The 72,089-nt window shown below is 40.2% G+C and overlaps 2 pseudogenes; both read right to left on the minus strand.

The window, feature by feature from the left end:
* Window positions 1–5,851: 5,851 nt before the first annotated feature.
* LOC116800584 lies at window positions 5,852–6,470 on the minus strand (annotated as a pseudogene).
* Window positions 6,471–24,763: 18,293 nt separating this feature from the next.
* On the minus strand, window positions 24,764–56,283 carry LOC6621423 (annotated as a pseudogene).
* Between the last annotated feature and the right edge of the window lie 15,806 nt (window positions 56,284–72,089).

The raw sequence follows: 72,089 nt of genomic DNA on the forward strand, positions 1-72,089 counted from the left end.
ACACTAGCTGAATTGACGGAGGAAGAATTGGCTGAGTCAGACATAGAAGAAACAGAAACAAAATCTGTCATCATGGTGGACGAAGCAGCTGCCCAGAGGGCATACATAAAAGACATTTCAACGGCGATTCCGGAATTTGACGGTAAAAAGATCAATTTGCGTAGATTTATCACGGCAATCAAGTTGGTTAACCTGACTAAGGGACCACATGAAGCTATTGCCATTGAAGTGATTAAATCAAAAATAATCGGAACAACACTCTATAGAGTACAGAATGAAGTTACAATTGATGCCATAATCAGGAAATTAGAAGAAGTGGTCGTAGGAGAAACAACGGACGTAGTAAGAGCAAAAATGGCAAATGTTTACCAAAAAGGTAAAACAGCCACACAATTTACAAATGAAATTGAAAACCTACGCAAGTCTCTTGAATCTTCATATATAGATGAAGGATTGCAACCAGAACATGCTATCAAATTTAGCACAAAGGAAGCAATCAATACAATGACAAAGAATTGCGATCATGGAAAACTGAAAACAATCCTAGAGGCAGGAACATTTAAGACAATGGACGAAGCAATAAGTAAATACATCCATTGCAGCACTGAGATGACAGGAAGTGCAAGTTCCGTTTTGTTTTACAAGAGAGGACAAGGAAGTTACACCAGAGGTAACTACCAAGGACGAGGAAATGGTCGAGGTGGTAATAATAGAAATAATTATAACCAGAACACCGGCCAATACAACAACTTTAATAATTATAACAATAGCAATGGCAGAGGACGAGGAGGATATAGAGAATATAACTACCAGAACAGAGGCGGTGGTAACTATAACAACCAAAACCGCAATTTTTCAAGTTATAGCCAAAATGGTAATGTCAGACATGCACAAGGCACGTCGGAAAACCAGCAGGCTCCCTTAGGGCATCAAGAACAGTAAAACAAAAGGTTCATACCATCAATCTTAATCTAAATATTTTCATTAAAGTAAAAAATGAACACACAAATAAGATACTTACATTTCTAGTAGACACAGGCGCCGATATATCAGTCATTAAAGAAAACTCAGATGAACTTTTGAATCTTGATCATAATAATATAACACAAATTACAGGAATTGGAAAGGGTTCAATAAATTCAATAGGTTTAACACTTCTCGAGATGAGAACCGGTAACTATATAGTACCGCACAATTTTCATGTTGTGGACGACAATTTTCCGATCCCTGGTGACGGAATAGTTGGAATCGACTTCATAAAAACATTCAATTGCCAATTAGATTTTACTACAGAAAGTGATTTTTTCATTCTAAGACCAAACAATATTAAACAAGCGATACAAATACCAATTTTTCATAATATCGATAACACTGAGATAACCATACCATCTCGTTGTGAGGTTATCAGGCAAATTACCGTAAGTTCGGTGGATAACCAAATTCTAATACCCAATCAGGAAATAGAAGATGGTGTATTTGTCGGAAATTCGATATCAGATTCAAAAAACACGTACATCCGAATACTAAACACAACTAACAGCAATAAAATTTTAAATGTAAACAAAATCAATTTTGAACCATTAACTAACTACAAAATAGCAGACCTAAACGACTCCATAAGAGCCGAATCAATTTTAAGCAGATTAAAGAAAAACTTTCCATCTGCACATAAGAAAATGTTGACTGAACTGTGTTCACAATATACTGATATTTTTGGATTGGAGACAGAGCCAATAACTACAAATAAATTTTACAAACAAAAGATAAGATTGAGAGATGATGAACCAAGCTATATTAAGAACTATAGAACACCCCATTCACAACAAGCCGAAATATCGAGACAGGTAACTAAATTAATAAAAGACAAGATAGTAGAACCAGCTGTATCTGAATACAATAGCCCATTATTGCTAGTTCCAAAGAAATCCTTACCGGATTCAAAAGAAAAAAAATGGCGTTTAGTGATAGACTATCGCCAAATAAATAAAAAGTTGTTAGCTGACAAGTTCCCCTTGCCAAGAATAGATGACATACTTGATCAATTAGGCCGAGCAAAATATTTCTCGTGCCTGGATCTTATGTCGGGATTCCATCAAATAGAGTTAGAAGAAGATTCTCGAAATATAACATCCTTTTCTACGAGCAGTGGCTCTTATCGCTTCACGCGACTACCATACGGATTAAAAATAGCTCCAAATTCCTTTCAACGAATGATGACAATGGCATTTACAGGTCTGGAACCATCTCAAGCATTTCTGTACATGGATGACTTAATTGTCATAGGCTGTTCTGAAAAACACATGACCAAGAATCTTACAAATGTTTTTGAACTATGCAGGAAAAACAACCTCAAACTGCATCCAGATAAGTGCTCATTTTTCATGAGTGAAGTCACTTTTCTTGGACACAAATGTACTGATAAAGGCATATTGCCTGACGATACTAAATATGATGCTATACAGAGATATCCAGTTCCTACTGACGCAGACAGTGCCAGAAGATTCGTATCATTTTGTAACTATTATAGACGTTTTATACAAAATTTTGCAGATTATTCCCGTCACATAACAAGATTATGTAAGAAAAATGTAAAGTTCGAATGGACAGCTGATTGCCAGCATGCCTTCGAACACCTGAAAAAACAACTAATGAATCCAACTTTGCTGAAATACCCCGACTTTAGCAAAGAGTTCTGTATTATAACTGATGCAAGCAAAGAGGCATGCGGAGCGGTATTGACCCAGAACTATAATGGTATCCATTTGCCAGTAGCTTATGCATCCCGTAGCTTCACTAAGGGTGAGAGCAACAAGTCAACAACAGAGCAAGAGTTGTCAGCAATACATTGGGCGATAAATCATTTCAAACCATATATATATGGTAGACACTTCACCGTCAAAACAGATCACAGACCGTTAACATACTTGTTCTCGATGGTTAATCCAAGCTCAAAACTGACCAGAATAAGGCTTGATTTAGAAGAATATGAATTTACTGTGGAATATCTTAAGGGAAAAGACAATTACGTAGCAGATGCGTTATCCAGAATAACCATCGACCAACTAAAAAATATATCCAAACAAGTACTTAAAGTCACTACAAGAAATCAAAGTAGACAGGAATCCTGCGCAGGAAAAGGAAATAAAAATGATAAAGTAGAATTGCCTAAGCAAACTACTCAAGAAGCTTCTAAGCCCAAAGTATACGGAGTCATTAATAATGACGAAGTACGCAAAGTAGTGACATTGCATGTAAATAATATGATATGTTTTTTTAAACATGGAAAAAAAATTACTGCAAGATACAACGTTGAAGATTTGTATATTAATGGAACTCTCGACTTAGGTCAATTTTTCCACAGGCTTGAAAAGCAGGCCGGTATGCATAATATCAATCAACTTAAAATGGCACCGTGGGAAAATATCTTTGATAACATTTCAATAGATACATTTAAGAAAATGGGCAATAAAACATTAAAACTATTAAGAGTAGCGCTACTCAACCCGGTGACCTTAGTGAATACAAAGAAAGAAAAAGAAGCAATCCTGTCTACACACCACGACGATCCAACACAAGGAGGACACGCAGGCATTACAAAAACCCTGGCCAGGATTAAAAGACATTACTTTTGGAAAGGTATGACTCGGGAAATAACAGAGTACATACGGAAATGTCCAAAATGCCAAAAAGCTAAAATTATGAAACACACAAAAACTCCTTTATCAATTACAGAGACACCAATAAGCGCATTTGACAGAGTCATAGTGGATACGATAGGTCCACTACCAAAGTCAGAAAACGGTAATGAATATGCTGTTACACTTATATGCGACCTGACAAAATATTTGGTAACCATTCCAATCGCAAATAAAAGCGCAAATACAGTAGCGAAAGCAATATTTGAATCTTTTGTACTAAAGTTCGGTCCAATGAAGACGTTCATTTCGGACATGGGAACTGAATACAGAAATTCAATTATCAAAGACTTATGCAAATACCTGAAAGTAGAAAATATAACTTCTTCAGCACACCATCATCAGACGGTAGGAACAGTGGAAAGAAGTCATAGAACTTTTAACGAATACATCCGGTCATACATATCGGTTGATAAAACTGACTGGGACGTATGGATAAAATATTTCGAATTTTGTTTTAATACTACACCCTCTATGGCACATAATTATTGTCCATATGAGTTGATTTTTGGTAAAACATGCAATTTACCAAAGCATTTTAATAGCACGGATAGAATAGAACCCATTTATAATATAGAAGACTATGCTAAAGAAAGTAAATATAGGTTAGAAGAAGCATATAACAGAGCAAGAATTATGCTCGAAGAACAGAAGAAAAAGAATAAAGAATTATATGACTTAAAATTAAACGATATAAGTATATCAATAGGAGATAAGGTGTTATTAAAAAACGAAACCGGACATAAATTAGATTTCAAATATACTGGACCATATACGGTAGTAAAGATTGAAGAAAGGGATAATATAGTAATATCAAATGATAAGAAAAAACCACAAACGGTACATAAGGATAGGTTAAAATTGTTTAGTTCTTAAAAAAAAAAAAAAAAAAAAAAAAAAAAAAATAAATAATATGGTGGCCACCAGCAAAAAAAAAAAAAAAATATATATATATAGAGAAAAGAGTTAACCCCACATAAGTGCATTGAATGTAAGAAAACATTTTTCTTTTATCATCTTTGATGGTTGAACGATTATAAACTAAAAATTTGAAAAAAAAAAAAAACACAAAAAAAAAACCCCAAGAACACGTATGTTTGTACAGAATGTTCCTTAAATTTCCTTAACATTAAAATTACTTCCTAAAAAAAAAAAAAAAAAAAAAAAATATATATATATATATAAAAAATTTTTAATTATAAAATAACTTCATAAAATTACGTTATTTTCCAAAAGGAGGGAGATGTAATGTGCACACATATCGAATAAGCACTGTATCAAATCAGAACATTGGGAACAATCACATTGTAGCACTTTTGCAACAATGTTTATGTAAGACTTTTCAGTTCCCAGGCATATCTTGAGTGCTCAGCAATCTGACCACACAAGAATGCTATTCAGACCAGAAGTGCAGAGTCAGCATAATTAGCATGCGCGACTGCTCGATCTTTATGTGCACATGACTCTCTTAGACAGCGGCGCTCTCGCTGCCAAAGTTAAGTACATAAGAGCAAAGCAACGTCTCTGCCGGCGCAGACGGATTGCATTTGGCTAGCTTGGACTCTTCAAGACCAAGTACAAGGCAGTCGTAAAAGAGTCGTCAAAGAGCCTTCAACATGTCCTAATTGAATATTAATGAGTCTTAACAGAAGTTACAATTTTACTGATATCATACTGAATCTCTATTTCAATAAAAGTAATATAAAGAACACAAAAATGCATTACAATTATTACACTATTAGAACATCCCATAATGACCCAGTATACAGAAAGCCTTACGGATACGCACCCGGACTAGATACGGAAGTAGAAAACCAAATAAAAGAAATGTTAGATCAGGGAATAATCCGAGAAAGCTATTCCCCTTATTGTAGCCCCATTGTAGTAGTACCCAAGAAAACAGACACCTCCGGACAGAAGAAATACAGAATAGCCATAGACTACCGTAACCTCAATAAAATAACAATAGCAGACAAATAACCGCGGCGAGCTAAATTTTTATCGCATGCAAAATTGAAAAAAAAAGAAACGAAAGAGAAATAAGCAAACACATACACACGCATTGCATATTTTCTGCCCACAGCTCGCTGGGATTAAACAATTAATCATACAATATAGTCGAATCCATGAGCGCTTCGGTAAAAAGAAATTAGATATAAAATCGCACTGATCGAAGACAGGCATTTTTGTCAGCGTTTTTAAACATAAATTTAAGACTTTCAAAATTGTAACTAAGCATCTGATAAAAATGTATATGTGTGTAGAAGGTATGCATGAGTATAGGTTCCGTTTTATTGGGGGGATCCATCTAGCATTTCTCCTCCTCCAGACCGTGTTTGAAGGACATGAGCACGGACACGCTGTCGCCGTTGATTTTGCGGTATTCCACCAAGGCCACCATGCAGTCGCAGTCCATGGATTCGCCGGTGAAGAACTGCAGCTCCTTGAAGCGGCCGAGGATGTCCTTCATGGCCTTGTTCATGTTGGTCTTGAAGATGTCGACCTGGTCAGGCGACTTCTCCTCCAGCTTGGCCAGCACCTTCTTCATGTAGTCCTTCAGGTAGAGGGTGTACAACTTCTTGTCCCCGAAGGCGAAGCGCTCCGTCAGTCGGTGGTTAAGCACAACTCAAGCCTGATATCGTCACGCTGACGGGTGATCAGCTTGCCGTACACCTCGTAGATCACATCATCCACCAGTTTCATCTTGTAGGTGTCGGCGAACATCTCGTCGCCGGTGATGATATCCTTGTAGATCTTCATGGTGTTTAGGTTGTGTGGAGTCTGAAGATGGCGTCTAAATCTCTGGCGAAATGCAACTACAACTGCACCAGACCTGGAACACTGCGAAAAACGAATTAAAAGCCAACATCGCAAGCCCTAATAATATAATAAGACCATCAGCTTTTAGTTTAAATGAGAGACCGGTACCCTCAGATAGACCCGACCTGCCTGAACAGCATCGCGTAGACAAGAGTATCGAACAGTTGACAGCATTAATTGGCCAAACGGTGGCCCAAGTTTTACCTGGACTGAACAAATGAATAACGATACTCTTGACTTTACTGACGTGACCGATCAGGTCGTCGTGCCCGAATACAGAAATAATTTAGTGGACTTTGACAGGATGCCTGATATCGTAAAATCGATCAGGGAATTTGGAAAAAGTCTTTGAAAAAGAGCGTTGATAGAATCATATGGAGACTTATGACTTATTATTATTTTTTTTTTTTATTTTTTTTTTTTTTGCACTGCTGCCACGGCCACACCTTCCGCCCAACCGACCGAGGGGCGCTGACGTGTATCGTACGGCTCGATTTGCGAGAAGATAGACGCGTTATAGAAAATAGAACAAAGACGAAGAAATGAACATAAAGTAATAAATAATGTAACTAAATAATAACATAACTCTAATAAATATTATTGTTAGTAGGATCTAATTATGTACTAAGTAGGTTAAAATGCATTGCTTTAAGAGCGGCAGAGAGTCAAGATTACAGATAATAGGATAAAGTCTATTATAGTCAGAACATAAAACTATGTAAGGGTCATGCAACTCATAATTAGATCTACAATGATTTAAGATAAGGGGTATATAGTTTCTAGTGAATCTACTTGGAACCGAGAAGTTATGCCGACTAATCAAGTCGGGACTCTCAACATCCCCACGAATAAGCATACTAATAAAGACTGTTCCAAGCATAGTTCTACGGTTAGCTAGGGATGGTATATTAAATAAAAGTAGTCCACTGTAATAAGGAGGTAATATATGGTTTGCACCCCAATTTAGGCGCCGCAAGGCAAAAAGTCAGACGTTTTTTTGGACCGATTCAATGCGGTCCGAGTGGACTGCGTATTGTGGACTCCAAACAGGTGATCCGTACTCGAGAATCGCGGGCTAACGAAATAAATAAGGTTTTAGTCATGTAAGGATCAAATTCCTTAGACCACTTTTTTATAAAACCAAGCACACCCCTGGCCTTATTGACAATAGTCGAAATATGGTCAGAAAATTTTAGTTTAGGGTCCAGAAGAACTCCAAGATCATCAACCCGTGTTATTCTGTCTAAAGGGCAGCCACTTAGAGTGTAAGTCGTGCGTATTGGGTTGACACGACAAAAGGTCATAATTTTACACTTAGAGCCATTTAAGTTTAATATGTTATCACAACACCATATTTGAAAGCTGTAAGTCCAAAAGGCGCGAACTGTCCTTGTGCTGAAGGCATAATTTAACATCGTCTGCGTACATAAGTACACGCGAATGTTTTATTACTAAGGGGAGGTCGTTAATGAATGAGGTAAAAAGAAGCGGTGGCTCCCTTGTGGGACACCGGATGTGACTCGGAGAATACAAGACAGAGAATTTTTAAAGAGGACTTTTTGCGTCCTGCCATTCAGATAGCTTGAAATCCAATTTTGAAGATCAACAGGGAAACCTAATAGATCAAGTTTTCTTACTAGAAGGTAATGATTAACAGAGTCAAATGCTTTAATAAAGTCAGGGTAGAAGATTATTTTTGAAACCCTGTATTACGAAAGAAGTTAGCTCCAAGAGGTGTGGGAGTCGAGTCAAAATGGCAACTTTATATGTGCTATCGCACTTATTTGTTAACGAACCATTATAGCCAAATTCAAATCCTGGCAAAATTAAATATTGCCCTATAAAATACCACAAAATTCTCGAATAGGATTGTAGGAAGCTACGGTCACACTTGATTTGCATACTTCCGTTCTCTTTCGGGAAGGCGTGATCGAGGTCAGTTTAACTTGGTGCAAAGTCCCTGATTATAAATCCACGAGCATCGTGTAGAACGCATAAGAGTTTTTCAAGGAAAATACTGTCAAGTGATAGTTTAAATCGTGATCTAACTTTAACTGCGCCGCTGCCGGTCCCACATTTGGAGGTAGAAGTCTTAGTGGCCGCGTCGCCAAGGCGGCTTGCATTGATTTTCGCCCTCAACTTTTGACCACGTGTGAAATTTACTGTGGCTTCATCGATCGCAGAAAGATTCACAACTGCTTGCATCAGGAGCACCCACCGCGTGCAGCGGAAAGCTGCCAACCAAATGCACATCGCAGGTCACCCCCCGAGTTGGCGTTCTTTTTCTACTCTTCATCGTCGCAAGCAAGGAGCAGATCGCCGTGCACCCATTTTATGCACACATCAGCTTGGTGTGCATCTTTTCTTTGTTTTCATCGCACACATCGAATCAGCGTCACTTCTTCTTCATCCGTGCGCATTCCGAGAATATTTGTGCACAACACGAGCCCAGGCTGCTGGTTTTACCTGAAGCAGACAAAATACGAATGATCGTGTCCAGTCTTGAGTATCTTTAGAATAGTTTTTCATATATGTGTTAATTTTGCCTAAAAATATTTACTTATAAACCTCTACGATTCTAATTAAGAATAAACTTGTGGGAGATCTGACGATTCTAATTTAGCTTAACTTGTGGAAGATCTGAGAAATGTATATAGTAAAATGGTTTTTGTTTTGAGTCGAATAAATGATCCGTATTTGAACTAAGATCAACGCCGAAATAAATAAAAACTCAGAATGAATCCGCTTTGCGTTTTTATTGATTGAATATCAGCTTAAGACTGAAACAGTTGGTGTGAAAAAATCTTAGATGTACTGGGTTAGTGAGTTGTTTACTTGATCTGCGCGAGAGCGCTTCTTGCTTATGCTTATGTGCATATGTATGAAAAAGAATTCTTATGTATAACTTGGCTATGTGCCTGCCTAGTGGCAGGGTTCTGATTTCGGCTTGAGTGGATGCGCAATATCGAGAAATGTTTGTTTATTTAACGAGGAATCGATACGGCGGACCACCGCGGTCGGTCTTTTGTATAAGTGAATTATGAGGAGGCATAATTACGTTACTATATATGTGATTTTCCCAATTTTTGTTAATACATACAGCAGATCATCAACAGTCATCAGGCCTGCTGTCATCGCTGGAAAGTGCGTAAGTACGGCATAGCGTGACAAACAAATATAATAAACACACACATGCAGATATAAAGTCAGATATTCCTAAATAGTGTGCTAAAATACCTTGCCTTAATTAATCGTATATCTAGATCTCTTAATTTAAAGAAGTTTAAAGTTTAAATATCAATTAATCATAAATAATTCTAATGTAAAGTAAGCCAAACAAACAAAAGTAGTAATGTAAACTTAAATACCAATATTTGCATTCCTATCTTAATTATTTTTCCTTTATTTTGTCGTCGATAATCAAAATTACTCAATAAGAGATTTCCTTAACGTAAATAACGTAATTTTTAGTTAAAGGATTAGGTTTAGGAAAATGTATCGAAATATTATCTTTATCTTCAATTATATGGGGTCGAAAATGAACTAATCTGATGTCTTGTTGGGCACCAAAGGGTATGTAAAGCAGCGGTTGTAAAAGGATGGAGTCCGAATGGATTTCACATTTAGGGTGGGTATAGAATAAGGCCAATAACATCTGTGCCTCATCTTCAATAGGTACACTTTCTTGTCTGGTTCTTAACCGTTTGGTTATCGTTTTGCATCTATGGTATCTCTGTCTACAGTATTGTAGCTGTGACACTCTTGTTCATGTCAACACAAAACCCACGCCCATTTTCCCAGAGCATGCCGGTCAAAATAGTAGACAGAGTGTGTTGAGGTGGACAACGCTCTATGAGTGTGCTCGTTACAGAGGTTAGTGGTTGTTGATCCGCGGTTCATAAAACCGTGCTGACACGGTGTTATGATTGATCTACAAAGGTGCTGCAAATGAGGAGTGATAACATTTTCAAAAAGTTTTGGGATAGCCGACAATTTGGAGATTCCTCTGTAATTGCTAGCATCAAGTTTGCTAACTTGTTTACCTTTTTTCATACCATAAGAAATAAAATTGTTGAAAGTGCTGATGTGGCACTCGAGTCCTACAGCATTCCGCTGGACTGGAAGGCCATGTCGAGATGTCTCACTCTGCATTACGCAGATAAACGGGACATAACTACCTTGGAATACCAAATGTCAACTTTGGTTCAAGGCCACCAGCAGTCGGTGGAAGACTTCCACCAGGACGTCTATAAAAATCTTTCTCTTATTCTAAATAAGGTCGGCTGCATGCAAATGAGCCGAGAATCCGAGCACTTTGTTACAAAAATGTATAGAGAAAAAGCTCTGGATACTTTTATTAGAGTCCTTCGAGGAGATTTACCTTGCCTTTTGGCAATAAAAGAGCCAGCTGATCTTCCCTCAGCTATACATTATTGCCTTAAACTTGAAAATCAAACTTTCAGGTCAAACCATGCGGCAAATAATAAGGGTCAACGAGTTTCAGAGGAAACGAAAATCCCATACTGGCACCCCGCAATTTTCAGCCGGCGAATGCCTTTGGCCATCGACAGCCTCCACCGGTCCCTCCACGAAATCCCATGAGGAGACCTCCACAATATTTAGGCCAGCCATTCCCGGCGCCAAGGAAACATGTGTCTAACTTCGGTACATTAATTAAGTGTTGGTCCAATTGGGAGACAACAAGATTTTTTCAGTGCTCGATTTAAAAAGTGGGTTTCATCAGATTCTTTTAAAGGAATCTAATATTGAAAAGACCGCCTTCTCAATCAATAATTGAAAATACGACATAACACGACTCTCATTCGGTCTGAAAAATGCACCGTCTATTTTCCAGCGCGCACTGGATATCCATCTTTAGTAAAGGTGATGAAACACACTACCAGAACCTTGACACCATTTTCAGAACTCTTCAGCAAAGCCAACATGAAATGTCAGCTTGATAAATGCGAGTTCATGAATAGAAAAGTGGAGTTCCTAGACTTCACCGTGACCGACAAGTGCATTGAAACCAGGTCAACTCCAAGAACACTCAAAAAACTAAGATCATTCTTGGGATTATCCGGATATTACAGGACATTTATTCCTAACTACGCTAAGATAGCAAAACCACTTAGCTCGCTTTTGAGAGTGGAGTATGGTCGAATTTCCAAGACATTATCGTCAAAAAAATCCCTCTCCCTAATTAGCGAAGCAGTAGAAGCCTTTAATAAATTGAAGAGCAGCTCGGTTTCTCCAGACGTAATACTCCACTACCCGGACATTAAAAAAGAATTTAACCTAACAACGCATGCTTCCAATTTCGCAGTACGCGCTGTTCTTTCACAAAAGAACAGACCCATCTCATTTTTATCGAGAACACTCTCGAAGGCGGAAGAAAATTATGCCACGAATGAGAAGGAAATATTAGCCATTATCTGGGCTCTAAAAAGCCTTTGACCCATTCTCTCAGTAGGTTGAATGGGAATGCGGGGATTAAAAGATGGAAAGCATACCTTGAGGAATATGACTACGAGATTACTTAGCGTTGAGGCCCCGATAAATGCATTTAAAAATCAAATTTTCTTCAGGAAGTCCGAGTCAGAGCATTACTTATTTAGCATTCCATTCCCGACATTCCAAAGGTATTTAGTAGATCATAAATTGTTCACAGCTGATAGTCTCTTGTCATATTTGAAGGAATATCATACCATCCGTGATTAATGGAATTTTCACATCTGAGGATGTAATGGGGAAAATACCAATTCTCTACCCCATCCATTTTCAGGGTTTCAAGATTAGATTCTGTCAAACTAAAGTCAAAGACCTTGTTAACGAAGCCGAACAAGAGGAAGAAATACTTAGGACACATAACAGAGCACACACAAATGCTATGGAAAATAAAGATCAGTTGTCCGAAATAGTATACTTTCCTAAAATGAGGAAAAAAGTGTCGGCTATCGAGAGTCGGTGTTTGGTGTGTAAGACTGCTAAATATGACAGACATCCCACGTATCCAGAAATAAAGGAAACTCCCTTGGCAGAATGCTCCGGACAAATTATTCATATTGACATCTACCCAACAGAACGACATCTGGTGCTCACGGCGATTGATAAATTTTCCAAACTGGCCATGGGAAAAGTTATCAAATCCAAAGCTGTAGAAGACATTAGGAAAGCCTTAAGAGATATCGTGTTTTATTATGGAGTGCCCAAATTAATAGTAATGGACAATAAAAAGTCCCTCAACTCAGACTGTGTCAAATTCATGTTGACAGACCAGCTGGGTATTGAGCTCTATAAAGCACCTCCGTATAAGAGTACGGTAAATGGACAGATAGAGAGATTTCACTCCACACTCTCTGAAATAATGAGATGTTTGAAAGGAGATGGAACACATAAGGGCTTCGAGGAACTTCTCGATAGAGCCATCTATGAATATAACTACACTGTCCATTCTGTCTGTTCTGCCATTCTGCCTGTTCCTCGGCAGGATAGCTACCGTAGCTCCAGAAAAATACGAACAAGCTAGACTGGACGATATACTATAGAGCAAATTAAGAAAAAACAGGAAACTGACATAGAATACCACAACCGGACAAGAAAGCCCATAATGACCTATATCAAAGGGCAAGAAATTTTCGTTACGGTTAATACAATATTAGGTTCTAAGCTATCAAGTAGATTTATGAAGGAACTAGTTAAGGAAGACCGAAGTACTACAATATTAACAGAATCAGGGAAATTAGTACATAAAAGTAAAATTAGATAATGATTGCTTTCAGGATAATTACTGTGGCCACATCAATAGACAAGTAGAACATAGAATGAACATACTGACTAACGTAATCACGAGAACACAGAATTCGATTTGAAATGATTCGACTTTGACAAATGAGTTGGCCATAGGTTTGCAGAATTACATTAGGCTCGTGAAAGAAGAGATAGCGTTGTGAATGCGTTTCTGCTGAAATTGAATGAGATCAGTTTTGAATGAGATCAAAACAATAATATGCCGATTTCTGCGTTGTCGGTCGAATAAATGTTAAAACTTTCAGACGTTATTGTTTTACACAACGGAACTACAATTTGTATGTCATTAAAATCTCCATATAGAAATGTGTTAATTCCTTGTTTCTTATATTTCCAAACAAGATCAGTAAGGAAAATAAATAATAATGTTTCTTTTTTTTTCATGTTTTGCGAGAGACGAACAATAAGTTTTCAAATCTTATTCTAAACTAACTAAAAGTCATTTTATGAAATGATTCGTGCTGTGTGGCCTAACAAATTTAACGCTGTTTGATCGTTCCGCTGCAGTCGGCTTTGGCTGCATACTCGAATAAGTTTTCTTCTTCTCGTTCCGAAGATACCATGGAGCTCCAGTAATGATTCTCAGAATCCAAGACTGTGCTCGCTGTATTATGTCGATGTTGTTTCTCGATGCGTTGCCCCATAGCTCGGAGCCATAGGTCCATATGGGTTTTAAAACGGAGTTATATATGAAGACTTTTACTCCAAGCTTAGGGGACAGTGAACGTTTATAAGCCAGTGTAGATCCCTTGCTTTTAGTCTGAGGTGCGTCGCCTTGACCTCTATGTGTTTCCGCCAGGTGAGCCGCTTGTCCAGATGAATACCTAATTATGTTACGCTTGGTGTGGTGGTTCATTACCAAGGGCGCGCAGGTTTGTTTGTTTAGGGTAAATGTTACCTGTTTGCACTTTTCTTCGTTTACTCGTATGCGCCAATTTGCAAGCCATTGTTCTACACAAGTTAGATGGCGTGCAAGTTGCATCGTAGCTTTTACTGGGCATCTGGATCGACTTAGTATTGCAGTGTCATCAGCGAATGTGGATTTCGTTATCTGGTAGTTTTTTGGGATGTCCGCCGTGTATAGGGTGTATAGAATTGGGCCCATGACACTTCCTTGAGGTACTCCGGCTTCTATAGTAGAATCGCTTGAAGTGCTTGAACTTTTTATATAGGTAAGACTTTAGAAGCTCCAGACATACTCTATCGAATGCTTGTGCAACGTCTAAGAAGAGAGCTGTGCAGTATTCACAGTGTTAAAAGGCAGTGCGAATTTCGTTGTGATGCAGTTAACCTGTTCAATGACTCCATGTTTTGCCCGAAAACCAAATTGGTGCGATGGGAGTTTGTTGTGTGTTTTGACGTGGGGGCTGATACGTAGCAGCAGCACTTTTTCAAATGGCTTGGATAGACAAGTAAGTAAGCTTATTGGCCTGTAAGATGATGGCTGTGTTTTGTCTTTCCCAGGCTTATGGATCATAATTATAATTGATTTCTTCCACTTTTGAGGGAAGTATCCAATTTTAGTAATTGCGTTGAAGAGCAAGCAGATTCGTAGAACTGCACACGTTGGGACCTCGATGATCATTTTCGGGGTTATTAATTCGTAGTCAGGCGATTTTCCAGTCTTCAGTTGCTCTTTGATGACTTTCGTTATCTCGTTTGGTCGAAATTCTACAGGATCTTGTGGTGCTAAGTCAGATGCAGTTAAAGGCGGGAGAGTAAATGAGTTAGTGGCTGGGTTTGGTTGAAATACTTTTTTAAGATGATCAGCTAAGACTCTTGCTCTGTCCGTGTCACTGCGAGACTAGTTTCCGGTAGAGTTACGGAGAGGTACAACCGTTTCTGCTGGTGCCTGTAGGTTCCTGTGGTCTTTCCACAACGAGTTCTTTGTGCCCACGGGCACAAAGAGATTCTCGATATACCTTAGTTGTGCGTTAGCATCTTCTTTCTTAAGCGCTTTGGTAAGGCTGCAAGAGCTGCTTTTAATTTACTCTGCGTTAGGTGATCTGTGCTCCTGCCACTCCCTTCGATGTCGTCGTTTTTCAAGCACAAGCAGTTCAATATCTCTACTTGACTTGTTAAACTTTATACTGCATGCATGGTTGTCTTGTGGAATTGACGCTTTTGCTGCTGCGACAAGTATTGATTCTATATCACCAGCAAACTGATCAATGTCTTGCTCGGTTTCCAGGGGGCTAGAAAAGCCGGTATGGGAACAAACATATTTTTTGTACCTCGCCCCGTTGGTCCTATTGCTTGTAAGCCTACACGGTCGCTCGCTACAACACAGCTGGTACAAAAGATGAAAGAGCCCCGGACAGTGATCAGATGAGAGTTCAGCTATAATCATTGATTGGGGTATCCTTTTTGTGATGGCAAAGTCAATCAAATCTGGAAGCTTAATGGGATCTGCTGGCCAGTATGTAGGCGCTCCCGAGGAAACATAGTTAAGTTTGTGTTGAGGTTTGATGATTGCGTTGTACAGCTGTTTTCCTTTATGGTTCGCTATCCGAGATCCCCAGTACATGTGCTTGGCATTGTTTATTTGTGTTTATTTGGTGAATTTTATGGTGGACGCTGGAGGTGACTGCTGTCGGTTCTTGGATTCCTGATTTTAGTACACTGGCAAAGGAAGAATTTGGCATTGCTCGGTGGCTGGCAGACGAAGGGATGTTAGTTGTAGTCGGTTCCATTACTTTGTAAGCTGTTTGTGTGATACGATCTCGAGCTGAATCCACTCGTTTGTTTAGGCGACTCTTGAGTTCCTTGTAAACAATGCATCCTCGCCCGTTGGCTGTGTGTTTTTCGCCACAGTTTCTGCATAACTTAATTGAACTGTCGTTTTTATTCTTAGGACAGTTTACAGTACTGTGGGCATAGCTGCAAACGACACAGATGGATTTAAGGGTGCAGTACGCTTTGGTGTGGCCATAGTCTTGGCAGTTGGTGCACTGCACACCGCTTGTGTGCCTATTCTACGGTTATTTTTTGGTGCAGTAAATACTGTAGCTTATATATAGGATGTACTTCATTTTTGTTGATTTTCAGACTCGATGGCCCAAGTTCGACTTTAAAGAGTGACAGCGGCACTTTGTTCCTATTCTTCCTAGTTCTTCTCTTTTAGTGCCGCGATAATTTCGGATGCTGTCACTGATGACTCTATTCCTTTAATGACAACCTGCAATCCTTTGGCACTTTTCAGCTGGTAGGTATAGTAACTCTTCTCAGCTTTGTCAAGGTACTTGGTCACTGATCGGTGGCTAGACTCATCCTGAGTCTGCACTTTCGTTTCTTGTATGTTACCCTTAGTAAGAGGTATAACATGGAACTTGTTTTCCCCGATAATTGCAGCTAGTTTGCTTACCAGCGCACTTTATGTTTTCTCACGTATATATATTGGTGGCGGCTTTATCTTCTTCTGTTCCTGATTCGCAGTTTTCCAATAGTGCAAACATATTTGATCTTGAGTCATTGGAGGCGTTGGTTCGATTTATTTTCGCCTGATTACTAGCCTGCTTGTGTTGTGTGCTTAGCTTTCGCTTTATTTGGAAGTAGCCCTGTTTGACAAAGTTTTTGTTGTGTTGTTGTTACTTACGGTGCAGTTGCAGTAGATATCGTGATTACTGTACTGGTAGCTAAAGAACTTGTCACCGTTTGGATTGGGGAGAGCTTGCGAGTCACGCTCTCAGTGCGTTAGGGCAAAGACACTAGAATAACAAGATGCGTAACGGCCATACATTCGTTTGGCACTATGCAGCCACTTTTTTTGTGAAGGCCAAATTTGCTCTCTTTCCGCTCGCTCACGCTGAGAGCGTAAGAAATGTAAAAATAGAATTTGCTTGCTTGTGTGAGTAAAAATTTGCGGCCAATTTCGTAGCAATATGATGAAATAAAATAAAAATTCCCTGACTATTATAATTTTAAAGTTTTTTATATTCGTGGCCAATTTCGTAGCAATATGATGAAATAAAATAAAAATTCCCTGACTATTATAATTTTAAAGTTTTTTATATTCGTTTGTTAAAATCGCCGCTCGAATTAGCTACCGTTTACATATTTATATTTTATTCTTATTTTATTTATATTATGTTATATTAATTAATTATTTGTAATATATGTAATATTCGGTACCCAGGGAACACCACGGGGAGGCCATTAGAATTGTAATGGGGTCCTATATTAATTAGGCCTTCGAGTCGTCTTGAAATATTTTAATGTATAACATTAAAACATTTCCATGTTCCCCAATTAAGTTATTTTTCTAACTATTGTTTTTTTTTTTTATATTTTGCGTCCAGTTTTCAGTCGCCAATTATTTAAATATAAATTTTTTTATTTATGAGATAGAATGCTGAGCTTAGCTTGCTTTTTTTGTTTATCAGCTATCATCACAGTCCATTTGCAATGCTTAAAAAGCAAAACTTTTATAAGTTTGTTTAACAAATCTGTTCTATGTGCATAACATTCATTATTTTCATAAAACCATAATGAGAGGCACTACTTTCATTTGTGCACTTAATGCATTGCTCAACAATAAATTTTTTTATACACATTTGTTTTTTATTATTTTTAAAAATATTTTCGAAAACTTTAATGTGTATTTTGCAAATATTAAAAAATAAATCAGATGGTACCTTTAATTTCCCGAAGTCCGAGGCACGAAGTGCGGACACAAGCACTGAACAATCACTGCCTTATTAATTTTTCTCACGCCGCAAGCTGAATACCCTAATGACAAGTATTCGGTCGCGCCGGCCCGACAGTGACAGGAGCGGCTGTCCCCAACGCACAAAGGTTGGGCCGCAGTAGGCTCAGCTCCAAGGGTCCAGGCATCGCCCGCCGTCGACGATCTTCAGGGCCATTGGGCAGGACAGGGTGAGAGCAGCAAACAACTTTCTCTTCACTATTTTCTCTTCCTTCCGTGTTGCTGTGGTGTCTGCCAAGTGCCAGTCACGCCAGCTGATCACGCAGTCAGCTGGGATAGCAGTGCTGGTAAACGGCAAAAGATCCCAGGTCTGGCAGCGCTGGTCGGCTGCCCTGGCATAGGTGGCGCTTTCTACTCAGTGCACTCACTGACAAAAGCTAGCAGCTACGGAAGTCACCAAACGATCTGTCCTCCGGGCGTAGCATACATATATGGGCGGCCAACGGTTATCCTTGGCAACATCCCATGGAATCCCGGAGACAAACCCACGAAACGAGCAGGAGAGGCAGAAGATGAGTGTAAAAAGTCAAGGAGCAGACCAATAGCCAACCAATTCTAAAATTCCTGGCTGATCCAGTATCCATGCGCGATCGAGCTTGAGGTTCTTGCAGTTATCGGTGCATTAATGAAGTGGAATGTGTATGTAATAGGTTTGAAATTTAAGATTGTGACTGACTGCAACGCGTTCACTATGACGATGAAGAAGAAGGACGTTCCTTTGAGGGTAGCTAGGTTCAAGCTACCTTCAACACTTTGATTATCAAATAGAACATCGCTCAGGGACGAGAATGAGACATGTTGATGCGTTGAGTAGAGTATCATGTTTTATGCTGAGCGATACTGTTATACATCGCTTGAAACAAGCACAATTACTCGATGAATGGACGAAAGTAGTGAGAAGCCTTGTAGAAAATAAAGGGTATGAAGATTTTTATATAGAAAACCAAATTCTTTTTAAAGATCCTAATCGCGAGCTTATTGTTGTACCGTCGCAGATGGAAAATAAATAATGAAGAAAACGCCAGATTTAGTTGAGAAATCTTACTTCATACCAAAACTTAAAGAAAAGGTTGTTCGTGTTGTGGACAGTTGTGTGGAGTGTATTGTATTTAATTCGAAAACTGGCAAGAAAGAAGGTTTCTTGACCCCGATTGAAAAGGGAGATACACCGTTGATGACGTATGCAAGCGGTACAACCACATTTTAGCTATAGTTGACGGTTTTTCTAAATTTGTATGGTTGTATCACACCCGTAGCACAGCTTAGCTTGCTTTTTTTGTCCATCAGCTATCATCACAGTCCACTTGCAAGCTTAAAAAGTAAAACTTTTATAGAATAGAAAAAAAATTTAACTGAAAACTGAATATATTGTGCATTTTAAATAATAAAAATGGTTCATTTACATACATCAAATTAATAAGTATACTAAATAATAAAAGCAAATACAAAGGAAATTATTATAACTACTGTAATTTGAAACATACATTTTCCAAAAAGAAGACATTACATTGAGAATACGTAGTATACGTAGTTAATACGTAGTAGAAAATAAAAATTAATAAAATAAATAAAAAAATATGAAAACTGTTTATTGTAAAAGTCATATCTGTAGGCACGAAGTGCGGACACAAGCACTCTACAATCACTGCCTTATTAATTTTTCTCACGTCGCAAGCTGAATACCCTAATTACAAGTATTCTAATATAAAGTAATTTTCGAAATTTATTTTGTGATATACATAGATTCGGCTATTACTATTTCTAAGCATTATTTAAATAATAACAACATTAAGGCAATGCAAAACAAGAATTTTTCGCATGGTGCAAATTGATAAAAATTAATATAGATTTAAAGTCAACGAACTTCTAAGGTGAAGGGAATATTTTGTCAAATTTACAATGCATAAGCATACGTGTGCACACATACAGTTGTCTGCTATCACTGTATGCGTAGAAAAGAGCTGTTTGCTGTAGCGCTCTCCGCTCTTTCTCTCTCGAACAAAAACTCAAGAGAGCCTGGAGCCACCTCTAGAGCCACGGCCAAAAAATCGCGTGCCAAAAATTTTTATGGCCGTTACGCATCTTGTTATTCTAGTGTCTTTGGTTAGGGTACCTTTTTTTGCAGTCATAAGCATTGGTGAGCAAGACCGCGATCGTTTGCATTCTGCATTGTTCCGGTGAAAAGAGAGTCGGCGCTCGTCTTGCTCTTTTTTTCCCATGGCCGAGGGAGGAAAGCTTTAAAGAAAAACAACTGAGCAGTTCGGGGTATGAAATGAGAATGACTTTATTACAAAAGTTGTCTGTTTCCCTCAAAATGTTTTTCGTTCGGGTTCGTATTGGCGATCATCGTTTAACTTTTTTCTCGTATCCGTTTTCTAGTTTGCCGGATCGGTGTTGTTTCCCTGTGTTCGGAGAGAGGGGGCATGTTAAATCCTCCCCCACCCAGTCCGAAGAGAAGGCCGTAAGGGGAAATGGCCTGATCGGAGAAAGGTGATTAGGCGACGTGTTGTTGGTATATGCCGCGAACTCCGACGATATTTTGAATTTAACAGTTATTTCTTTAGAAATGGGTATCTTAATGTTAAACATGAGTGTTGTATATATAAACGTTACATCTAATGCTAAGGTTACATTATATTCAAGTCTATATTGAAGCTATTCCTTCTTTATAATGAATAAGTGTTATTTCTTGTTAATGTAGTTTGATAATAATATATTTATTAAATAGTGTTTGTCTATCTTATGTTCCTGCCACTGTTTTCTTAACTGTTTTCCTTTTTTATTGGTTGTGTAACTTTTGACCTTTAGTTGTTAGGACTCCTTTGTCTCTATCTACTTTGTGTAGTGAAAATCTCGGTGTTATCTTGTTTCTGCGGTTTTCTTTTCTAAATATTGTATCATTAGGCTCGACTTGTACTGGTGTCTCTCTGTCCTTGTTTAATTTAGCCAATCTTCTTTCTGCGGTCGCGTTTAAATGTTCCTGTACTTTTGGGTATATGTCTTTTCTAAATTCGTTTAACTTCTTAAGGTAATCGTGGTGATTGTCGAATGTTATTGTTTAGTTGAATATGTGAGTTCTTCCATGGAAGAGCTCGAAAGGAAGTGCTGGAGTGCATTGCATTGTTATATGTTGCTACTGCTTCTGCGAGTATTTGGACGTGCTCGCGTTCTAGGCATTCTTTCTTTCTTTTGTTCAAGATAATCATGTATAGTTCAGTTAATGTGGAGTGCAGTCTCTCGACAGAAACATTGCCCGTTGATTGTTGAAATACAGTTGTAAGAGCAGTTATTTGGAATTGAGTTAAGAGGTCGTTGAATAGACTGCCCGAAAATTTCGCGAAAATTTCGCTAAGGGGGTAGGCTTGCGCTAGCTTGGTGAATTTATCGATAATTGTGAGGTTACAAGTATTATTAATGAAATATATGTCTATATGTACGACTGCCAATAGTCCCTCTGGGGCGGTTGGGGCTTGCATCAATGGTCTATGGGGATGTCTATCGTATTTTAGGGTTAGGCAGGTATTACAATTTTTATAATTCGTATGATAATGTCTTCTAAATGCGGGAAATAAATGTCCCTTTTCAAATGGTTATACGTTTCATCTATCCCCCTATGATTGGCATTTAAGTGGTCCTGATCATTAGGATTCGTAATTTCGGTTAGCCATATATTGCAGCGGACAATTTTGTATAAATCAATTTCAAAAAATAGTTTTTATAGGACTCTTCTATAATTTTGAAAATATCGTCCGGTGCAAATATAGCGCCGGTTTTATTCGGTTTCAGGGTGTTTGTAACGGAGTCGAAAGTATGCACGGGTTCTTTGATTATGTGTCTTACTTTATGGATAAATGGTGTTTCTACTTGTCTTAGGTTTGTTGATCCGGTACAGAATATTATTTGGCAATTGAAGTGATTTAGTGGTTGCGAAACGATTGGTATAATTTGTGGGTCTTCGTTTATGTTCAAGTTTGGCTCAATTCTGCTGAGTGCGTCAGCAACTACGTTTTGCGACCCTTTTTTTGTATACGACTTCGTAGTCGAAGGCGGACAGGATAGTTTTCCATCGAAGTAGTTCTGTCCTTTCAGATTTTCTAGCCAGATTAATGGCTTATGGTCAGTAACAATTTTGAATCTACGCCCGAAGAGGTATGGTCTGAAGTGACCTACAGACCAAATGATAGCTCGCATCTCTTTCTCTATCGTAGAATCGTCCGTGGCCGATAGTGTCCTGCTAGCGAAAGATAGGGGTCTGTCATTAGTGTCTGGACCTTGTGACAGCACAGAGCCTATCGCAAAGTTACTTGCGTCAGCGTGAACGGTTTATTAAAATCAGGGTATATGAGTATGGGATCATTACAAAGATCTTTCGACGTTTGCTTGTTTAATTTCATCGTCTATTATTATAGATTTCTTCCTCTTTAACTGTCTCGTTATGGGTTTAGTTATTTCGCAAAGTCCTTTTTGAATTTCCTGTAATACCCTAATAGTCCTAAAAATGATTTAATTTCCCTGGTTGTCTTTGGGCAGGGGAAGTCCTTGATGGTTTGAATCTTAAGTAGGTTTGGTTTGACTCCTTCCTGGGTTACGATATGTCTCAGGAAGTCGATTTCTTTCCTTAAGAAGCACTTGCTGGGTGGGATTTTTTGGTTTGCGTTTTGGAGTTTTGTGAAAACAGATTAAATATCTGCTATATGTTTTTGAAGTGAGGGGGAGAATACTATTATGTCATCGAGATAGACGAGACAGACGTTACCGACTAAGTCACATAAAACATTTTCCATAACGCGTTGGAACGTGGCAGGGGCGTTCTTGAGACCGAAGGGCGTGAACTCGTAATGCCCATTTTCGACGGTGAATGCCGTCTTGCACGCGTCGCGTGTGTTCATTTGAATTTGGTGAAAGCCACTTGATAAGTCGATTGTTGTGAAATACATGGTCTTTTTTATGCTGTCTAGTATATCTGCAATGTTTGATATAGGGTATCTATCAGAGACAGTTTTCTCGTTTAATTTCCGAAAATCGATTACCAAGCGCCACTTTTTTTCGCCTATGATGTCACTTTTCTTAGGTACGACCCAAACGGGTGCATTCCAGGGGAATGGGTGTTTTTTATGATGTTTTGTTCGAGCATTTTTGAAATTTGGTTTCGGACTCTGTCTTTATGTACAAATGGGTAACGGTAAGATTTTGTGTGAATCGGTATATTATCTGTTGTTGGTATAGAGTGTTTGACGGCGTTAGAGAACGTTAGTTGGTTGTTTTTGTTGTGGAAAAGTCTTTTAAATGACCTGCATAGTTTGAGTACGTATTGTTTTTCCTAGCTGTTGAGGTGTTCCGTCTGAATGTTTAATTGTTGGTCGTCCGGTCGTTCTGTATCTGTTGCCGCGGACATGCTATAAATAACTTTTTGGCAGCGGCACTTAGCCGTTCTTGTAAACATCCTAGACAAAAATAGTGGGTGTTTGTTTGGTTTGTTTTGTTTTCGTTTGTATATTAATGTAGTAATCAGTAGCGATCAGTAGCGAAAACACTCAAAAAGGAATTAACCGTTGCTCGCCGGCAACTTGAGTGTTTGAGTGCACAAGTAATTGAGTGATTCTTACATACACCGTTGTTCATTATATAAGTTATTGTCTCCGCTGCCATCAACGCCAACTAACGGTTAAGCGCGACATCAACTATTCTCCGACGCCCGACGTACGCTGCCGACGACTTCACTTGATTGCTAGGGACTTAGGGAAACATTTTGTATGCTAGTTTTAGTTTCAAATAATCAATTACAATAAACGGTCGCTTGCGATCTACAAAATAAAACCCAATTAACTGTAATTATTAACTGGCACCCGAACAGGGACCAGCGAATAAACGCGAACGAAAGACAAAAATTTTAAGTCTCGGAGCAAAATCAAAATTTTGCTAAAAAATTCGTCGGTTAAATTGTGACGAAGAAACTCCCGTGAGTCAAAAATCACAAAATTCACGGTCGGCTATAAAATAAAACTGTTTAAAAAAAAAACAGATTTTCCGGAAAAGGAAAATACTCATCGGCAATAGCATTGCCAATTGAAGTGGCGACACACACACGACACACGTAAAGTATACTCTGAAAAGTAAAAGCAAAAGTAACGGAAAAAGTAAAGACGACGAACGGCTGCGTGAGACAAAGCGCAGACAATAAGGAAAAAATAACTTGGAAAAGTACACAGGAAAAAACATCAGCAATTTAAAATTCAGGCATCCACCCATAATAAAGCATAAGTATAACAAAAAATTAAGTATATTATTATTATTATATGATAATCATTATATTGATATTATTATATTATTATTATTTATATATTATTATTATTGATATTATTATTTATATTATATTTTCAACCCAGTTCCTAGAGATCTTCTGAAAGAAAAATGTCCCCTTTTCTCGTACACTGTTCTCAAAGCAAAATAACCGCGTCGAGCTAAATTTTTATCGCATGCAAAATTGAAAAAAAAAAAGAAACGAAAGAGAAATAAGCAAACATATACACACGCATTGCATATTTTCTGCCCACAACTTTTGTTAAGTTCAAATTGGTTTAGGTTTAGGCTTGTTTTGTGCATGTGTTGCTATAAAATTATTATTTTAATTACAATTTGTGGCACAGTTCAATTGTTTAGCTCGCTGGGATTAAACAATTAATCATACAATATAGTCGAATCCATGAGCGCTTCGGTAAAAAGAAATTAGATATAAAATCGCACTGATCGAAGACAGGCATTTTTGTCAGCGTTTTTAAACATAAATTTAAGACTTTCAAAATTGTAACTAAGCATCTGATAAAAATGTATATGTGTGTAGAAGGTATGCATGAGTATAGGTTCCGTTTTATTGGGGGGATCCATCTAGCATTTCTCCTCCTCCAGACCGTGTTTGAAGGACATGAGCACGGACACGCTGTCGCCGTTGATTTTGCGGTATTCCACCAAGGCCACCATGCAGTCGCAGTCCATGGATTCGCCGGTGAAGAACTGCAGCTCCTTGAAGCGGCCGAGGATGTCCTTCATGGCCTTGTTCATGTTGGTCTTGAAGATGTCGACCTGGTCAGGCGACTTCTCCTCCAGCTTGGCCAGCACCTTCTTCATGTAGTCCTTCAGGTAGAGGGTGTACAACTTCTTGTCCCCGAAGGCGAAGCGCTCCGTCAGTCGGTGGTTAAGCACAACTCAAGCCTGATATCGTCACGCTGACGGGTGATCAGCTTGCCGTACACCTCGTAGATCACATCATCCATTGTAGATCTTCATTGTGTTTAGGTTGTGTGGAGTCTGAAGATGGCGTCTAAATCTCTGGCGAAATGCAACTACAACTGCACCGGACCTGGAACACTGCGAAAAACGAATTAAAAGCCAACATCGCAAGCCCTAATAATATAATAAGACCATCAGCTTTTAGTTCAAATGAGAGACCGGTACCCTCAGAAAGACCCGACCTGCCTGAACAGCATCGCGTAGACAAGAGTATCGAACAGTTGACAGCATTAATTGGCCAAACGGTGGCCCAAGTTTTACCTGGACTGAACAAATGAATAACGATACTCTTGACTTTACTGACGTGACCGATCAGGTCGTCGTGCCCGAATACAGAAATAATTTAGTGGACTTTGACAGGATGCCTGATATCGTAAAATCGATCAGGGAATTTGGAAAAAGTCTTTGAAAAAGAGCGTTGATAGAATCATGGAGACTTGTGACTTATTATTATTTTTTTAAAATTTTTTTTTTTGCACTGCTGCCACGGCCACACCTTCCGCCCAACCGACCGAGGGGCGCTGACGTGTATCGTACGGCTCGATTTGCGAGAAGATAGACGCGTTATAGAAAATAGAACAGAGACGAAGAAATGAACATAAAGTAATAAATAATGTAACTAAATAATAACATAACTCTAATAAATATTATTGTTAGTAGGATCTAATTATGTACTAAATAGGTTAAAATGGATTGCTTTAAGAGCGGCAGAGAGTCAAGATAACAGAAAATAGGATAAAGTCTATTATAGTCAGAACATAAAACTCTGTAAGGGTCATGCAACTCATAATTAGATCTACAATGATTTAAGATAAGGGGTATAAAGTTTCTAGTGAATCTACTTGGAACCGAGAAGTTATGCCGACTAATCAAGTCGGGACTCCCAACATCCCCACGAATAAGCTTACTAATAAAGACTGTTCCAAGCATAGTTCTACGGTTAGCTAGGGACGGTATATTAATTAAAAGTAGTCCACTGGAATAAGGAAATAATATATGGTTTGCATCCCAATTTAGGCGCCACAAGACAAAAAGTAAGAAGTTTTTTTGGACCGATTCAATGCGGTCCGAGTGGACTGCGTATTGTGGACTCCAAACAGGTGATCCGTACTCGAGAATCGCGGGCTAACGAAATAAATAAGGTTTTAGTCATGTAAGGATCAAATTCCTTAGACCACTTTTTTATAAAACCAAGCACACCCCTGGCCTTATTGACAATAGTCAAAATATGGTCAGAAAATTTTAGTTTAGGGTCCAGAAGAACTCCAAGATCATCAACCCGTGTTATTCTGTCTAAAGGGCAGCCACTTAGAGTGTAAGTCGTGCGTATTGGGTTGACACGACAAAAGGTCATAATTTTACACTTAGAGCCATTTAAGTTTAATATGTTATCACAACACCATATTTGAAAGCTGTAAGTCCAAAAGGCGCGAACTGTCCTTGTGCTGAAGGCATAATTTAACATCGTCTGCGTACATAAGTACACGCGAATGTTTTATTACTAAGGGGAGGTCGTTAATGAATGAGGTAAAAAGAAGCGGTGGCTCCCTTATGGGACACCGGATGTGACTCGGAGAATACAAGACAGAGAATTTTTAAAGAGGACTTTTTGCGTCCTGCCATTCAGATAGCTTGAAATCCAATTTTGAAGATCAACAGGGAAACCTAATAGATCAAGTTTTCTTACTAGAAGGTAATGATTAACAGAGTCAAATGCTTTAATAAAGTCAGGGTAGAAGATTATTTTTGAAACCCTGTATTACGAAAGAAGTTAGCTCCAAGAGGTGTGGGAGTCGAGTCAAAATGGCAACTTTATATGTGCTATCGCACTTATTTGTTAACGAACCATTATAGCCAAATTCAAATCCTGGCAAAATTAAATATTGCCCTATAAAATACCACAAAATTCTCGAGTAGGATTGTAGCAAGCTACGGTCACACTTGATTTGCATACTTCCGTTCTCTTTTCGGGAAGGCGTGATCGAGGTCAGTTTAACTTGGTGCAAAGTCCCTGATTATAAATCCACGAGCATCGTGTAGAACGCATAAGAGTTTTTCAAGGAAAATACTGTCAAGTGATAGTTTAAATCGTGATCTAACTTTAACTGCGCCGCTGCCGGTCCCACATTTGGAGGTAGAAGTCTTAGTGGCCGCGTCGCCAAGGCGGCTTGCATTGATTTTCGCCCTCAACTTTTGACCACGTGTGAAATTTACTGTGGCTTCATCGATCGTAGAAAGATTCACAACTGCTTGCATCAGGAGCACCCACCGCGTGCAGCGGAAAGCTGCCAACCAAATGCACATCGCAGGTCACCCCCCGAGTTGGCGTTCTTTTTCTACTCTTCATCGCCGCAAGCAAGGAGCAGATCGCCGTGCACCCATTTTATGTACAAATTATGAAAAGGTGTTTTCCCGCGATGGTCCAAAGACTTCTCCCTTAAGGTTACAGCGGTGGTAGGACGTCTTTCGTCGGAGTCTTCTACTGAAGATTAGGTTGGAGGGCTTGACTTCGCCCCCTTTGGTTTATTGTCTAGCCTTGTGGCGTAGCAATCTTTGTAATTAAAACAATTGTTATTTACGGCTTTAAGCCGGAGCACGTTCTGGTTTATTCTGATGCAAAACTGAGACTGAAGAGTCGACTCAGCATTCCTTGCAGCGTGTAGCAATACTCCGAATCAGAAGAGTCATCTTTCCGTTGCCGGACTTTCTTTGCGCAGAGCGCTGAACTCTATTCTGGCGCGTCAGCATTCCATACATAGAGCTACTTAGTTGCTATGAATTATTATGTTAAGCGTTGTTAACTACTTCCCCCTCAAGTTTATGACCGTCCTCGGTCATGTTGAAAGTGTCGATGGTACGCTGTATCTCCATGGAGGCTCGTCTTCTCCTTAATGCCAGATAAAGTGCGAAGAAGCCAATTAAACTAACGTTTAGGACCACACCAGCTACGAACCAGAGTTTAGGCGGACCTTCAGATTCCACGTCATCCTTAAAGCTTTGGATGGAGAGCAGGTTCTCGTTATTCATCCTGTGTAGCAGAGGGATGCTGAGCACGGGGTCGTGCCCGACGATGTTAAGTAATGGGAAGCGCGCAATGCCTGGCCGCTTTCTTAATGCTTTCCGTAGGTTTACGAACTCGGAGGCATTGATGGTCGCCGTTCTCTCGAAGGTCACCAGGTGGGTTCCCTCGACGAGTACTTCTGGGCTGCCACTGGTGCTGACGCGAGCTGAAGCTTCGTTGATAATCACAACGCCGTCATCTACGGGAGTTACTTCCTGCAAGTGGCTGGGTTGAGTGTGGCATTGGGCTGCGCTCCCTGCGTGGAGTGAGCGCGCACAAGATTGGCGCCGAGACCGCTCGCAGAACGTGAAGTGTGTGGTGTCAGTGCATCTTGTGAGCGCAAAGGTGTCATGTTCGCATTCGGCCAACGTATCCTCGTCGAGGCGTAAGATGATGTGTTGGTGGGATACAGGGTAAACGGCGACTTTCTTGCAACTGAACTTGACTCTGGGATAGGCAATTAAAATACTGTTCTCGGACTGGAGGACTCTAATCTTGGAGGCTTTTATTAAGCTGATGATAGGGGTGTCCTGTTCTACAAGAGACTTCAAGTCGGCATGGTCAAGAATCGTGGGATTTACAATGTTTGATTTGGCCAAAGTAATAGTGAGAATTAAATTTTGAATTTCAGTAGAAAGCATCCTATTTCTTGCCAATAACGCTTCATACAAGTGTGGAGTGTCAACCAAGTCGCTTTTACGGGCACGGATCACCTTATTAACTTGTTAATCTGTTTCTGGGTTTCGGAATTTATTGTTATCTGCCGGGAATTAGACTCAACTAGCCAGCCACTACCTTTAAAGCTGTACCTAGGAAATCTAGACTCCTGGCAATCCTATGATGGACCTTAAGGACGGACAACAAGGTTCTAAGGTGGTCCGTATAGACCTCTAGTACCTTACGCATATGCGATTGGGGAAAGGACTCGGATAATTTTGCTGTCTCGTCTATCATGACAGCGAATTCGGACAAGTTGCTTGAATGTTTTAAGAGGTCACGCTGTTCAAAAACCAGCACGTTACCATCTACGACAGGGATGTAGTTGGCATGCGAAAAGTCGGTGATCCGTGCATTCGCTAGTGCCAGTGTAATGAGCGTCGTGAGGGTAAACCTGGAATTTAGATATAGGCTTTCTTAAAGTAACCTACTAACTAACTGCAAGGGGGGTGCCTACTTAAGGTTGTTTTTGAGGACCACCCTCCCCTTAATAACAACAGACGTTCCCAGGTCTGCTTGCACTTTTTGTTCCGTGCATAGTGGGGTTAGCTTATTTCCTAACCTCTTGTTGTTCTTTACAAACACGTGTTCTCCTACCTCAAACACACGGTTTTGACGGGAAGGGTTGCATCTTCCGATGCTGTCTTGCTGAGCTTTTGCTAATCTTGCCTTGATTTCCAGGCAGCGCTCGTGGGCCCCTGAGTGAAGAACCTCAATTGGTCTCTTACGAGTAACTGAGTGCACGGTTTTGTTATATTCCACCATGGCTCTCAAGATTAGCTCGACTGTGTCATTTGTCTTTTTGTCCAACTTCAGGCATCTGGCTATTTCTGCCAGGTGCTGTGGAATCGTTCAACTTAGCCATTGGACACGCTGTGCAGAGGAGGCGCGTTCACAATGTCGATGCCGTAGTTGTTTTTGAGCATTGACGTGATTGTCTCTGAGTTGAAAGCGGGCTCATTGTCGCAATAGATTGTTTTGATGGTGGGAAAAAGGTTAACAATCTGCAATAGGGGGCCAGTGATGTCCACTATTGTCCTAGATGTAATCGGTTGCACTACTGCAAACTTAGAGAATTTGTCAATGCACGTCAAGAACAGCTTCCTGTCTGTTGAAAATATGTCAATGTGCACCATTTCGCCAGCAAGACTGGGTATTGGCGTTTCCCCAAGCTCTTGCTTTTCGGGTGCCTGTCGTACTTTGCTTGGGTACATACCCTGCAATTAGCAACCACTTCCTTTGTCATGCTGCCCATTTTTGGAAAATAGTAGTATCGAAGGACTTGTTTGACATTTTCCTGCGCGGCTCTGTGTGCACGGTTGTGCTCTGCAGTGACAATTTCGTACTGTTCGTTTTTATCAGTTATATCCGACACGACATTCTTGCAGTGACGGAATTGAGTGGCTGGGAAGTGGGTAATGAGGTCGTGTTGGAAGCTTGCCAGTGTAGGCAAGTCGCAATGGATAGCATTCACGACGTCAGGGTTAACAACTTCTTTGAGAGTTTTTAACAGGTAACTCTTGTCAGCGAAACTGATGAAGTGGCGAGTTTTGCTTCGGAACAGCACTAGGCTTCGCTTAAGCGGGAAACGAGCTGCCTCCAGAATGATCTGGTTCCTAAAGCAATTTAAGGGTTTATCTGTGGTTTCGACCGTGTAGGTCAGGGACAGCTCACTGTGAATAGTCGCAGCGTCTGACTGGGGTTCGTCTTGTAAGGCGTTAAGATTTTGCCTGGACAGTGCATCTGCCACGAAATTTTCCTTGCCAGGTTTGTAGAAAATCTTGGCATTGTGTTGGTCTATATAGGATTTCCATCTCTTAATCTTAGCGTTCGTGTTTTTGTCGGCAACAGCGAACGTGAGAGGCTGGTGGTCGGTGAATATGTTGATTTCCCTAGAGCCGTACAGAAAGTTTTGTAGTTTACCTAAGGCCCATAAAATGGCTAGCAATTCCCTTTCGTTTGTGGCATAATTTTGCTCAGCCTGTCTCAGGGTGCGGGAAATCATGGTGATCGGCCTACCTTCTTGCGAAAGGACTGCACCGATGCCACTTGCTGACGCATCTGTGGTGAGGTCAAAGGGCTTTTGAAAGTCGGGGTATTTGAGTATGACATCCTCTGATGCCAAAATGTTACGAAGCCTTTGAAATGCGTTGCGTTGAGTTTCATTAAACTCCACACAAATCTTCTTAGACATATGCCTACTCACCGAGCCGTTTTCACCTTTCAGGATGTCAGTTATCGGACGAGCTATGGCTGCAAAGTCTTTGATGAAGACTCTGTAGTAGCTGGCCAAACCAAGGAACGATCTAACACTGTAGACACTTTTGGGTTCAGGGTATTCCTGAATGGCCTTTACTTTTTCTGGGTCGGACTTAGTCCCGTCCTTGCTTACTATGAAGCCGAGGTACTCAACACTGTCTTTGAAGAATCTTGTCTTTTCCTGGCTCACCCTCATGTTCGCCTCGATCAAGCATTTCAGCACAGTATCGATGTGGCGGACATGGTCGGACTCGTTTTCTGAGAAAATTATGACATCATCTACATAGACGTAACATATTTTCCCGATTTGTTCTCTCAGCACATCGTCTAGGGCTCTTTGAAAAATGCTGCTTGCATTTCTCAATCCGAACGGCAGACGGCAAAACTCGTATTTGCCGCCATTCACCGAGAACGATGTCTTCTCGCGGTCGTGTTCCGCGAGGTAAATTTGATGATACCCTGACTTCAGGTCAAGGGTAGTGAAGAACTTTGCCTTGCCCAGATTCGCTAAAATCATGGGAATGCTAGACATCGGGTACCGGTCAGGAATAGTTCGCTCATTTAGCTTCCTAAAGTCAATGACCAACCTCTTGTTCTGGTTCCCGAAGGCGTCGGTCCCCTTTTTGTCAACAACCCAGGTCGGGCTGTTATAGGGAGACCTTGAGGGCCTGATGATGCCGTCTTTCAGCAGTTGTTTGACCTCGTTATTCACAAAGTCGGAGACACCCATAAGATTTGGGTAAGCTCTTGAATACACCGGTTCATTATCAACTGTCCGAATTGTGGCAGTGACAGCGGTGTTAAAAGGAAGAGCTTCATTTGTCGTGGAGAAGGCTTTCTTCCTCCTTATTATTGTGTCCTTGAACTCCTTTTTAACGGAGTCAGGTACAACAATGTCGCTTACATCAGTGAAATTAACACTGGGGCAGCTGAAATAGTGAAGCTTTTCAGCGATGCCCTGGTACTCTAGGGAGTCCTCTGCAAGGTTGAGCTTTACCCCGGCCTGTGTTAACAGGTCCAAGCCTATAATAGCGTCGAACGCGTTGAGAGAATCTAAAAGGAAAAATGGGGAGGTGTGCTTGAAGACTTTCATCAAACATTTGTGTTTGATTTCTGTGGAGCCGTGTATTGAGCTCACCGAGAAAGGGCTGGCAACCGGCATCACATTTTTCAGCTCCTTTACGGGCCTAATGTAGTTTTTTGCCGCGCCGGTATCGATTAGCATCTTTAAAGTTCTCACAGCCAGCCGTCGTTCAATGAACGGCAACCGGGAGCGTCCCCTGAAAAATTCAACGAGTCCACACTGGGAGCGTACTCATTTTCGCTGTCGATTTCCTCGACTGCAGCCTTTGCTGCCTTTTAATACTCTTCTTTGGTCTCTTTTTGCTTAGGGGCCTTTTGGACAACGTTATTAAGCCGTTGTCGTCCCGGTCCTGTCGAGCGTTCTGAGGGATTTCTCTACTTCTCTCTATGCTTGCCTCTGCTTCTCTAGCTAAGGCCAGTGCATATGGCAAGTCTTTTGGGAAGACCACAGCGGGAAGACCACAGCTCTAAGGGACTTTTTGAGCCCTGAAATAAAAGCGTGCAGGGCGTCGGCTCTGACCTCAGCATTAAGCAGGTCAGCACCCTCTTGATCATGCGTCATTACGATTTTGTTTGTGACAAGCGTTAGCTTCTTTTCGACTTCATCGTAGTATTGCATTAATGGTAGGTCTCCTTGCCTAACCATTTCCAATCCTTTCCTCAACAGGCGTAAGGATGTTTTGTCTGAGTACGTGCTGTCTAATCTGGCCAAAATGGCATCGAAGTTCAATACCGTATTATGGGATACGAGTAGAGCCCCGGCTGCGCCACGGATTTTATTCCTTAATATGGCAACAGCCTGATAATGGGCACTGCTGCCATTGTATGGTTTAAACAGCTCGTAGGCGTATATGGCCGATTGTCTCCAGGCCACATACTCGTCTTGGCTACCGGAGAACTCCGGTACCGATTTTAATATATCAAGGGGAATTTCGCACCTAATCTCGGGGTTGACAGGGACTTTTTCATATGTTATGATTTGCGGTGCTTCCACCTGCAAACTCTGTACCCGCTCAGCTAGGAAATTTAGTTGAACCTGGAAGTGGGATTGCTGTTGCGACAATGCCTGTCTGACGGCATTGTCGATAAGAGCTTGAATCTGACTGGGGTCCATGGTATTATGTACCGGGGCCCTATCCAACGTCTGACCTACTGCTTGGCCTACTTGCTCCTCGTCCCAGCTATCCTCGCTTTCGTATTCGACCTTAATACTTCTGTAGTTATGTGCCCAATTCATTGGTTGTTGGTTGGCACATCACAAATATACTGTTGCCGAGCCCAATTGATCGGCTAAGTGGCGTGGCAAGAAAGAGTATGCAGTAAAATTATACCAAAGTATGCTATAATTATTTATCTGTTGAAAGTATGCAATAATACTTTGATACACGGAATGCAATAGTTTTTATTAGCAGGGGTTCCTACGCAGTCCAGGAATGGCTGCATGCAATCGAAAAATGGACTGCCAAATGGAATGTGGCCATTAACTCCTCAAAGTCAGCCTGTGTAACTTTTTCCCTGCGACCCGGAACCTGCACAGATCTGACCTTTAATGGAAGCCCTATCACCAATGTTAGATCACACTGCTACTAGGAGTTCATCTAGATCGGAGACTGACCTGGAGGGCCCACATCACATCGGTCAAATCTAAGTCACTGGCGAAGCTAAAAAAGCTCGACTGGCTCTTCCACTCCAGCAAACTTCAAATGAGCTCTAAGGCTCTTTTAATCAAATCTATTCTCTCTCCAACGTGGAGTTATGCCATCCAGGTGTGGGGAACTGCCGCCAAATCCCAGCTTAATAGGTTCCGTGTGGTCCAGTCGAGAGCTGCACGTCACGCATCTGGGCTCCCCTGGTACGTGACGAACATGGTTATCGAAAGAGATCTGAAAGTTACCCTTCTTGGGGATCAGATTAATTTCCATAGCAGCCGTTATGCCGACAGGCTCATGGCCCACCCGAACCGACTAGCAACTATCCTAGCTGATCCCATCTCCCTCCGAAGACTGAAGAGGGTTCACCCCAGCGATCTCCTTACCCGGAGGATAATATAACACATTACATATTAAGTAATTGATAACTAGACTAGATTTTTCTTTCTTTTGTACTTTATAATTAAGATACCACTTGGTCTCATTTATCTTTATCACACATTAGGTTAAGTTCAGAGGAATTACTGAACGATTCCTTTTGAAACCTTAATAAATAAAATTAGCATAAAAAAAAAAAAAAAAAAAAAAAAAAAAAAAATTCTTTAGAATAGTTTTTCATATATGTGTTAATTTTGCCTAAAAATATTTACTTATAAACCTCTACGATTCTAATTTAGCTTAACTTGTGGGAGATCTGACGATTCTAATTTAGCTTAACTTGTGGAAGATCTGAGAAATATATATAGTAAAATGGTTTTTGTTTTGAGTCGAATAAATGATCCGTATTTGAACTAAGATCAACGCCGAAATAAATAAAAACTCAGAATGAATCCGCTTTGCGTTTTTATTGATTGAATATCAGCTTAAGACTGAAACAGTTGGTGTTAAAAAATCTTAGATGTACTGGGTTAGTGAGTTGTTTACTTGATCTGCGCGAGAGCGCTTCTTGCTTATGCTTATGTGCATACGTATGAAAAAGAATTCTTATGTATAACTTGGCTATGTGCCTGCCTAGTGGCAGGGTTCTGATTTCGGCTTGAGTGGATGCGCAATATCGAGAAATGTTTGTTTATTTAACGAGGAATCGATACGGCGGACCACCGCGGTCGGTCTTTTGTATAAGTGAATTATGAGGAGGCATAATTACGTTACTATATATGTGATTTTCCCAATTTTTGTTAATACATACAGCAGATCATCAACAGTCATCAGGCCTGCTAATTTAAAGAAGTTTAAAGTTTAAATATCAATTAATCATACATAATTCTAATGTAAAGTAAGCCAAACAAACAAAAGTAGTAATGTAAACTTAAATACCAATATTTGCATTCCTATCTTAATTATTTTTCCTTTATTTTGTCGTCGATAATCAAAATTACTCAATAAGAGATTTCCTTAACGTAAATAACGTAATTTTTAGTTAAAGGATTAGGTTTAGGAAAATGTATCGAAATATTATCTTTATCTTCAATTATATGGGGTCAAAAATGAACTAATCTGATGTCTTGTTGGGCACCAAAGGGTATGTAAAGCAGCGGTTGTAAAAGGATGGAGTCCGAATGGATTTCACAGTTAGGGTGGGTATAGAATAAGGCCAATAACATCTGGGCCTCATCTTCAATAGGTACACTTTCATGTCTGGTTCTTAACCGTTTGGTTATCGTTTTGCATCTATCGTATCTCTGTCTACAGTATTGTAGCTGTGACACTCTTGTTCATGTCAACAAAACACCCACGCCCATTTTCCCTGAGCATGCCGGTCAAAATAGTAGACAGAGTGTGTTGAGGTGGACAACGCTCTATGAGTGTGCTCGTTACAGAGGTTAGTGGTTGTTGATCCGCGTTTCATAAAACCGTGCTGACACGGTGTTATGATTGATCTACAAAGGTGCTGCAAATGAGGAGTGATAACATTTTCAAAAAGTATTGGGATAGCCGACAATTTGGAGATTCCTCTGTAAGTGCTTGCATCAAGTTTGCTAACTTGTTTACCTTTTTTCATACCATAAGAAATAAAATTGTTGAAAGTGCTGATGTGGCACTCGAGTCCTACAGCATTCCGCTGGACTGGAAGGCCATGTCGAGATGTCTCACTCTGCATTACGCAGATAAACGGGACATAACTACCTTGGAATACCAAATGTCAACTTTGGTTCAAGGCCACCAGCAGTCGGTGGAAGACTTCCACCAGGACGTCTATAAAAATCTTTCTCTTATTCTAAATAAGGTCGGCTGCATGCAAATGAGCCGAGAATCCGAGCACTTTGTTACAAAAATGTATAGAGAAAAAGCTCTGGATACTTTTATTAGAGTCCTTCGAGGAGATTTACCTTGCCTTTTGGCAATAAAAGAGCCAGCTGATCTTCCCTCAGCTATACATTATTGCCTTAAACTTGAAAATCAAACTTTCAGGTCAAACCATGCGGCAAATAATAAGGGTCAACGAGTTTCAGAGGAAACGAAAATCCCATACTGGCACCCCGCAATTTTCAGCCGTCGAATGCCTTTGGCCATCGACAGCCTCCACCGGTCCCTCCACGAAATCCCATGAGGAGACCTCCACAATATTTAGGCCAGTCATTCCCGGCGCCAAGGAAACATGTGTCTAACTTCGGTACATTAATTAAGTGTTGGTCCAATTGGGAGACAACAAGATTTTTTCAGTGCTCGATCTAAAAAGTGGGTTTCATCAGATTCTTTTAAAGGAATCTAATATTGAAAAGACCGCCTTCTCAATCAATAATTGAAAATACGAGATAACACGACTGTCATTCGGTCTGAAAAATGCACCGTCTATTTTCCAGCGCGCACTGGATATCCATCTTTAGTAAAGGTGATGAAACACACTACCAGAACCTTGACACCATTTTCAGAACTCTTCAGCAAAGCCAACATGAAATGTCAGCTTGATAAATGCGAGTTCATGAATAGAAAAGTGGAGTTCCTAGACTTCATCGTGACCGACAAGGGCATTGAAACCAGGTCAACTCCAAGAACACTCAAAAAACTAAGATCATTCTTGGGATTATCCGGATATTACAGGACATTTATTCCTAACTACGCTAAGATAGCAAAACCACTTAGCTCGCTTTTGAGAGTGGAGTATGGTCGAATTTCCAAGACATTATCGTCAAAAAAATCCCTCTCCCTAATTAGCGAAGCAATAGAAGCCTTTAATAAATTGAAGAGCAGCTCGGTTTCTCCAAACGTAATACTCCACTACCCGGACATTAAAAAAGAATTTAACCTAACAACGCATGCTTCCAATTTCGCAGTACGCGCTGTTCTTTCACAAAAGAACAGACCCATCTCATTTTTATCGAGAACACTCTCGAAGGCGGAAGAAAATTATGCCACGAATGAGAAGGATATATTAGCCATTATCTGGGCTCTAAAAAGCCTTTAACCCATTCTCTCAGTAGGTTGAATGGGAATGCGGGGATTAAAAGATGGAAAGCATACCTTGAGGAATATGACTACGAGATTACTTAGCGTTGAGGCCCCGATAAATGCATTTAAAAATCAAATTTTCTTCAGGAAGTCCGAGTCAGAGCATTACTTATTTAGCATTCCATTCCCGACATTCCAAAGGTATTTAGTAGATCATAAATTGTTCACAGCTGATAGTCTCTTGTCATATTTGAAGGAATATCATACCATCCGTGATTAATGGAATTTTCACATCTGAGGATGTAATGGGGAAAATACAAATTCTCTACCCCATCCATTTTCAGGGTTTCAAGATTAGATTCTGTCAAACTAAAGTCAAAGACCTTGTTAACGAAGCCGAACAAGAGGAAGAAATACTTAGGACACATAACAGAGCACACACAAATGCTATGGAAAATAAAGATCAGTTGTCCGAAATAGTATACTTTCCTAAAATGAGGAAAAAAGTGTCGGCTATCGAGAGTCGGTTTTTGGTGTGTAAGACTGCTAAATATGACAGACATCCCACGTATCCAGAAATAAAGGAAACTCCCTTGGCAGAATGCTCCGGACAAATTATTCATATTGACATCTACTCAACAGAACGACATCTGGTGCTCACGGCGATTGATAAATTTTCCAAACTGGCCATGGGAAAAGTTATCAAATCCAAAGCTGTAGAAGACATTAGGAAAGCCTTAAGAGATATCGTGTTTTATTATGGAGTGCCCAAATTAATAGTAATGGACAATAAAAAGTCCCTCAACTCAGACTGTGTCAAATTCATGTTGACAGACCAGCTGGGTATTGCGCTCTATAAAGCACCTCCGTATAAGAGTACGGTAAATGGACAGATAGAGAGATTTCACTCCACACTCTCTATAATAATGAGATGTTTGAAAGGAGATGGAACACATAAGGGCTTCGAGGAACTTCTCGATAGAGCCATCTATGAATATAACTACACTGTCCATTCTGTCTGTTCTGCCATTCTGCCTGTTCTTCGGCAGGATAGCTACCGTAGCTCCAGAAAAATACGAACAAGCTAGACTGGACGATATAGAGCAAATTAAGAAAAAACAGGATACTGACATAGAATACCACAACCGGACAAGAAAGCCCATAATGACCTATATCAAAGGGCAAGAAATTTTCGTTAGAGTTAATACAATATTAGGCTCTAAGCTATGAAGTAGATTTATGAAGGAACTAGTTAAGGAAGACCGAAGTACTACAATATTAACAGAATCAGGGAAATTAGTACATAAAAGTAAAATTAGATAATGATTGCTTTCAGGATAATTACTGTGGCCACATCAATAGACAAGTAGAACATAGAATGAACATACTGACTAACGTAATCACGAGAACACAGAATTCGATTTGAAATGATTCGACTTTGACAAATGAGTTGGCCATAGGTTTGCAGAATTACATTAGGCTCGTGAAAGAAGAGATAGCGTTGTGAATGCGTTGAGCTCCAGTAATGATTCTCAGAATCCAAGACTGTGCTCGCTGTATTATGTCGATGTTGATTCTCGATGCGTTGCCCCATAGCTCGGAGCCATAGGTCCATATGGGTTTTAAAACGGAGTTATATATGAAGACTTTTACTCCAAGCTTAGGGGACAGTGAACGTTTATAAGCCAGTGTAGATCCCTTGGTTTTAGTCTGAGGTGCGTCGCCTTGGCCTCTATGTGTTAAAAGGCAGTGCGAATTTCGTTGTGATGCAGTTAACCTGTTCAATGGCTCTGTGTTTTGCCCGAAAACCAAATTGGTGCGATGGGAGTGTGTTGTGTGTTTTGACGTGGGGGCTGATGCGTAGCAGCAGCATTTTTTCAAATGGCTTGGATAGACAAGTAAGTAAGCTTATTGGCCTGTAAGATGATGGCTGTGTTTTGTCTTTCCCAGGCTTATGGATCATAATTATAATTGATTTCTTCCACTTTTGAGGGAAGTATCCAATTTTAGTAATTGCGTTGAAGAGCAAGCAGATTCGTAGAACTGCACACGTTGGGACCTCGATGATCATTTTCGGGGTTATTAATTCGTAGTCAGGCGATTTTCCAGTCTTCAGTTGCTCTTTGATGACTTTCGTTATCTCGTTTGGTCGAAATTCTACAGGATCTTGTGGTGCTAAGTCAGATGCAGTTAAAGGCGGGAGAGTAAATGAGTTAGTGGCTGGGTTTGGTTGAAATACTTTTTAAGATGATCAGCTAAGACTCTTGCTCTGTCCGTGTCACTGCGAGACTAGTTTCCGGTAGAGTTACGGAGAGGTACAACCGTTTCTGCTGGTGCCTGTAGGTTCCTGTGGTCTTTCCACAACGAGTTCTTTGTGCCCACGGGCACAAAGAGATTCTCGATATACCTTAGTTGTGCGTCAGCATCTTCTTTCTTAAGCGCTTTGGTAAGGCTGCAAGAGCTGCTTTTAATTTACTCTGCGTTAGGTGATCTGTGCTCCTGCCACTCCCTTCGATGTCGTCATTTTTCAAGCACAAGCAGTTCAATATCTCTACTTGTCTTGTTAAACTTTATACTGCATGCATGGTTGTCTTGTGGAATTGACGCTTTTGCTGCTGCGACAAGTATTGATTCTATATCACCAGCAAACTGATCAATGTCTTGCTCGGTTTCCAGGGGGCTAGAAAAGCCGGTATGGGAACAAACATATTTTTTGTACCTCGCCCAGTTGGTCCTATTGCTTGTAAGCCTACACGGTCGCTCGCTACAACACAGCTGGTACAAAAGATGAAAGAGCCCCGGACAGTGATCAGATGAGAGTTCAGCTATAATCATTGATTGGGGTATCCTTTTTGTGATGGCAAAGTCAATCAAATCTGGACGCTTAATGGGATCTGCTGGCCAGTATGTAGGCGCTCCCGGGGAAACATAGTTAAGTTTGTGTTGAGGTTTGATGATTGCGTTGTACAGCTGTTTTCCTTTATGGTTCGCTATCCGAGATCCCCAGTACATGTGCTTGGCATTGTTTATTTGTGTTTATTTGGTGAATTTTATGGTGGACGCTGGAGGTGACTGCTGTCGGTTCTTGGATTCCTGATTTTAGTACACTGGCAAAGGAAGAATTTGGCATTGCTCGGTGGCTGGCAGACGAAGGGATGTTAGTTGTAGTCGGTTCCATTACTTTGCGAGCTGTTTGTGTGATACGATCTCGAGCTGAATCCACTCGTTTGTTTAGGCGACTCTTGAGTTCCTTGTAAACAATGCATCCTCGCCCGTTGGCTGTGTGTTTTTCGCCACAGTTTCTGCATAACTTAATTGAACTGTCGTTTTTATTCTTAGGACAGTTTACAGTACTGTGGGCATAGCTGCAAACGACACAGATGGATTTAAGGGTGCAGTACGCTTTGGTGTGGCCATAGTCTTGGCAGTTGGTGCACTGCACACCGCTTGTGTGCCTATTCTACGGTTATTCTTTGGTGCAGTAAATACTGTAGCTTATATATAGGATGTACTTCATTTTTGTTGATTTTCAGACTCGATGGCCCAAGTTCGACTTTAAAGAGTGACTGCGGCACTTTGTTCCTATTGAGAATGTTGATCACCGTTTTGGCGTTGAAGTTCTTCTCTTTTAGTGCCGCGATAATTTCGGATGCTGTCACTGATGACTCTATTCCTTTAATGACAACCTGCAATCCTTTGGCACTTTTCAGCTGGTAGGTATAGTAACTCTTCTCAGCTTTGTCAAGGTACATGGTCACTGATCGGTGGCTAGACTCATCCTGAGTCTGCACTTTCGTTTCTTGTATGTTACCCTTAGTAAGAGGTATAACATGGAACTTGTTTTCCCCGATAATTGCAGCTAGTTTGCTTACCAGCGCACTTGATGTTTTCTCACGTATATATATTGGTGGCGGCTTTATCTTCTTCTGTTCCTGATTCGCAGTTTTCCAATAGTGCAAACATATTTGATCTTGAGTCATTGGAGGCGTTGGTTCGTCAAAATAGTAGACAGAGTGTGTTGAGGTGGACAACGCTCTATGAGTGTGCTCGTTACAGAGGTTAGTGGTTGTTGATCCGCGTTTCATAAAACCGTGCTGACACGGTGTTATGATTGATCTACAAAGGTGCTGCAAATGAGGAGTGATAACATTTTCAAAAAGTATTGGGATAGCCGACAATTTGGAGATTCCTCTGTAAGTGCTTGCATCAAGTTTGCTAACTTGTTTACCTTTTTTCATACCATAAGAAATAAAATTGTTGAAAGTGCTGATGTGGCACTCGAGTCCTACAGCATTCCGCTGGACTGGAAGGCCATGTCGAGATGTCTCACTCTGCATTACGCAGATAAACGGGACATAACTACCTTGGAATACCAAATGTCAACTTTGGTTCAAGGCCACCAGCAGTCGGTGGAAGACTTCCACCAGGACGTCTATAAAAATCTTTCTCTTATTCTAAATAAGGTCGGCTGCATGCAAATGAGCCGAGAATCCGAGCACTTTGTTACAAAAATGTATAGAGAAAAAGCTCTGGATACTTTTATTAGAGTCCTTCGAGGAGATTTACCTTGCCTTTTGGCAATAAAAGAGCCAGCTGATCTTCCCTCAGCTATACATTATTGCCTTAAACTTGAAAATCAAACTTTCAGGTCAAACCATGCGGCAAATAATAAGGGTCAACGAGTTTCAGAGGAAACGAAAATCCCATACTGGCACCCCGCAATTTTCAGCCGTCGAATGCCTTTGGCCATCGACAGCCTCCACCGGTCCCTCCACGAAATCCCATGAGGAGACCTCCACAATATTTAGGCCAGTCATTCCCGGCGCCAAGGAAACATGTGTCTAACTTCGGTACATTAATTAAGTGTTGGTCCAATTGGGAGACAACAAGATTTTTTCAGTGCTCGATCTAAAAAGTGGGTTTCATCAGATTCTTTTAAAGGAATCTAATATTGAAAAGACCGCCTTCTCAATCAATAATTGAAAATACGAGATAACACGACTGTCATTCGGTCTGAAAAATGCACCGTCTATTTTCCAGCGCGCACTGGATATCCATCTTTAGTAAAGGTGATGAAACACACTACCAGAACCTTGACACCATTTTCAGAACTCTTCAGCAAAGCCAACATGAAATGTCAGCTTGATAAATGCGAGTTCATGAATAGAAAAGTGGAGTTCCTAGACTTCATCGTGACCGACAAGGGCATTGAAACCAGGTCAACTCCAAGAACACTCAAAAAACTAAGATCATTCTTGGGATTATCCGGATATTACAGGACATTTATTCCTAACTACGCTAAGATAGCAAAACCACTTAGCTCGCTTTTGAGAGTGGAGTATGGTCGAATTTCCAAGACATTATCGTCAAAAAAATCCCTCTCCCTAATTAGCGAAGCAATAGAAGCCTTTAATAAATTGAAGAGCAGCTCGGTTTCTCCAAACGTAATACTCCACTACCCGGACATTAAAAAAGAATTTAACCTAACAACGCATGCTTCCAATTTCGCAGTACGCGCTGTTCTTTCACAAAAGAACAGACCCATCTCATTTTTATCGAGAACACTCTCGAAGGCGGAAGAAAATTATGCCACGAATGAGAAGGATATATTAGCCATTATCTGGGCTCTAAAAAGCCTTTAACCCATTCTCTCAGTAGGTTGAATGGGAATGCGGGGATTAAAAGATGGAAAGCATACCTTGAGGAATATGACTACGAGATTACTTAGCGTTGAGGCCCCGATAAATGCATTTAAAAATCAAATTTTCTTCAGGAAGTCCGAGTCAGAGCATTACTTATTTAGCATTCCATTCCCGACATTCCAAAGGTATTTAGTAGATCATAAATTGTTCACAGCTGATAGTCTCTTGTCATATTTGAAGGAATATCATACCATCCGTGATTAATGGAATTTTCACATCTGAGGATGTAATGGGGAAAATACAAATTCTCTACCCCATCCATTTTCAGGGTTTCAAGATTAGATTCTGTCAAACTAAAGTCAAAGACCTTGTTAACGAAGCCGAACAAGAGGAAGAAATACTTAGGACACATAACAGAGCACACACAAATGCTATGGAAAATAAAGATCAGTTGTCCGAAATAGTATACTTTCCTAAAATGAGGAAAAAAGTGTCGGCTATCGAGAGTCGGTTTTTGGTGTGTAAGACTGCTAAATATGACAGACATCCCACGTATCCAGAAATAAAGGAAACTCCCTTGGCAGAATGCTCCGGACAAATTATTCATATTGACATCTACTCAACAGAACGACATCTGGTGCTCACGGCGATTGATAAATTTTCCAAACTGGCCATGGGAAAAGTTATCAAATCCAAAGCTGTAGAAGACATTAGGAAAGCCTTAAGAGATATCGTGTTTTATTATGGAGTGCCCAAATTAATAGTAATGGACAATAAAAAGTCCCTCAACTCAGACTGTGTCAAATTCATGTTGACAGACCAGCTGGGTATTGCGCTCTATAAAGCACCTCCGTATAAGAGTACGGTAAATGGACAGATAGAGAGATTTCACTCCACACTCTCTATAATAATGAGATGTTTGAAAGGAGATGGAACACATAAGGGCTTCGAGGAACTTCTCGATAGAGCCATCTATGAATATAACTACACTGTCCATTCTGTCTGTTCTGCCATTCTGCCTGTTCTTCGGCAGGATAGCTACCGTAGCTCCAGAAAAATACGAACAAGCTAGACTGGACGATATAGAGCAAATTAAGAAAAAACAGGATACTGACATAGAATACCACAACCGGACAAGAAAGCCCATAATGACCTATATCAAAGGGCAAGAAATTTTCGTTAGAGTTAATACAATATTAGGCTCTAAGCTATCAAGTAGATTTATGAAGGAACTAGTTAAGGAAGACCGAAGTACTACAATATTAACAGAATCAGGGAAATTAGTACATAAAAGTAAAATTAGATAATGATTGCTTTCAGGATAATTACTGTGGCCACATCAATAGACAAGTAGAACATAGAATGAACATACTGACTAACGTAATCACGAGAACACAGAATTCGATTTGAAATGATTCGACTTTGACAAATGAGTTGGCCATAGGTTTGCAGAATTACATTAGGCTCGTGAAAGAAGAGATAGCGTTGTGAATGCGTTTCTGCTGAAATTGAATGAGATCAGTTTTGAATGAGATCAAAACAATAATATGCCGATTTCTGCGTTGTCGGTCGAATAAATGTTAAAACTTTCAGACGTTATTGTTTTACACAACGGAACTACAATTTGTATGTCATTAAAATCTCCATATAGAAATGTGTTAATTCCTTGTTTCTTATATTTCCAAACAAGATCAGTAAGGAAAATAAATAATAATTTTTCTTTTTTTTTTCATGTTTTGCGAGAGACGAACAATAAGTTTTCAAATCTTATTCTAAACTAACTAAAAGTAATTTTATGAAATGATTCGTGCTGTGTGGCATAACAAATTTAACGCTGTTTGGTCGTTCCGGTGCAGTCGGCTTTGGCTGCATACTCGAATAAGTTTTCTTCTTCTCGTTCCGAAGATACCATGGAGCTCCAGTAATGATTCTCAGAATCCAAGACTGTGCTCGCTGTATTATGTCGATGTTGTTTCTCGATGCGTTGCCCCATAGCTCGGAGCCATAGGTCCATATGGGTTTTAAAACGGAGTTATATATGAAGACTTTTACTCCAAGCTTAGGGGACAGTGAACGTTTATAAGCCAGTGTAGATCCCTTGGTTTTAGTCTGAGGTGCGTCGCCTTGGCCTCTATGTGTTAAAAGGCAGTGCGAATTTCGTTGTGATGCAGTTAACCTGTTCAATGGCTCCATGTTTTGCCCGAAAACCAAATTGGTGCGATGGGAGTGTGTTGTGTGTTTTGACGTGGGGGCTGATGTGTAGCAGTTCAATATCTCTACTTGTCTTGTTAAACTTTATACTGCATGCATGGTTGTCTTGTGGAATTGACGCTTTTGCTGCTGCGACAAGTATTGATTCTATATCACCAGCAAACTGATCAATGTCTTGCTCGGTTTCCAGGGGGCTAGAAAAGCCGGTATGGGAACAAACATATTTTTTGTACCTCGCCCAGTTGGTCCTATTGCTTGTAAGCCTACACGGTCGCTCGCTACAACACAGCTGGTACAAAAGATGAAAGAGCCCCGGACAGTGATCAGATGAGAGTTCAGCTATAATCATTGATTGGGGTATCCTTTTTGTGATGGCAAAGTCAATCAAATCTGGAAGCTTAATGGGATCTGCTGGCCAGTATGTAGGCGCTCCCGGGGAAACATAGTTAAGTTTGTGTTGAGGTTTGATGATTGCGTTGTACAGCTGTTTTCCTTTATGGTTCGCTATCCGAGATATCCCCAGTACATGTGCTTGGCATTGTTTATTTGTGTTTATTTGGTGAATTTTATGGTGGACGCTGGAGGTGACTGCTGTCGGTTCTTGGATTCCTGATTTTAGTACACTGGCAAAGGAAGAATTTGGCATTGCTCGGTGGCTGGCAGACGAAGGGATGTTAGTTGTAGTCGGTTCCATTACTTTGTGAGCTGTTTGTGTGATACGATCTCGAGCTGAATCCACTCGTTTGTTTAGGCGACTCTTGAGTTCCTTGTAAACAATGCATCCTCGCCCGTTGGCTGTGTGTTTTTCGCCACAGTTTCTGCATAACTTAATTGAACTGTCGTTTTTATTCTTAGGACAGTTTACAGTACTGTGGGCATAGCTGCAAACGACACAGATGGATTTAAGGGTGCAGTACGCTTTGGTGTGGCCATAGTCTTGGCAGTTGGTGCACTGCACACCGCTTGTGTGCCTATTCTACGGTTTTTCTTTGGTGCAGTAAATACTGTAGCTTATATATAGGATGTATTTCATTTTTGTTGATTTTCAGACTCGATGGCCCAAGTTCGACTTTAAAGAGTGACTGCGGCACTTTGTTCCTATTGAGAATGTTGATCACCGTTTTGGCGTTGAAGTTCTTCTCTTTTAGTGCCGCGATAATTTCGGATGCTGTCACTGATGACTCTATTCCTTTAATGACAACCTGCAATCCTTTGGCACTTTTCAGCTGGTAGGTATAGTAACTCTTCTCAGCTTTGTCAAGGTACATGGTCACTGATCGGTGGCTAGACTCATCCTGAGTCTGCACTTTCGTTTCTTGTATGTTACCCTTAGTAAGAGGTATAACATGGAACTTGTTTTCCCCGATAATTGCAGCTAGTTTGCTTACCAGCGCACTTTATGTTTTCTCACGTATATATATTGGTGGCGGCTTTATCTTCTTCTGTTCCTGATTCGCAGTTTTCCAATAGTGCAAACATATTTGATCTTGAGTCATTGGAGGCGTTGGTTCGATTTATTTTCGCCTGATTACTAGCCTGCTTGTGTTGTGTGCTTAGCTTTCGCTTTATTTGGAAGTAGCCCTGTTTGACAAAGTTTTTGTTGTGTTGTTGTTACTTACGGTGCAGTTGCAGTAGATATCGTGATTACTGTACTGGTAGCTAAAGAACTTGTCACCGTTTGGATTGGGGAGAGCTTGCGAGTCACGCTCTCAGTGCGTTAGGGCAAAGACACTAGAATAACAAGATGCGTAACGGCCATACATTCGTTTGGCACTATGCAGCCACTTTTTTTGTGAAGGCCAAATTTGCTCTCTTTCCGCTCGCTCACGCTGAGAGCGTAAGAAATCTAAAAATAGAATTAGCTTGCTTGTGTGAGTAAAAACAAGAGACGAGAACGCGTATATGTGTGCGTGTTGTGCTAGAAGACGATTTTCGGGCCGAAATCAATTCTGATCGAAGAAACGAATTTACATATTTGGAGTTGTGGCCAATTTCGTAGCAATATGATGAAATAAAATAAAAATTCCCTGACTATTATAATTTTAAAGTTTTTTATATTCGTTTGTTAAAATCGCCGCTCGAATTAGCTACCGTTTACATATTTATATTTTATTCTTATTTTATTTATATTATGTTATATTAATTAATTATTTGTAATATATGTAATATTCGGTACCCAGGGAACACCACGGGGAGGCCATTAGAATTGTAATGGGGTCCTATATTAATTAGGCCTTCGAGTCGTCTTGAAATATTTTAATGTATAACATTAAAACATTTCCATGTTCCCCAATTAAGTTATTTTTCTAACTATTGTTTTTTTTTTTTATATTTTGCGTCCAGTTTTCAGTCGCCTATTATTTAAATATAAATTTTTTTATATATGAGATAGAATGCTGAGCTTAGCTTGCTTTTTTTGTTTATCAGCTATCATCACAGTCCACTTGCAATGCTTAAAAAGCAAAACTTTTATAAGTTTGTTTAACAAAATGCACATAGCATAACATTCATTATTTTCATAAAACCATAATGAGAGGCACTACTTTCATTTGTGCACTTAATGCATTGCTCAACAATAAATTGTTTTATACACATTTGTTTTTTATTATTTTTAAAAATATTTTCGAAAACTTTAATGTGTATTTTGCAAATATTAAAAAATAAATCAGATGGTACCTTTAATTTCCCGAAGTCCGAGGCACGAAGTGCGGACACAAGCACTCAACAATCACTGCCTTATTAATTTTTCTCACGCCGCAAGCTGAATACCCTAATGACAAGTATTCTAATATAAAGTCATTTTCGAAATTTATTTTGTGATGTACATAGATTCGTCTATTACTATTTCTAAGCTTTATTTAAATAATAATAACGGTGAGGCAATGCAAAACAAGAATTTTTCGCATGGTGCCAATTGATAAAAAATAATATAGATTTACAGTCAACGAACTTCTAAGGTGAAGGGCATATTTTGCTATTTACATAGCAACAGCCGAGAGGGGTCAAAAAAAATTGTGCGCGCGCGAAGTGCATTGAATTGGCGCTCCTGGAAAATCTCGAAATTTTCCGGTCGCGCCGGCCCGACAGTGACAGGAGCGGCTGTCCCCAACGCACAAAGGTTGGGCCGCAGTAGGCTCAGCTTCAAGGGTCCAGGCATCGCCCGCCGTCGACGATCTTCAGGGCCATTGGGCAGGACAGGGTGAGAGCAGCAAACAACTTTCTCTTCACTATTTTCTCTTCCTTCCGTGTTGCTGTGGTGGCTGCCAAGTGCCAGTCACGCCAGCTGATCACGCAGTCAGCTGGGATAGCAGTGCTGGTAAACGGCAAAAGATCCCAGGTCTGGCAGCGCTGGTCGGCTGCCCTGGCATAGGTGGCGCTTTCTACTCAGTGCACTCACTGACAAAAGCTAGCAGCTACGGAAGTCACCAAACGATCTGTCCTCCTGGCGTAGCATACATATATGGGCGGCCAACGGTTATCCTTGGCAACATCCCATGGAATCCCGGAGACAAACCCACGAAACGAGCAGGAGAGGCAGAAGATGAGTGTAAAAAGTCAAGGAGCAGACCAATAGCCAACCAATTCTAAAATTCCTGGCTGATCCAGTATCCATGCGCGATCGAGCTTGAGGTTCTTGCAGTTATCGGTGCATTAATGAAGTGGAATGTGTATGTAATAGGTTTGAAATTTAAGATTGTGACTGACTGCAACGCGTTCACTATGACGATGAAGAAGAAGGACGTTCCTTTGAGGGTAGCTAGGTTCAAGCTACCTTCAACACTTTGATTATCAAATAGAACATCGCTCAGGGACGAGAATGAGACATGTTGATGCGTTGAGTAGAGTATCATGTTTTATGCTGAGCGATACTGTTATACATCGCTTGAAACAAGCACAATTACTCGATGAATGGACGAAAGTAGTGAGAAGCCTTGTAGAAAATAAAGGGTATGAAGATTTTTATATAGAAAACCAAATTCTTTTTAAAGATCCTAATCGCGAGCTTATTGTTGTACCGTCGCAGATGGAAAATAAATAATGAAGAAAACGCCAGATTTAGTTGAGAAATCTTACTTCATACCAAAACTTAAAGAAAAGGTTGTTCGTGTTGTGGACAGTTGTGTGGAGTTTATTGTATTTAATTCGAAAACTGGGAAGAAAGAAGGTTTCTTGACCCCGATTGAAAAGGGAGATACACCGTTGATGACGTATCACATTGACCATGTTGCGCCAATGGAGATGATGAGCAAGCGGTACAACCACATTTTAGCTATAGTTGACGGTTTTTCTAAATTTGTATGGTTGTATCACACCCGTAGCACAGCTTAGCTTGCTTTTTTTGTCTATCAGCTATCATCACAGTCCACTTGCAAGCTTAAAAAGTAAAACTTTTATAGAATAGAAAAAAAAATTTAACTGAAAACTGAATATATTGTGCATTTTAAATAATAAAAATGGTTCATTTACATACATCAAATTAATAAGTATACTAAATAATAAAAGCAAATACAAAGGAAATTATTATAACTACTGTAATTTGAAACATAAATTTTCCAAAAAGAAGACATTACATTGAGAATACGTAGTATACGTAGTTAATACGTAGTAGAAAATAAAAATTAATAAAATAAATAAAAAAATATGAAAACTGTTTATTGCAAAAGTCATATCTGTAGGCACGAAGTGCGGACACAAGCACTCTACAATCACTGCCTTATTAATTTTTCTCACGTCGCAAGCTGAATACCCTAATTACAAGTATTCTAATATAAAGTAATTTTCGAAATTTATTTTGTGATATACATAGATTCGGCTATTACTATTTCTAAGCATTATTTAAATAATAACAACATTAAGGCAATGCAAAACAAGAATTTTTCGCATGGTGCAAATTGATAAAAATTAATATAGTTTTAAAGTCAACGAACTTCTAAGGTGAAGGGAATATTTTGTCAAATTTACAATGCATAAGCATACGTGTGCACACATACAGTTGTCTGCTATCACTGTATGTGTAGAAAAGAGCTGTTTGCTGTAGCGCTCTCCGCTCTTTCTCTCTCGAACAAAAACTCAAGAGAGCCTGGAGCCACCTCTAGAGCCACGGCCAAAAAATCGCGTGCCAAAAATTTGTATGGCCGTTACGCATCTTGTTATTCTAGTGTCTTTGGTTAGGGTACCTTTTTTTGCAGTCATAAGCATTGGTGAGCAAGACCGCGATCGTTTGCATTCTGCATTGTTCCGGTGAAAAGAGAGTCGGCGCTCGTCTTGCTCTTTTTGTCCCATGGCCGAGGGAGGAAAGCTTTAAAGAAAAACAACTGAGCAGTTCGGGGTATGAAATGAGAATGACTTTATTACAAAAGTTGTCTGTTTCCCTCAAAATGTTTTTCGTTCGGGTTCGTATTGGCGATCATCGTTTAACTTTTTTCTCGTCTCCGTTTTCTAGTTTGCCGGATCGGTGTTGTTTCCCTGTGTTCGGAGAGAGGGGGCATGTTAAATCCTCCCCCCACCCAGTCCGAAGAGAAGGCCGTAAGGGGAAATGGCCTGATCGGAGAAAGGTGATTAGGCGACGTGTTGTTGGTATATGCCGCGAACTCCGACGATATTTTGAATTTAACAGTTATTTCTTTAGAAATGGGTATCTTAATGTTAAACATGAGTGTTGTATATATAAACGTTACATCTAATGCTAAGGTTACATTATATTCAAGTCTATATTGAAGCTATTCCTACTTTATAATGAATAAGTGTTATTTCTTGTTAATGTAGTTTGATAATAATATATTTATTAAATAGTGTTTGTCTATCTTATGTTCCTGCCACTGTTTTCTTAACTGTTTTCCTTTTTTATTGGTTGTGTAACTTTTGACCTTTAGTTGTTAGGACTCCTTTGTCTCTATCTACTTTGTGTAGTGAAAATCTCGGTGTTATCTTCTTTCTGCGGTTTTCTTTTCTAAATATTGTATCATTAGGCTCGACTTGTACTGGTGTCTCTCTGTCCTTGTTTAATTTAGCCAATCTTCTTTCTGCGGTCGCGTTTAAATGTTCCTGTACTGTATGTCTTTTCTAAATTCGTTTAACTTCTTAAGGTAATCGTGGTGATTGTCGAATGTTATTGTTTAGTTGAATATGTGAGTTCTTCCATGGAAGAGCTCGAAAGGAAGTGCTGGAGTGCATTGCATTGTTATATGTTGCTACTGCTTCTGCGAGTATTTGGACGTGCTCGCGTTCTAGGCATTCTTTCTTTCTTTTGTTCAAGATAATCATGTATAGTTCAGTTAATGTGGAGTGCAGTCTCTCGACAGAAACATTGCCCGTTGATTGTTGAAATACAGTTGTAAGAGCAGTTATTTGGAATTGAGTTAAGAGGTCGTTGAATAGACTGCCCGAAAATTTCGCGAAAATTTCGCTAAGGGGGTAGGCTTGCGCTAGCTTGGTGAATTTATCGATAATTGTGAGGTTACAAGTATTATTAATGAAATATATGTCTATATGTACGACTGCCAATAGTCCCTCTGGGGCGGTTGGGGCTTGCATCAATGGTCTATGGGGATGTCTATCGTATTTTAGGGTTAGGCAGGTATTACAATTTTTATAATTCGTATGATAATGTCTTCTAAATGCGGGAAATAAATGTCCCTTTTCAAATGGTTATACGTTTCATCTATCCCCCTATGATTGGCATTTAAGTGGTCCTGATCATTAGGATTCGTAATTTCGGTTAGCCATATATTGCAGCGGACAATTTTGTATAAATCAATTTCAAAAAAATAGTTTTTATAGGACTCTTCTATAATTTTGAAAATATCGTCCGGTGCAAATATAGCGCCGGTTTTATTCGGTTTCAGGGTGTTTGTAACGGAGTCGAAAGTATGCACGGGTTCTTTGATTATGTGTCTTACTTTATGGATAAATGGTGTTTCTACTTGTCTTAGGTTTGTTGATCCGGTACAGAATATTATTTGGCAATTGAAGTGATTTAGTGGTTGCGAAACGATTGGTATAATTTGTGGGTCTTCGTTTATGTTCAAGTTTGGCTCAATTCTGCTGAGTGCGTCAGCAACTACGTTTTGCGACCCTTTTTTTGTATACGACTTCGTAGTCGAAAGCGGACAGGATAGTTTTCCATCGAAGTAGTTCTGTCCTTTCAGATTTTCTAGCCAGATTAATGGCTTATGGTCAGTAACAATTTTGAATCTACGCCCGAAGAGGTATGGTCTGAAGTGACCTACAGACCAAATGATAGCTCGCATCTCTTTCTCTATCGTAGAATCGTCCGTGGCCGATAGTGTCCTGCTAGCGAAAGATAGGGGTCTGTCATTAGTGTCTGGACCTTGTGACAGCACAGAGCCTATCGCAAAGTTACTTGCGTCAGCGTGAACGGTTTATTAAAATCAGGGTATATGAGTATGGGATCATTACAAAGATCTTTCGACGTTTGCTTGTTTAATTTCATCGTCTATTATTATAGATTTCTTCCTCTTTAACTGTCTCGTTATGGGTTTAGTTATTTCGCAAAGTCCTTTTTGAATTTCCTGTAATACCCTAATAGTCCTAAAAATGATTTAATTTCCCTGGTTGTCTTTGGGCAGGGGAAGTCCTTGATGGTTTGAATCTTAAGTAGGTTTGGTTTGACTCCTTCCTGGGTTACGATATGTCTCAGGAAGTCGATTTCTTTCCTTAAGAAGCTACACTTGCTTGGTTGGATTTTTTGGTTTGCGTTTTGGAGTTTTGTGAAAACAGATTAAATATCTGCTATATGTTTTTGAAGTGAGAGGGAGAATACTATTATGTCATCGAGATAGATGAGACAGACGTTACCGACTAAGTCACCTAAAACATTGTCCATAACGCGTTCTTGAGACCGAAGGGCGTGAACTCGTAATGCCCATTTTCGACGGTGAATGCCGTCTTGCACGCGTCGCGTGTGTTCATTTGAATTTGGTGAAAGCCACTTGATAAGTCGATTGTTGTGAAATACATGGTCTTTCCTATGCTGTCTAGTATATCTGCAATGTTTGAGATAGGGTATCTATCAGAGACAGTTTTCTCGTTTAATTTCCGAAAATCGATTACCATGCGCCACTTTTTTTCGCCTATGATGTCACTTTTCCTTGGTACGACCCAAACTTTGGACTTCGGCGGCTATCATTGTTGTTGGTGTTGTTATCATATCGTGGTACATGACGAGCGTTGTTGCCATTATTATAGTTCTGATGTCGTGGTATGTAGCGACTGTTGTAGTCGCTATTGGATGGTTGTCCTTTTGCGTGTGGGTGATTCCTGTGGAATGGGATGTCGCGTCATCGGTTTTCTTGGTGTTTGTTTGGGCTTCTAGAGAAATTTAATTCAATCTGTCCGTACTCGTATGCTTTTTCGATTGTCTCTGGCCTTTGATTCCTAATGACTGACCTAAGTGGGGCAGAATCTATGGTATTGGTCACGTTTGGCCGCGAGAGAGTGTCCACTAGGGCCTGCTTCTCTGGCGAGTGACATTAAATCGCTCCTTATTTTAGCGGATATTTTCAAGTAAGTACTGTACGCCTGTTGTTTGGTCCACTGATGAGGATAACAAAAGAAACTGATCTACTCTGCCTATGAATCTATCAAGATTGTCAGGTTGGCCTTCGTAGGTTGGTAGTTGATGTACAAGGGTTAGTAGTTGTTGTAGGTTCATATTTGTGTTTGTTGATGAATTAACTATAGGACTTATTGGGCCTGTGTTCTCGACTTTTACTGTAATACATGATTTAAATAGGTATTCAATAGAGTGTATTTGTTTTATAGGTTGGTGAACATGTGACAACAGTAGGCGTTAAGATGGAAATTTTTTTTTTCGGTTCTTTTTTTTATCTATACATATATGTATTATTTTTCTTGAATTAATTGAGTGGGTTTTTTTTTAGTGCGAGCTGTGCAAAAAGAATTCAACTGAATTCAACAGAACTCAACAGTGTACAAGCGAGCACGACGTCAAGCGTCTCGCCGCCACTCTGGCGCGACATCAGCTTTTGGCGGCAGCCAATGTACAGTGATGCGTCGACGTCGCAAGGGTTATACAAGCGGCGCAACACAAACACATACATGCTTACTTGATTTTGCAGAAGGAAACTGTATCACCGTGCAAATATTAAAATTTTTTTTTTTTTTGTTTTTTAGTATTATTATTATATTTTTTTTTTTTTTTTGCATTCATGTAAATTGATAAGTGAAAAGGATCCCGGTGCCTTAACATCGATTGTTGTACACATATTCGGTCGTTAATCACACAACTCACATTTATTTTTATAACTCACTGTGAATGAGATCCCGTTGCCTTGGAGGTGACTGATGTCCACATTCACCTCCTGCGCAGCGAGTTCTGTATTTATGTATATATTTGTTAAATAAATTTGTATTCATGTAAGTTGTTAAGTGAAAACGATTCCGGTGCCTTATCAGCGATTGATGTACACATATTCGGTCGTTAATCACACAACTTACATTTATTTTTTTTAAAAGCACTTGTGTAGAAGCTCCCGTTGTCTCGGAGGCGATCGATGTCCACATCCTGTCCTTGCGTAGCGAGTTCTGGTCACAACGAAGTCTAATATTCGACCATTCTGCACAACAACCAACACTCAGCGGCAGCGACGCCGCTCTGTCGCCGCGCCAAACGGTTGTTCTCAGAACTATAGAGACACAACAACCGTTCGCAGTGCAAATATAGGCTGATGTAATATTACCATAGTGATGAAATTACCATTCTTATGAAGTAACCAAAGAGCAAGCAATGCTCTCGCAAATATGCACACCAAGCGCTCTCCGACACACACAACCGGTAACCACACACAGTAGTTTGACATGTCAGAAACTTTTTCTTCTTTTTTTTTTTTTTTTTTGGTTAATTTACCATTTTTATGGGTTAGGGTGTATGGATGATCCCGGTGCCTTATCAGCGATTGATGTACACATATACGGTCATAACACACAGCAAAACCCAAAGCCCACGGCGCGTCTGACCCAAAATGGGCGGCTACGTGGCCTGTGCCTGTACTCTCGTCAGCCGGGCATCAGCACAGCTAAAACCCATTCTGCGTCTGAGCCAAGTTGGCCGGCAGAATGGTCTGCTTCTGCGCCGCATCGGCCGGCAGTGAATCTAAAACCTGGCGATAGGTATAAAGACGCAAACCTGGCAGTAGGAATAAAATGCAACAAGAAAATAGAATGTCTGGAAATAACTTTATTACTCCAGGTGGCAGCCACATATGTGGAAATCCACCCTCGGCTAATCCCGAGGCTAGGGCACGGATTCTGGAGGCCCTACCCAACATTCCCCCCATCCCCGCCCCGACGGCGGCACACTTGGCCGTCGGACCAAGCAATGCAACAAGTGCAAGTAAAGATGAAGAAAGCTTGGCGTTTGGGAAAAGGTCAAAGGTACTAAGAACCCCACCCCAAAACCTGAGCGATGGCAGCCCCAAGAGACCATTGGAAGCGACATCACACCCTACCAGAGCTCAACTAGCAAAGCGGGTCAAGACCCCTCAGCTAGAAATCAAGGAGATGGGAGCAATCCTGGACGACCTTCTGACGATTATTATTACTATTATCAATTAGTTTTTAAGTTTTTTTTCTCGCCTGTCCGTCGGCGGTGGCACCGTGTACGTTGCGTCGTTGTCCTCCTCCTTCAAATCCGCCATCGGGCGGCCGTTGTTGCGTGTCCGCCTGCAACATCCGCCACCAACCACTCCAACAACTGTCCAGCTGGCGGGCTTCGGTTTCCAGGTAATCCGTGATCTTTAAGGCGCCTGCCTCGCCTTTATCACTTCGATTGGGGAGAGGTTCACCATCTGGCTGCCGGGATGTGCGGAGCGTGGAGATCGGAGCCAACCCAACGGCGGCTGGCGTGGCAGCGACAGACGGTTGCGGACAGCCTGGCGGTGGTTCCCGGATCTCGGATGGGCGGCGAGGGCATGCCCGTCTGGCGATGCCACTGACGTCACGCGGCTTTTATGAAGATACTATCCATATATAACACCGAAGACCGAATCTAGTACACTTACCTTTACACTTACGTATCTGCATATATATAGTGACGTATTCGCGCCAACTCATCACGATAAACATATATGCCACGCAGGCTGGCCAGCTCAATTAATTGAATATTCGCGCCACCCAAACTGGGCCGCTCTTGTAAACAGATTCCCAAGCCTGACCTAGCAGTTTCGTCTGCTCTCTCTGAGGCTCTCCTCAACGTAAACATCCAAGAACATCTCCCAAGATTAAACTAACATAACATGATTTTATCAGTTGCTGATCTACCGTTTAAAGCTATTTTCTGCGTTATCTACGTGTCGATCGTCTATTACTTCACTTCACAACCTTGGGAGATATTCCGTTTTTCCTATTCTTTATTTCTGTAACCCATAGAGGCCCCTCCTTAATCTCACTCACATTCGAAATTAGTCTTAAGTTGAAAGTTATACAGTAAAGTTCAATAAGTCTTAAACCGATATTCAATAAAACCAAAACGAATTTATTCAGTGTTTAATTTATTTCGGAGTTGATCCTAGTTTAAATACGGATAACTTGTTCGACTTGGAAAATAAAAACTATTTAACTTTCAGCGTTGATCTTAGTTTAAATACGGATCATTTGTTCGGCTCAATTAAAAAACTATACATAAATACATACATATATATAAATATAATAAAACACCGCCAAAGACGGTTCTGCAATCTTCATCAAAGCCAATATTCGCCACAGTCAAAATAAATCAACAATGCGCACTGATTTACAAGTCACCATATCACCATATTTTGATATTATCAAAATAGCTTCTCTGTATCTTCCTCCAAAATAAGCGTTGGACTAGAAACGACTTTGATCAGCTACTGATGACATTGGGATTTTTGTCGTAAATGGGGTGCCAATAAATAAACTTTCGAAACATTTAGGAATGTCCTAGGCAGAAGCATTAACCTAAACATGGAGCAGAAATTCTCCTACCCAGAATAGACGCAGTATACTTTCACAATACGCTTCAGTTCTCATACATCACAAACGAAGAACTAGACGAGAATTTTCCAGAACTGGAGACGCACGCGCCCACAACATTAACAAAAGGTTATCAAATCGTCTTAACAAAGTTCTGGTGAAAAACAAACAAGACCACTTTGACCAAATGCTGGAAAATGCATGTCCTGATTCATCGACTAACTACACGCTTTGGTAACTCACGAATAACCTTAAAATACAAGTTATTCCAAAGGCTCCCATCAGAAACCCAGCTGGTGTTTGGTGCGGCTTCAGTCAGGAGAGTGCCGATATCTTTGCAAGCAGCTTAGAGGATAGATTTAAGCCATTGAATCTTACTCCGGCAGAACACCGAAACAGGGTGCAAACCCTCTTAGACCAACCTTTTCAAATGGCCCTCCCCACAAACCGTGTTACTTTGGAAGAGGTAGTAACGCAGATCAAAAGCTCAAACCTAAAAAATCGCCTGGTGAGGACCTCCTAGATAACAGGACGCTCAAACTCCTTCCTATCAAAGGTGTACTTTTCTTAGTCCTATTGTTCAATAGCGCTTTAAGGCTGGGACACTTTTCACGCAAATGGAAATCGGCAATCATAACGATGATTTCGAAGCCTGGAAAGCAACCCACTGAAGTAGATGCATATAGGCCCATTAGTCTTCTATCCGTGCTAGGGAAAATGCTGGAAAGGGTAATACTAGAACGCATCCTCAATTTTCAAACGTGAGCCAAGCTATTCCAAAGTGGCAGCTTGGTTTCCGAAAAATTCATGGCACTCCACAACAGCTACACCGAGTGACAAACTTTGCTTTGAAGGCAATGGAGGACAAGATGTATACAACTTCTGTGTACTTCTGATACTGTATATTCTGATATGCCGGATTCCTGGTGCTGTACAGAAGTTGTAGACGAAAACGTTCTTATTGCAACCTTCGCCGATGACACCGCGGTAATGGTCAGGAGTACAAGCATAAGTGATGCAACCAGGGGCCTACAGGAATATGTGACGGCCTTCGAGAAGTGGGCAACGGAATGGAATATCGGCATTAATTGCAGCAAATGTGCTTGCGTCACATGCACAAAAAGGCCTGCTCTGGAATTTCCATGCTCGGCTCCACACTTCGACAGGAGACCTTCTACAAATACCTCGAATTTGGACAGAGGACTAACGTTTCAAAGGCTTACGACGATGATCAAGCAAGCAGTACTTTCAAAGGCTGCAAAAATGTCGTGGCTCTTAACGCCGAGAAACAAACTCTCATTGGCAAATAAAGTTCGCCTGTTTAAATCCATCCTGACCCCAATTTGGAAGTATGCGTTACAAGTATACGGAATTACGGACAGAACTAATCTGAATACCGTCTATTAGATTTCAAAGCGAACGGTCGTGTTTTTTTTGCTCCCCGGTTTTTATTTTGTGTTTGTCAAACCAGCCGTGGTTTTTAAATAATCTTCTTTAATTATCATATATTTAAACATAATTATTAAAGATCCGTTCGCTCTCGCTCTCTCTCTCTATCTTTCGCTCTCCCACACAAAATCTAAATTTCTCAGCGTGCAGACTGCTCTCGTGAAGAACTTCTTTATATATATATATTTAAACATAATTATTAAAGATCCGTTCGCTCTCGCTCTCTCTCTCTCTTTTATTCGCTCTCCCACACAAAATCTAAATTTCTCAGCGTGCAGACTGCTCTCGTGAAGAACTTCTTTCGTAATACAGGGTTTCAAAAATAATCTTCAAACAGATGTCATACACTGATTTTAGTAAAGCATTTGACTCTGTTAATCATTACCTTCTAATAAAAAAACTTGATCTTATAGGTTTCCCTACTGATCTTCTAAATTGGATTTCAAGCTATCTGAATGGCAGGACACAACAAGTCATCTTTAAAAATTCGTTATCTTCTTTTCTCCGAGTCACATCCGGTGTCCCACAAGGGAGCCATCTTGGTCCGCTTCTTTTTACCTTATTCATTAACGACCTCCCCTTAATAATAAAACATTCGCGTGTACTTATGTACGCAGACGATGTTAAATTATGCCTCCAGTACAAGGACACTTCTTGCCATTTGGACTTACAATCCGATCTATACCGATTTCAAATATGGTGCCGTGATAACATATTAGACTTAAATGGCTCCAAGTGTAAAGTTATGACCTTTTGTCGTGCCAACCCAATACGTACGACTTACACTCTAAGTCTCTGGACAGAATAACACGAGTTGATGATCTTGGTGTTCTTCTGGACCCAAAACTAAAATTTTCTGACCATATTTCGTCTATTGTCAATAAGGCCAGGGGTGTGCTTGGTTTTATAAAAAGGTGGTCTAAGGAATTTGATGACCCTTACTTGACTAAAACCTTATTTATTTCGTTAGTCCGTCCAATTCTCGAGTACGGATAACCTGTTTGGAGTCCACAATACACAGTCCACTCGGACCGCATTGAATCGGTCCAAAAAAAAGTCTTACTTTTTGCCTTGCGGCGCCTAAATTGGGATGCAAACCGTATATTACCTCCTTATTCCAGTAGACTACTTTTAATAAATTTACCGTCCCTAGCTAACCGTAGAACTATGCTTGGAACAGTCTTTATTTGTAAGCTTATTCGAGGGGATCTTATCTTAAATCATTGTAGATCTAATTATGAGTTGCATGACCCTTTATGTTCTGACTATTATAAACTTTATCCTATTATCTGTAATCTTGACTCTCTGCCGCTATTAAAGCAATCGATTTTATCTTTTCTATTACATAATTAGATCCTACTAACACTAATATTTAACATAGTTATTTTACATTATATTAATTTCCTCGTTCCTGTTCTTTTTTTTTTATCGCGTCTATATCTCCTCGCGAATCGAGCCATACGATACACGGCAGCGCCCCTCGGTCGGTTGGGCGGGAAGTGTGGCCGTGGGACCCGTGCGAAATTTAAAAAAAAAAAAAATAAGAGTTCCTTAAAGTAAAGTAGTTAGATCACTATGTAACTCCCCCAGAACCAGAGACGCATAGACGATTTGTCGCCATCGACAACCACACTGAACTGTCTGTTCGATAGAAAGCTTTTGATAAGAAGAAATAGATGTGGCGTCAAAAGGGTATTAAGCTTACTTAGAAGACCATCATGCTGTTGTATAAATCTTGTCCTCCATTGCCTTCAAAGCAAAGTTTGTCACTCGGTGTAGCTTTTGTGGAGTGCCATGACTTTTTCGGAAACCAAGCTGCCACTTTGGAATAGCTTGGCTCACGTTTTAAAATTTGAGGATGCGTTCTAGTATTACCCTTTCCAGCATTTTCCCTAGCACGGATAGAAGACTAATGGGCCTATATGCATCTACTTCAGTGGGTTGCTTTCCAGGCTTCGAAATCATCGTTATGATTGCCGATTTCCATTTGCGTGAAAAGTGTCCCAGCCTTAAAGCGCTATTGAACAATAGGACTAAGAAAAGTACACCTTTGATAGGAAGGAGTTTGAGCGTCCTGTTATCTAGGAGGTCCTCACCAGGCGATTTTTTAGGTTTGAGCTTTTGATCTGCGTTACTACCTCTTCCAAAGTAACACGGTTTGTGGGAGGGCCATTTGAAAAGGTTTTATAAAAAGGTGGTCTAAGGAATTTGATGACCTTACTTGACTAAAACCTTATTTATTTCGTTAGTCCGTCCAATTCTCGAGTACGGATCACCTGTTTGGAGTCCACAATACACAGTCCACTCGGACCGCATTGAATCGGTCCAAAAAACGTCTTACTTTTTGCCTTGCGGCGCCTAAATTGGGAAGCAAACCGTATATTACCTCCTTATTCCAGTAGACTACTTTTAATAAATTTACCGTCCCTAGCTAACCGTAGAACTATGCTTGGAACAGTCTTTATTTGTAAGCTTATTCGAGGGGATGTTGAGAGTCCCGACTTGATTAGTTGGCTTAACTTCTCGGTTCCAAGTAGAATCAGTACAAACTATATACCCCTTATCTTAAATCATTGTAGATCTAATTATGAGTTGCATGACCCTTTATGTTCTGACTATTATAAACTTTATACTATTATCTGTAATCTTGACTCTCTGCCGCTATTAAAGCAATCGATTTTATCTTTTCTATTACATAATTAGATCCTACTAACACTAATATTTAACATAGTTATTTTACATTATATTAATTTCCTCGTTCCTGTTCTTTTTTTTTATCGCGTCTATATCTTCTCGCGAATCGAGCCATACGATACACGGCAGCGCCCCTCGGTCGGTTGGGCGGGAGGTGTGGCCGTGGGACCCGTGCGAAATTAAAAAAAAAAAAAAAAATAAGAGTTCCTTAAAGTAAAGTAGTTAGATCACTATGTAACTCCCCCAGAACCAGAGACGCATAGACGATTTGTCGCCATCGACAACCACACTGAACTGTCTGTTCGATAGAAAGCTTTTGATAAGAAGAAATAGATGTGGCGTCAAAAGGGTATTAAGCTTACTTAGAAGACCATCATGCTGTTGTATAAATCTTGTCCTCCATTGCCTTCAAAGCAAAGTTTGTCACTCGGTGTAGCTTTTGTGGAGTGCCATGACTTTTTCGGAAACCAAGCTGCCACTTTGGAATAGCTTGGCTCACGTTTTAAAATTTGAGGATGCGTTCTAGTATTACCCTTTCCAGCATTTTCCCTAGCACGGATAGAAGACTAATGGGCCTATATGCATCTACTTCAGTGGGTTGCTTTCCAGGCTTCGAAATCATCGTTATGATTGCCGATTTCCATTTGCGTGAAAAGTGTCCCAGCCTTAAAGCGCTATTGAACAATAGGACTAAGAAAAGTACACCTTTGATAGGAAGGAGTTTGAGCGTCCTGTTATCTAGGAGGTCCTCACCAGGCGATTTTTTAGGTTTGAGCTTTTGATCTGCGTTACTACCTCTTCCAAAGTAACACGGTTTGTGGGGAGGGCCATTTGAAAAGGTTTTATAAAAAGGTGGTCTAAGGAATTTGATGACCCTTACTTGACTAAAACCTTATTTATTTCGTTAGTCCGTCCAATTCTCGAGTACGGATCACCTGTTTGGAGTCCACAATACACAGTCCACTCGGACCGCATTGAATCGGTCCAAAAAAACGTCTTACTTTTTGCCTTGCGGCGCCTAAATTGGGAAGCAAACCGTATATTACCTCCTTATTCCAGTAGACTACTTTTAATAAATTTACCGTCCCTAGCTAACCGTAGAACTATGCTTGGAACAGTCTTTATTTGTAAGCTTATTCGAGGGATGTTGAGAGTCCCGACTTGATTAGTTGGCTTAACTTCTCGGTTCCAAGTAGAATCAGTACAAACTATATACCCCTTATCTTAAATCATTGTAGATCTAATTATGAGTTGCATGACCCTTTATGTTCTGACTATTATAAACTTTATACTATTATCTGTAATCTTGACTCTCTGCCGCTATTAAAGCAATCGATTTTATCTTTTCTATTACATAATTAGATCCTACTAACACTAATATTTAACATAGTTATTTTACATTATATTAATTTCCTCGTTCCTGTTCTTTTTTTTTATCGCGTCTATATCTTCTCGCGAATCGAGCCATACGATACACGGCAGCGCCCCTCGGTCGGTTGGGCGGGAGGTGTGGCCGTAGGACCCGTGCGAAATTAAAAAAAAAAAAAAATAAGTGTTCCTTAAAGTAAAGTAGTTAGATCACTATGTAACTCCCCCAGAACCAGAGACGCATAGACGATTTGTCGCCATCGACAACCACACTGAACTGTCTGTTCGATAGAAAGCTTTTGATAAGAAGAAATAGATGTGGCGTCAAAAGGGTATTAAGCTTACTTAGAAGACCATCATGCTGTTGTATACATCTTGTCCTCCATTGCCTTCAAAGCAAAGTTTGTCACTCGGTGTAGCTTTTGTGGAGTGCCATGACTTTTTCGGAAACCAAGCTGCCACTTTGGAATAGCTTGGCTCACGTTTGAAAATTTGAGGATGCGTTCTAGTATTACCCTTTCCAGCATTTTCCCTAGCACGGATAGAAGACTAATGGGCCTATATGCATCTACTTCAGTGGGTTGCTTTCCAGGCTTCGAAATCATCGTTATGATTGCCGATGAGCGTACTGTTATCTAGGAGGTCCTCACCAGGCGATTTTTTAGGTTTGAGCTTTTGATCTGCGTTACTACCTCTTCCAAAGTAACACGGTTTGTGGGGAGGGCCATTTGAAAAGGTTGGTCTAAGAGGGTTTGCACCCTGTTTCGGTGTTCTGCCGGAGTAAGATTCAATGGCTTAAATCTATCCTCTAAGCTGCTTGCAAAGATATCGGCACTCTCCTGACTGAAGCCGCACCAAACACCAGCTGGGTTTCTGATGGGAGCCTTTGGAATAACTTGTATTTTAAGGTTATTCGTGAGTTACCAAAGCGTGTAGTTAGTCGATGAATCAGGACATGCATTTTCCAGCATTTGGTCAAAGTGGTCTTGTTTGTTTTTCACCAGAACTTTGTTAAGACGATTTGATAACCTTTTGTTAATGTTGTGGGCGCGTGCGTCTCCAGTTCTGGAAAATTCTCGTCTAGTTCTTCGTTTGTGATGTATGAGAACTGAAGCGTATTGTGAAAGTATACTGCGTCTATTCTGGGTAGGAGAATTTCTGCTCCATGTTTAGGTTAATGCTTCTGCCTAGGACATTCCTAAATGTTTCGAAAGTTTATTTATTGGCACCCCATTTACGACAAAAATCCCAATGTCATCAGTAGCTGATCAAAGTCGTTTCTAGTCCAACGCTTATTTTGGAGGAAGATACAGAGAAGCTATTTTGATAATATCACCACATCGAGACTGGTGACTTGTAAATCAGTGCGCATTGTTGATTTATTTTGACTGTGGCGAATATTGGCTTTGATGAAGATTGCAGAACCGTCTTTGGCGGTGTTTTATTATATTTATATATATGATATGTATGTATTTATGTATATAGATAAATAGTTTTTTAATTGAGCCGAACAAATGATCCGTATTTAAACTAAGATCAACGCTGAAAGTTAAATAGTTTTTATTTTCCAAGTCGAACAAGTTATCTGTATTTAAACTAGGATCAACTCCGAAATAAATTAAACACTGAATAAATTCGTTTTTGGTTTTATTGAATATCGGTTTAAGACTTATTGAACTTTACTGTATAACTTTCAACTTAAGACTAATTTCGAATGTGAGTGAGATTAAGGAGGGGCCTCTATGGGTTACAGAAATAAAGAATAGGAAAAACGGAATATCTCCCAGGTTGTGAAGTGAAGTAATAGACGATCGACACGTAGATAACGCAGAAAATAGCTTTAAACGGTAGATCAGCAACTGATAAAATCATGTTATGTTAGTTTAATCTTGGGAGATGTTCTTGGATGTTTACGTTGAGGAGAGCCTCAGAGAGAGCAGACGAAACTGCTAGGTCAGGCTTGGGAATCTGTTTACAAGAGCGCCCAGTTTTTTTAACTGAGCTGGCCAGCCTGCGTGGCATATATCTATATATACGTCACTATATATATGCATATACGTACGTAAGTGTAAAGGTAAGTGTACTAGATTCGGTCTTCGGTGTTATATATGGATAGTATCTTCATAAAAGCCGCGTGACGTCAGTGGCATCGCCAGACGGGCATGCCCTCGCCGCCCATCCGGAGATCCGGGAACCACCGCCAGGCCGTCCGCAACCGTCTGTCCGCCTTGCCACGCCCAGCCGCCGTTGGGTTGGCTCCGATCTCCACGCTCCGCACATCCCGGCAGCCAGATGGTGAACCTCTCCCCAATCGAAGTGATAAAGGCGAGGCAGGCGCCTTAAAGATCACGGATTACCTGGAAACCGAAGCCCGCCAGCTAGACAGTTGTTGGAGTGGTTGGTGGCGGATGTTGCAGGCGGACACGCAACAACGGCCGCCCGATGGCGATTTGAAGGAGAAGGACAACGACGCAACGTACACGGTGCCACCGTCGACGGACAGGCGAGAAAAAAAACTTAAAAACTAATTGATAATAGTAATAATAAGAGTTACAAATAATTTTTTAATCATTACAGTAATGTTATGTGGTGGTTATTTTTCTATCGAGAACGTCATGCTGACGATTCGATTGAACAACAAAGGGATGATAAATGTATGTAATATGAATGATAGATTGGATCAAGATGTCGCTTCTCGGTGAGCACCTCTTCCACAATGTTACGTGAATGGTCTGCTGTTACTTGGATGATTGGCTTAATATTGTTCAAAGCCAGGAGTGTATACTTTTAGTCCAGGGCGCATATGAGTTTCACTAATTAGCATGATGTCTATAGAGTGGGCAATAAGAAAAAGTCGAAGTTCTTCATTCTTCTGTACTAATCCTCTTGCGTGCCATAATCCGATTTTTAAGTTTGAGACTATCAGTTTTTAGGAATCAGAACGTGGACTAGATCACGAAAAGCTTTGTTGGACTCAATTGTTTCCATGACTAATTTAAAAAGTTGATCCAATCTGGCGTTAATGTCCAAGATTGCCTTCTCGAGAGTAACAAGGTTCCTGTTAGAGTTGTATTGCTCCCCAGTATTTAGAGTGATTGTGTTCTTAGCAGGAACGCTGTAGTTTTTTCAGCTTTAGGAGACTCCATTTCTGACAGCTGACGACGACGCGTATTGTACATGGCGGATTTATTATTTCTGTTAATGGTGTAGTTGGGTGGTCTAGGCCCTGGCTTTATTTTTTTACTCAATTCTTTTCTGACTTTGCAGCCTTTAAAACTGGCAGAGTGATTCTCCATGCACTTTGCAAATACGTGTTGATTGTTTAGGTGTGTCTCACATGATTTAGAACAGGTAGGATGCTCACCCGCACAATTTCCGCCAACTGTGCTTAAATGACAGCGATTGCGGGTGTGGCCAAAATTATGGAAATTGTAACATTGAGCATGGACATACCATGTTGCGAGTAGCCTTCTCCACTGTGTAACCCTGTGCCTTCCAATACGGTTTACTTTTATAGACTCGGCCACATTCGAAGTCGGCTTAAGATTGACAAAGAACAGATTTTGTCTAGTGTGTGCATTAATGGCTTCTTCGTCATCGTTTCCACCAGCCAAGACTTTATTCCAGCCAGGCTTCCTTGGGGGGTAAATGTTCAGTACAACGAAGCCTTTGTCTGTGAAGCAGCGCTCTATTTCTTCTCTTGGGACAGTTGAGTGTATGTTCTTCAGCACCAGCCTATATGGTTTTTCATAACGGAGTTGATGATGCCAATTCAGGCAGTCAAGTTACGAACCACACTTCTGAATGACGTTGCATCTGCTGTGTAGACTCGTTAAATTCCTGATCTGGAAGTACGTATGTCATACTTATCATCAGAGATTACCTGGTTAACCGTGAACCTCCAGAGTTAAAAGAAGTGTTTTTATGGAGCTCCGTATAAATTCACTTGATTCAGTGAAATAAATAGTTAATAACATGAAATATATAAATAAATCGAAAGCGAAAGAGACTCTATTGGCAATGTTAAATTGCTATACTATAAAACTTTCTGTGTGTGGAATAATAAATAAAAACTAAAAAACAAATAGACAACGAGCAAATCGATCGTTCTAAAATTAGCTAACGCGAATTGCGTGCTAACATGCCCCCTCTCTCCGACCACAAGGAAACAACACCGATCGAGCAAACGAGAAAACGCAGACGAGCAAAAAGTTAAACGATGATCGCCAATACGAACCCGAACGAAAACATTTTGAGGGAAACAGAGAAATTTTGTAATAAAGTCATTCTCATTTTATACCCTGAACTGCTCAGTTGTTTTTCTTTAAAGCTTTCCTTTTATTAATGCGTGATAAAATAAAAAAAGAATTAAATAATGCGTATTAAAACATAGTGACGTGAAAGTGGAAGTAAAACAAAAGAAACAAACGAAATCAGGTAAAAATTGCTTCACAAGCGACCGTATATGTGTACATCAATCGCTGATAAGGCACCGGGATCGCCTGTGCGAACAATGTACAACAATTATACCAACAATTTGCTGTGTGTTATGACCGTATATGTGTACATCAATCGCTGATAAGGCACCGGGATCATCCATATACCCTAAGCCATAAAAATGGTAAATTAACCAAAATCAAAAAAAAAGAAGAAAAAGTTTCTGACATGTCAAACTACAGTGTGTGGTTACCGGTTGTGTGTGTCGGAGAGCGCTTGGTGTGCATATTTGGGAGAGCATTGGTTGCTCTTTGGTTACTTCATAAGAATGGTAATTTCATCACTATGGTAATATTACATCAGCCTATATTTGCACTGCGAATGGTTGTTGTGTCTCTATAGTTCTGAGAACAACCGTTTGGCGCGGCGACAGAGCGGTGTCGCTGCCGCTGAGTGTTGGTTGTTGTGCAGAATGGTCGAATATCAGACTTCGTTGTGACCAGAACTCGCTACGCAAGGACAGAATGTGGACATCGATCGCCTCCGAGACAACGGGAGCTTCTACACAAGTGCTTTTTAAAAAAATAAATGTAAGTTGTGTGATTAACGACCGAATATGTGTACATCAATCGCTGATAAGGCACCGGAATCGTTTTCACTTAACAATTTACATGAATACAAATTTATTTAACAAATATATACATAAATACAGAACTCGCTGCGCAGGAGGTGAATGTGGACATCAGTCACCTCCAAGGCAACGGGATCTCATTCACAGTGAGTTATAAAAATAAATGTGAGTTGTGTGATTAACGACCGAATATGTGTACAACAATCGCTGTTAAGGCACCGGGATCATTTTCACTTATCAATTTACATGAATGCAAAAAAAAAAAAAAAATATATATATATATAATAATAATACTAAAATACAAAAAAAAAAAAAAATTAAAAATTTGCACAGTGATACAGTTTCCTTCTGCAAAATCAAGTAAGCATGTATGTGTTTGTGTTGCGCCGCTTGTATAACCCTTGCGACGTCGACGCATCACTGTACATTGGCTGCCGCCAAAAGCTGATGTCGCGCCAGAGTGGCGGCGAGACGCTTGACGTCGTGCTCGCTTGTACACTGTTGAGTTCTGTTGAATTCAGTTGAATTCTTTTTGCACAGCTCGCACTAAAAAAAACCCACTCAATTAATTCAAGAAAAATAATACATATATGTATAGATAAAAAAGAACCGAAAAAAAAAATTTCCATCTTAACGCCTACTGTTGTCACATGTTCACCAACCTATAAAACAAATACACTCTATTGAATACCTATTTAAATCATGTATTACAGTAAAAGTCGAGAACACAGGGCCAATAAGTCCTATCGTTAATTCATCAACAAACACAAATATGAACCTACAACAACTACTAACCCTTGTACATCAACTACCAACCTACGAAGGCCAACCTGACAATCTTTATAGATTCATAGACAGAGTAGATCAGTTTCTTTTTTTATCCTCATCAGTGGACCAAACAACAGGCGTACAGTACTTACTTGAAAATATCCGCTAAAATAAGGAGCGATTTAATGTCACTCGCCAGAGAAGCAGACCCTAGTGGACACTCTCTCGCGGCCAAACGTGACCAATACCATAGATTCTGCCTAAATACATTTCTAACTGGATTAAAGGACCCACTTAGGTCAGTCATTAGGAATCAAAGGCCAGAGACAATCGAAAAAGCATACGAGTACGGACAGATTGAATTAAATTTCTCTAGAAGCCCAAACAAACACCAAGAAAACCGATGACGCGACATCCCATTCCACAGGAATCATCCACACGCAAAAGGACAACCATCCAATAGCGACTACAACAGTCGCTACATACCACGACATCAGAACTATAATAATGGCAACAACGCTCGTCATGTACCACGATATGATAACAACACCAACAACAATGATAGCCGCCGAAGTCCAAAGTTTGGGTCGTACCAAGGAAAAGTGACATCATAGGCGAAAAAAAGTGGCGCATGGTAATCGATTTTCGGAAATTAAACGAGAAAACTGTCTCTGATAGATACCCTATCTCAAACATTGCAGATATACTAGACAGCATAGGAAAGACCATGTATTTCACAACAATCGACTTATCAAGTGGCTTTCACCAAATTCAAATGAACACACGCGACGCGTGCAAGACGGCATTCACCGTCGAAAATGGGCATTACGAGTTCACGCCCTTCGGTCTCAAGAACGCCCCTGCCACGTTCCAACGCGTTATGGACAATGTTTTAGGTGACTTAGTCGGTAACGTCTGTCTCGTCTATCTCGATGACATAATAGTATTCTCCCCCTCACTTCAAAAACATATAGCAGATATTTAATCTGTTTTCACAAAACTCCAAAACGCAAACCCAAAAATCCAACCAAGCAAGTGTAGCTTCTTAAGGAAAGAAATCGACTTCCTGAGACATATAGTAACCCAGGAAGGAGTCAAACCAAACCTACTTAAGATTCAAACCATCAAGGACTTCCCCTGCCCAAAGACAACCAGGGAAATTAAATCATTTTTAGGACTATTAGGGTATTACAGGAAATTCAAAAAGGACTTTGCGAAATAACTAAACCCATAACGAGACAGTTAAAGAGGAAGAAATCTATAATAATAGACGATGAAATTAAACAAGCAAACGTCGAAAGATCTTTGTAATGATCCCATACTCATATACCCTGATTTTAATAAACCGTTCACGCTGACGCAAGTAACTTTGCGATAGGCTCTGTGCTGTCACAAGGTCCAGACACTAATGACAGACCCCTATCTTTCGCTAGCAGGACACTATCGGCCACGGAAGTCCGCTATTCTACGATAGAGAAAGAGATGCTAGCTATCATTTGGTCTGTAGGTCACTTCAGACCATACCTCTTCGGGCGTAGATTCAAAATAGTTACTGACCATAAGCCATTAATCTGGCTAGAAAATCTGAAAGGACAGAATCCAAAACTACTTCGATGGAAAACTATCCTGTCCGCTTTCGACTACGAAGTCGTATACAAAAAAAGGGTCGCAAAACGTAGTTGCTGACGCACTCAGCAGAATTGAGCCAAACTTGAACATAAACGAAGACCCACAAATTATACCAAATAATATTCTGTACCGGATCAACAAACCTAAGACAAGTAGAAACACCATTTATCCATAAAGTAAGACACATAATCAAAGAACCCGTGCATACTTTCGACTCCGTTACAAACACCCTGAAACCGAATAAAACCGGCGCTATATTTGCACCGGACGATATTTTCAAAATTATAGAAGAGTCCTAAAAAAACTATTTTTTTGAAATTGATTTATACAAAATTGTCCGCTGCAATATATGGCTAACCGAAATTACGAATCCTAATGATCAGGAATACGAAATTCGTACGTACCACTTAAATGCCAATCATAGGGGGATAGATGAAACGTATAACCATTTGAAAAGGGACATTTATTTCCCGCATTTAGAAGACATTATCATACGAATTATAAAAATTGTAATACCTGCCTAACCCTAAAATACGATAGACATCCCCATAGACCATTGATGCAAGCCCCAACCGCCCCAGAGGGACTATTGGCAGTCGTACATATAGACATATATTTCATTAATAATACTTGTAACCTCACAATTATCGATAAATTCACCAAGCTAGCGCAAGCCTACCCCCTTAGCGAAATTTTCGCGAAATTTTCGGGCAGTCTATTCAACGACATCTTAACTCAATTCCAAATAACTGCTCTTACAACTGTATTTCAACAATCAACGGGCAATGTTTCTGTCGAGAGACTGCACTCCACATTAACTGAACTATACATGATTATCTTGAACAAAAGAAAGGAAGAATGCCTAGAACGCGAGCACGTCCAAATACTCGCAGAAGCAGTAGCAACATATAACAATGCAATACACTCCAGCACTTCCTTTCGAGCTCTTCCATGGAAGAACTCACATATTCAACTAAACAATAACATTCGACAATCACCACGATTACCTTAAGAAGTTAAACGAATTTAGAAAAGACATATACACAAAAGTACAGGAACACTTAAACGCGACCGCAGAAAGAAGAAGAAGGACAGAGAGACACCAGTACAAGTCGAGCCTAATGATACAATATTTAGAAAAGAAAACCGCAGAAACAAGATAACACCAAGATTTTCACTACACAAAGTAGATAGAGACAAAGGCGTCCTAACAACTAAAGGTCAAAAGTTACACAAACAAAAAATTAGAAAAACAGTTAAGAAAACAGTGGCAGGAACATAAGATAGACAAACACTATTTAATAAATATATTATTATCACACTAAGTAACATAAAAGCCCACATTAACAAGAAATAACACTTATTCATTATAAAGTAGGAATAGCTTCAATATAGACTTGAATATAATGTAACCTTAGCATTAGATGTAACGTTTATATATACAACACTCATGTTTAACATTAAGATACCCATTTCTAAAGAAACAACTGTTAAATTCAAAATATCGTCGGAGTTCGTGGCATATACCAACAACACGTCGCCTAATCACCTTTCTCCGATCAGGCCATTTCCCCTTACGGCCTTCTCTTCGGACTGGGTGGGGGGAGGATTTAACATGCCCCTCTCTCCGAACACAGGGAAACAACACCGATCCGGCAAACTAGAAAACGGAGACGAGAAAAAAGTTAAACGATGATCGCCAATACGAACCCGAACGAAAACATTTTGAGGGAAACAGAGAAATTTTGTAATAAAGTCATTCTCATTTTATACCCTGAACTGCTCAGTTGTTTTTCTTTAAAGCTTTC

The sequence above is a fragment of the Drosophila sechellia genome, chromosome 2R (genome assembly GCF_004382195.2).
Source record: "Drosophila sechellia strain sech25 chromosome 2R, ASM438219v1, whole genome shotgun sequence".
Classification (NCBI taxonomy): Eukaryota; Metazoa; Arthropoda; class Insecta; order Diptera; family Drosophilidae; genus Drosophila; species Drosophila sechellia.